Raw genomic sequence first — 71,548 nt, forward strand, 5'->3', positions numbered from 1 at the left:
TTAGTAGAAACAAAAATAAAAATGACCTTAGCATATACTTTTGCTTGGAATTAATTTTTTAAAAACCTAGTAAGGTATAGTTCAGTCCTGAGAGAGTTCCTAGGCCAGGAAGGTGACCTCTGGCTAAGTGCTCTCCATTTTTGCATAGATAGATACATATCTATCCCTGAAGGCCACAGTCGACTAGGCTCAAAGTACAGCACAAACCACCCCTTCCAGAGATCAAGGAGAAAAGATGAAGAAAGTTCAAAGAGAAGCTTCTGTCTGGGTTCTGTAACTGGTTCCTCTTCTTGGGTCGAGCAGCCCCTTACCTGGTCCATCTACATTAGGGCCCAGAATTTCAGGAGCTACCCACTATCTTTATATAGCTACCCACAATCTTTGTTGCCCCATACCGTCAGTTTTTCTGGTGACTTGCAAAAAACCTTGAAAAAGGTAGGTTCCAAAGGCAGAGATGCTTCCAGACTACCTGTTATTAGGTAGTTCATTCTGTGAACACTCAGGGAGACAACAACAGGAATCAGGTCTCGGTGGCAACATTGGCGTTATTTAAACCGCTCAGGTCTCACAGCTCAGTGGCATGACACTAGGGGTACATGGGTGCTTAGCTTCCAACTTCACAGTTCCACCGTCACAGTGAGTGACTCAGTGAGCCTCCGCAGATGCTTGGGCTCCTCTTAGCATGGGGAACTTCTCCACAGCAAGCCTCTGCTCTGTTTATTACCTTTCCCGTGCAGGCCTCCCTACTTCTATGCTATTCTGACCAGGTCGGCTGTTGCCCTCTCACACTCCCTAGGAGAGGCTCTTATTATTGGTTCAGTGAGTGACATTCATTTTAGAACGCTGGGCTTGTACTTCCCTTGTGGTGCAGTGGGTTGAGCACAGCGCTGTGAAGCTGTCCGCAGCCTCTGCAGTGCGGGTTCTATTTCCAGCCAGCCAGGAAGATTCCCACATGGCGTGGCAGACCTCTCCACTCTCGCCCACTGCTCCCCACAGCTATGCTTTTGGTCTGTCTGCCTGTTCTGCTCCCCGCTCTGTCTCTGGTGAATCCTCTCACCCTCCCATGCCTCTGACCTGTACCCCAGTTCTTGTATAAAAATAAATAAATCTTAAAAAAAAATTTAAAAAGAATGCTGGGCTGGTCTCACAGGCCTCTGGGCAGGCCTTGAGCCAGGGGAACCTTTTGGTCACCTCCTGAGAGGAGTTGTGGAAACATCACTCTGTCACATGGAGTAGGCCTGTGAAGTCTAGTATCACCTATGTTGAGAACCCGCTCAGGAATGAAATGGGAGCCCAATACCACATTGCAGAAAACAGCTGTATGCTATTTTTGGTTTCAGGAAGAAATGCTTAGCAATGTTTAAATGAGCCTAATAGAACTCCTGTTGCCTATATCATAAACATGCCTCCCAGTTCAGTTCTCCACAAGTTTCCACTAGAACCAGAATGTCATGAGAGAGAAATGCAATAGAAAAAAAAAATCCAAGCTACTGGTTAAAAATCGCTGTTATGTTTGAAACCAGACCCATACTCAATGGCTATGTTTAGATGCAAAAGTCAGGGGAATAGGAGAAAGAATATCTTCTGGGAGCATTACCCCACTCACATCTAGGTTGTGGTATTTATGTTTATATATAATGGGTTTCTTGCTGCCACTTTTAAATGAACTAATATTTTTAAACGGCTGTTTAATACAAAACAGTGCAACAAATATTGATAAATATAATCCCCATAAAGAAAATCCTCTCCGAGACATGCGCTGCTCATGGATTGGAAGAATTAACATTATCAGAATGGTCATCCTACCAAAAGCAATTTACAGAGTCAATGCTATGCCAATAAAAATTTCAATGACATTCTTCAAAGAAATGATGAAATTCATATGGAGCCACCAAAAACCCAGAATAGCCAAAGCGCTCCTGGAAAAAAAAAAAAAAAGGGAATGGAGGTATCACATGCCCAGACTTTAAACTACACTACAAAGCCATAATAATCAAAACTGCATGGTATTGGAACAATAACAGACACACAGGCCTATGGAACCAAATGGAAAATCCAGAAATAAACCCACAGATTTATGGTCAACTAATCTTTGAAAAAGGAGCAAAGAATATGCAATGGAGCAAAGAAAGTTTGTTCAATAAATGGTGCTGGGAAAAGTGGGTCACTACATGCAAAAGAATGAAGCTTGACTACTACCTCACACCATGCACAAAAACCAACTCAAAATGGATTAAAGAACTAGACATACGACCTGAAACCATAAAATATATAGAAGGAAATTAGGCGAAACACTACATGACATACATCTCAGTAACATCTTTAAAGACACATCACCCAAAGCAGTGATAGTGAAGGCAAAGATAAACAGCTAGGACTACATCAAATTAAAGAGCTTCTGGGGCCTCCCCAGTGGTGCAGCGGGTTGGGCTCCACGCTGTGAAGCTGTCCGCAGCCTCTGCACGTGGGTTCGATTCCCAGCCGTCCAGCGAGAAACCCACATGGCGTGGCAGACCCCTCCTGCCTCGCCTGCTGCTCCCCTCAGCAGTGTCTTTGGTCTGTCTGCCTGTTCTGCTCCCTGCTCTGTCTCTGGTGAATTCTCTCACCCTCCTGCACCTCTGACTGTACCCCAGTTCTTGTATGAATAAATAAAAAATCTTTTAAAAAAATATAGAGAGCTTCTATATAGCAAAAGAGACAGTAACCAAAACAAAGAGACACCCCACTGATTGGGAGAAAATTTTTGCACACAACACTAATGATAAAGGACTAATCACAAAAATCTACAAAGAGCTGAAGAGACTCGACAAAAACAAAGTGAGTAACCCAGTCAAAAAATGGGCAGAAGAGCTAAAAAGAAACTTTTCCAAAGAGGAAATGCAAATGGCCAACAGGCATATGAAAAAATGATCAGCATCACTTATAATCAGGGAAATGCAAATCAAAACTACAATGAGATACCATCTTACTCTAGTGAGAATGGCACATATGAAAAAAACTAGCAACAGCAAATGTTGGCGAGGATGTGAAGAAAAAAGGAACTCTCCTGCACTGCTGGTGGGAGTGCAAACTGGTCCAACCACTATGGAGAGCTGTGTGGAGATTTCTGGACCTACTAAACATAGAGCTTCCATAGGATCCAGCAATTCCACTCCTAGTTATTTACCCAAAGGACACAAAATCATTAATTCAAAAGGGGACCTGCATCCCTATGTTTATAGCAGCACTATTTACAATAGCTAAGCTATGGGAACAACCCAAATGCCCCAAAGTAGATGACTGAATCAAGAAGATGTGGTACATATGCACAATGGACTATTACTCAGCAATCAAAAAAGATAAACTCCTGCAATTTGCAGCAACATGGATGGAGCTGGAAGGGATCATGCTCAGTGAAATAAGCCAGAAAGAAAAAGAAAAATACCGGACGGTCTCACTCATAGCAGGAATTTAGAAAACCTAAATAAAGGACCAGGAAAAAGACTAATTACGATAAAGTATAAAGTAAAAATCAAAATCAACAAGCAACTATAAACCAGAGACACACGGGGGGGGGGGAAGGGTGTACACTGAAATCAAGGGTGGGGTGGGAATTGTATGGGGATGATAACCAAGATGAAAATGTATACATTGTGCAAAAATGAAAAAATATGTAAAAAATATGTAAAATTAAAAAAATTATAAAAAAAGAAAACCCTTTCCGGTCTTCAATCATTTGTAAGTGCAAAAGGGTCCTGAGTGCTATTCTCATTTCCCCACCGTTCGAGCGCATCTCTGCGGAGTTGTGCTGTGGTGTGGACTGCTTTGTCGCCAGCGCCTAGCACAGTGCCTGGCACTCGGTGGGTGCTCAATAAATTTCTGCCCAATTGAAAAAGAGAGACCTGTTCATTTTCAGCAATGGGTGTAATCTGGGGCGGGGGAGGGGGGGTCGGCGTGTACTGCCCATTTGGAGGGAAAGCTGTGTTCTTCTAAAAGAAAGATTTTTTAAAAACGAAGCCATTCCGTGATAAAAGCTGGTGTTAACACGTGCAAGTGTAAGTTTCAGGTTGGGAGCTTGAGCACCTCTGAGTCCCTCAGTACAAGAAGCAGGCCCCGAACTGCGGCCCAGCGTCCCTTTCCCCACAGGCCACCCCCTGCTGGAGAAAGGTACCCGGAGAGCAAGGCGGGGGCTGAGGCCTGGGGAAAAGGGTTGGTCCTTCGACCCGTCCTTCGAGCGTTCGCTCTGTGGCTCATACATGCATCACTCATTCCCGCACTCATGCAGCACGCACTAGGTGCCAGACCCAGTGCTGGGCGCCGCGCCGAAAGCCGGCCGGCGCGAATCGAAGGAAAATCCGAAGGGCACAAGAAAAAGACGCGTTTCCCACGCGAAGGAGGGGCCGGGCGGGGGCGGCGCGTCTCCTCTGCCCGCGGACCCAGGCAGGCGCGCCCGCCCACTCCCAAGATGGCGCCGCCTCGCCGCCCGGCCAGGGGGCCTTCGAGCGGCCTGCGGGGCTAGCCGCGGAGCGCCCGACACCCGCCGGGGCCCAGGCTTCGCGGCGGCCCCGCGCCCCGCTCGAGGCGGAGGGGAGTCGGCGCGTCGTCGCGGCCTGTCCCCCGGCGCCCCGCCCCCGGGCTGTGCGCCGCGGCCCGCGTCGGCCCCGGGTGACGCCATGGTGGGCGTGTCAGCGCGACCCGAGACGTCGCGACGCGCCGACGATGGCGTCCGCCTGAGCGGGCCTAGGTTTTGCAGCACTTCCTTGACGTGGCCGCGGGGGCCGCGGTCGCCTCGGACCCGGTGGGCGGCGGCGGCGGCGGCGGCGCGCGTGCGCTCCCGCCGCGCCCTGGACGCAGCGGCGGCGCCGAGGCCCGGGGACAGGGGACAGCCAGGTGGGCGGCGGCGCGGCCGAGCGGGTGTTGGGCGCGGGGCGGGGGCGGGGGCGGGCGCGAGGCGGACGGGCGGTCCCGGCTTCCCGGGGGCTGCTGGGGCGCCGCGGGGAGGCGGGCCGCAGGGTGGCGGAGCGCGGGCCGAGCGGCCGTCCGGCTCTTCTCTGTGTTCCCCGCTGGCGTCATCTCGGCCTCTCCGCTCGCCTGCACCCTGCTCCTGGCTTAGGTCGCCAACATGAGTGGCCACAACTTGGAAAGGAACGATGAGTTTGATGAGCAGTTGCGATTGCAAGAATTGTACGGAGACCCCAAGGACGGTGACATCCAGAAGGAGCCCGGCGGTGAAAACGATACCTTCGGCCAGCCGCCGGCGGACACCCCCTACGAGTGGGACCTGGACAAGAAGGCTTGGTTCCCCAAGGTAAGAGAGTGGCCTGGGCGCCTATGCGCAGCGGGGCCCGCCTGGCCGGCCTCGAGGGGCGCTCCTGGCCCCTTTTCCTTTTGCGGAGCTCCTGGGTTAGAGACCTCAGGGATAGTGACGTTTCTTTTTGTTGTGTCTGTGGCAGACGTGTAAAGGAACCTGGATCTTCAGAGATGTCTGAAATGCGTTTTATTCTTAAGCCTCTTAAGTGCCTAATTCACTCTGAAGGTCACAGTTGGCTGTTATATTGGTGACTGCTTTTTATGGCAAAGAGGAAAAACACCACAAGCAAATTTAGTAGCTCGTGATCGCAGGTAGCCAACCTCACTGATCCTAGGTACTATGTGAAAAAATGCATCTTCTTGACTCAAGAGAAGGAAAGTAGCCATTTATATATCTTCATGGGTTGAATTTTTGTCCCTTTCGACTCTTTTGCTAAATGTTGCCTCTAGGCCTGTATGTCTGAAACATGTGCCACAGGATATGACCAAAGGTGCAAAGATGACGGATGGTAAAGATCTGTGTATTGGTTAAAGGACTTGGGGATCGTTATGTATTTTGCGTCAGCTTGTAAGTAAAATAGCTGGTGTTAAACTTGGTTGTGTAAACTTTTTGGTAAAAGTTTCATGGGCCTCATAGGGGTGGGAAAAAAAAAAAGAATAACCAATATAAACCACTTTGTTTCCATTGTGTAGTTGACTTGTCATTTTAAAAATATTTATTTCCACTTTTTTTCTTTCCTATTCTGTGTATATTTTCCATTCCTTCCAAATTGTTATGTTTAGTGTTTCCCTTTTGTACAGGTAATGCCAACTAGAGTACAGATGTGGTTTCATCAGACTTCTGAGGATTTTTACAATAGTCAGATAGTGGATTAATTTCTGACTCTCTTTGATGTTATGGAAGCCCATATCTCTTGAAACTTAGAGTTTCAAAAATTCCCCATCTCTACCTATCTCCAACTTTGATTGGCATGAAGATATAACTACATTTCTTTCATTGTGCAATTGTGCCTTTTGTTCCCCTTGAAAGCCATGAGGATTTCTTCTTAATATGTTCTAACACTAAATGACTATGTGATTAAATTAGTGAGTTCAGTATTTAATGTTATAATTGTTAGCCTCATTCTTTATACACCAAATTGGAGTACTATTCTGTGTGTTCTCTGCATGGATATTTAAGTATTTAGTGTGCATAACCTTTTGTGCATCTAGATGGTAAAAAAAAAATGGATTCTGTTGTTAGATTATATTAGTTGACTATTGGCTCATATTCTGTTTCATTGTTATCCAGTACTTCGTTGTTATTTGTGCTTGTAGCCCTAGTCAAAGAGACTGTAGCGAGGTAGTAATTTATAAATGAAACAACTAGAAAGGGTGCCAACATCACTAACAGCCTGAAGGGTCTCTGACCTTTGTATTCATAATCCAAATACCTATGTATTACTTTTTATCATTTTACACATAGTTTCCCATGGCAGGTATTCTTTCATTTACATTGTAATCACATGTGTCATCTACAGAAACATTTCTATGTTGTTTATCTGAATCTGCTGTAGTTTAACACAGTATAAGTTCTTTATGGGGGGGTCATTTTTTAATGACCACATATGTGTGTGCTGAAATTTTTTAGATCACTGAAGATTTCATCGCTACGTATCAGGCCAATTATGGCTTTTCTAGTGATGGTGCATCCAGCTCTACTGCAAGTGTGCAAGATGTGAATGCTAGGACTGTAGAGCAACCTCCACAAAGAAAAACCCCTGAACCCAGTGATCCCAAAAAGAGGGGAGAAAAGAGAAAGACTGAGTCAGGCAAGTGGATCTAACCAGCAAAACATGAACATAAAAATTAAAGTGTGTGTGTACGTACAGTCCCCCTTTGGAGGCTTATAATAGCTTTGAGGGAATTGTAAAATGAGGGCTTTTTTATTTGGGTTAGTATGTTGTTTCTTGCACTAAGTTTTGCCCATTGCTGGGCTGTTTCAATTCGGTGCCTCAGTTTCCCCCTTTGCAAAATAGAACTATTAATAAGGAGTTTTCTAAAGTTCTGTTTATACCTTTTGGGCCAGATTTGCTTTGGCTTGGCCATGTTTGACACAGTAGATTGGAGTCAGAAGCAACTTATGGCAGAGTCCAAAGTCAGTGCAGGATGAATTTTTTAAGGTAGCATCAGAATCATAAAGAACCATGGTAAATTAGCCATCTTTTTTTCAGACAGAGCTCTGAAACTAGTTATCAAAAGATCCAAATATTTTAAAAACTGGACAGTGATTTGAGTTAGCTTGTCTCGTTTCTAAGGGTGAGAGAAAACTTCTGGAAGTTTTGAGAAACTGCCACATTAAGATTTCATAATATAACTCTTCTTGCTTGTGCTTTATTGATTGATTTAATTTGTTTTGACTTGTAGGATGGTTTCATGTTGAAGAAGACAGAAATACGAATGTATATGTGTCTGGTATGTATATTTTTAAAAACAAATTTGGAGTCCATGGGAATAAGTTTCATGTCAGAGAATGCACAGATTCAAGCTTCCTTCTTATATAAAAAATCCCCACTTCCCCCCCCCCCAATAAAACAAATTTGGAGTAGAAAATACTCGGTTAGAGAAATTTTTTACAAAGTGGATTTTAGTTTTCAATGTCTCTAAAGTCTTTATCGTTGTGTCATTTTTTTTTTTGCTTAGCTCTTTACATACATAAAGAATGTTATTACAAAATGAAGAGGAATTTAGTATGTGAAATTTTGCATGCCATTCTTTTTGTGTGCTTTAGATAACTTACAGAACTTTTCCCTTTCAGATTCAGTAACACAAATCTTAAGCAAGCATATTTTAATATATAATCTCTTTGTTATAGAATATCTATGTCAATTTTTCCCCCTAATATTACAGGTTTGCCTCCAGACATCACAGTGGATGAATTTATACAGCTCATGTCCAAGTTTGGCATCATTATGAGAGATCCTCAAACAGAAGAATTTAAGGTCAAGCTTTACAAAGATAATCAAGGAAATCTTAAAGGCGATGGGCTATGCTGTTATTTGAAGGTTAGTTACATGATCAGATAATTTGCTCAGATCTCCATTTTTAACCCAGGAACCAGAACTGTAATTTTGTATAGGTGAAAATCAAAACCAAGAACTATTCAGAACAGTGTATGAAGAGAACAGAAATTTCAGTTTGTGCCTTTGTTTTTCACACAGATAAGGCATTTGATGATCTTTGTATGAAAAAAATATGTTGTCAAGTCAAACTTCTTGTGTATTAAAAGGATTCTTCCTGCAAAGACCTCTAGGAATTTTCACATATAATCAACTCAGAATCAATTCAGGTTTTAAAAATTCCCAAAGAAAAGAAGCCAATAACATTTCATTTGCCCATTGAAGTGAATTAAACTATGGTTCAGCAAACTCCAGCCTGCTACCTGTCTTTGCAAATAAAGTTTTATTGGAACACAACCACACTGGTTGATTTACACATTTATCTAATGACTGCTTTCAAATTTCAGCATCAGGGTTGCATGGTTGCAGCACAGACCGTGTGGCCCACAAAGCTTTAATATATTTAGTAACTAGTAGTTTACAAAAGAAGTTTTCTGACTCCTGAATTAGACCATAAAGGAAATGATGGCTTATGCCCACCATTCTGAAATAGTTTTGTTTTTTTTTAAAGATTTATTTATTTATTTATACAAGCACTGGGTATAGTCAGAAGCACAGGAAGATGAAAGAATTCACCAGAGCCAGAGCAGGGAGCAGAACAGGCAGATGGACGGATGAGGGGAGCAGCGGGTGGCAGGAGAAGTCTGCGCGCCATGTGGGACCCTCACCCGGTGGCCAGGGATTGAACCGGCGCTGCAGAGGCTGCGGGCAGCTTCGCAACCCAGCGCTCAACTGCTGTGCCACCGGCGAGGCCCTCTGAAATAGTTTTTGAATGGAAGAAAAGAAAATGGTAGTAACAAATTTGCAAAACTCTCTGTGATACTAGAAGTTGACGCAGGGAGAGCACAGTGTGAAAGTCGCCATCATTTCTGGAACAGCTATCACCTTAGGAGCTTGTGTTTCACATTATCGCAGGGTACAAAAGAAATGGGCCTGATGGTGACATAGACATTTGTCATAGGAGCTGAAGATGGCTGCAAAGTAAAATCAAAGTGATACAACAGTATAAACACCAGGCGTATGTTGTGAGTCTCCAGCATTCTAATGGGACTGGAAGGGGGTGGCATTAAACTCACAGCTTTTTGGGAGATGGGCTTTGGACCTGGTTCTTGAATATGATGGGGATGATGGGACATGAGGATGACCATTGTAGGAAAGGAGTTATGTAATTTTTACGGGGAAGGAATTTTTGGAATTTTACAAGTGCTTCAAAGATTATTAAAAGTCTAGGAACAGATTCCTAAGGGGTTTGATTGGATTTTAATTTTTTTTTAAGAAAAAGTGGTTTGGGAAAACTATATGTACAATTTATGGTCCACATTGGCAAACCAGTCACTTGAGTTCCAGAAGAATATAGTTAATTGCTCCAGGATCTGTGTTTGTTTGTAGCTGAGTTGAATTGTCCTTCTCTGATCTCAGCTTCTCATGTCTTCAACTTTGTGTAAGGCTGACAGCTACTCTCTTTCTATAGGCCCCAGAATCCACAAATGTCTTTCATATACAGGCCATTGGATAATCATCTTTTACTTCTCAGTCTATTACAGACCTACATTTCAGTTGGTGAACAAAAATGTTAAAGGCTGACTATACTATTCCCAGGTTCCTTTAGTCCTCTAATCTTTTGAGTGTTAGAAGAATTTTAAAACTTGGAATGCACCATAGAACTCATGCAAGTCCTTTTGCCTCATTCTGCAAATGAGAAAATGACAGTCCACGAGGCAATACTGCTTTTCCAGTAATGAGTGTTCATTGAGCATCTATCATCTGCCAATCACTGAGAACCTTTATATACAGTATTTCACTTAATTTTGTCAAGAGCCCACCAATGAAGGCATTACTATTCCCTTTTACAGGTGAGGAAATTGAGGCTCGGGGAGCTTAAATAACTTGCCCAAGTTCACATAGCTAGTTGGGGACATCTATGTCTTCAGGACAGGTTTTGTGATACACATTCTAGAGTTCTTTATCTCAAAATAGGTAGTTATCAAGTCTTAATTGCAGGTATAGTCATTATTCATCTGAAACAACTGAAGTTTTATTTTACTGTGTAATTTGCTGGCTATTCCTTGTTTTACCTTTATAAAGAGGGAATCTGTGGACCTCGCATTGAAACTCTTGGATGAAGATGAAATTAGAGGCTACAAATTACATGTCGAGGTTGCAAAGTTTCAACTGAAGGGGGAATATGACGCCTCAAAGAAGAAGAAGAAGTGCAAAGACTACAAGAAGAAATTGTCTCTGCAGCAAAAGTTTGTGGTTTTTTTTTTCCTTTTTAAAAGAGCCACCTAATTTTGTTCCATTGAGTATGCCTACAAATTATTTTTAAAGAATTTCATTCGATCATCAGGAACCTTTTGTACATACGTTGGGATGATTTGACAGTGGTGATTTTCATTTTCTGGGATGTTTATTTAATGGGGTTCAAATAAGGTAAAAGAGCCATCTCTTCAGAAAAATGTTGAACACCAGATTAAATAAGATAGATCAGGCTAGTGTACCAAAGTTCATTTTTGATGTGGATTGAACCTCAGCTACATCTGGGACTTGAATTCTTGTGTACAAGTTTGTTAGTAGAAATTAGATATGATAGGTTTATCATATTTGCTGTATATGATGTCATCAGGTTTACATTTGGTTAGTATACTTTTTGAAATATACTAGTTTTAAGAAATGTAGTAAGTGCTTTTTGTTATTGTTGGAGTGAATTCTAACGGCACCTCTAACACTATGCATAAGCCAATGAGCGAATGACCTAACAGCAGGTAGTTGTAACTCAACAGCTTTTACAGGAATAGGTGACATAGATACCTACATATTGTACAAGTAACAGTAAAATTTAAGATTGTAACAGTGAACAGTTTCACATGTTTCAATGCAGTTTGTTCTTTATAAAGTACCTAAAAACCAATATATAGCTTGAATAGTTTTTAGTCCTTAAGGTACAAGTACTAACTAAGCAGCAATTTCCAGGACTCTCACTGGAATATTTGTAATCAAGCAGCAGTTCTGGAAAAAAAATTCTGGGAATTTCAGATACTGCATCCTTCTCTTATCTGCCCATTATTTTTATTTCGGAAAGTTCTCTGAATGGAACAGTGACTAATACACATTGTTTTGGAATCAAATATCATAATTGAATTCTCAATAAAGGATTATATTCATTTTCCCCCTCTCTCCAACAAGTAGGAAATGAAATTCACAATTTCTTTTTTTTGTTGTTGCTTTAGGCAGTTGGATTGGAGACCTGAGAAAAAAGCCGGACCATCTCGAATGCGCCATGAGCGAGTTGTCATCATCAAAAATATGTTTCATCCTATGGATTTTGAGGTAGGAGGAAGTTATTGATAGAAACAGTGACATGCTTGCCTTAAAGAGAGCCCAGGGTCTCCCTGGTGGTGCAGGGGTTAAAGTCTCAATGCTAATGGCGTTACTCATGGAAGAACAGCTCTTTATTCTCTGTTGTATTAATGAAAGTTAATGATAACAAGTAACACACATGAAAGAAAGTGTGGAAAATTCCAGATTTACAAATGATCTTGTTGCAACCCAACCCACTCTTGTGTATTTGAACAGTCAGCTGGCAATACTTAGCCCCCTTAGAGGGGCCCCTGAATGGTCTGTTGAGCACCATCCTGGCCAAGAGTGAAGTGTAGGGTTTACCAGGCACCTGTGGGCTCTGTGCATCATTTGCAGTCATCGGGAAGCTATGTGGTCTATTTATAATGTTGTTTGATGTCTCTTTGGACTAGAATCCTGAAGAATCTTGAAATCTAACAGCTGCTTTAGACTTGCAGTGATAATATACTATGTTAAAATAACTCACACGTACACATGCACACTAGTTGCTTTTAGAAAAGCTGTTCTTGCCAGGAGGGGCTTTGACAGGAATGTGTAGCTGGGTCTGCTAGGTACAACTCTGAAAAACTGATCACGTTTTTGCCTCCTTATAAACGGTTGTTTTTTGTTTTTTGGGTTTTTTTTGTTTTTTTTTTTTGGTTAGGTAACCTATTGATTTCTGTGACTTGAGGTCACTGATTCATACATTCCGTACTCCTAATGCTTGAAATTTAATTCAGACTATGAATCCTCTACAAGTAGAAGTCATTGTGTACTGACATCTGCTTTTGTTTCTGCCTCCTGTCTTGCCTGTTGAGACACCTAATTTGAGTCTAGCTGTCAACCTGGAGAGACTTATTTTTTCCTGACTTAACAAATATTCTTTCCTTCAAAAAGCCAACAAGGCCTCTACCTTGTTCACTGTTAGCATTCCCAGTATTTGGATTGTGACTGGCACACAGTAGGCCCTCAGTATGTATCTATTAATAGGCCCTTAGCATTTTTTTTTTTTAAAGATTTATTTATTTATTTATTTATGCAAGCACTGGGTACAGTCAGAAGCGCGGGAGGGTGAGAGAATTCACCAGAGCCAGAGCGGGGGGCAGAACAGGCAGAAGGACCGAAGTACACTGCTGAGGGGAGCAGCGGGCGGCAGGAGAGGTCTGCGCGCCATGCGGGACCCTCCTCCAGTGGCCAGGGAGCAGCCGGGGATCGAACCAGCGCTGCAGAGGCTGCGGGCAGCTTCGCAACCCAGCGCTCAACCGCTGCGCCACCGGGGAGGCCCTGGCCCTTAGCATTTGTATGAAGAAAAGGTGAGAAAAAGATGGAATGAATCCCCTGTTACTCATTCACCCAGTGGATAAAATATTTTCTTTTTGGCATCTTTGCAGATGAGGTTTTCTTTTCAGATGCTCTGCCATGATACCTGGAGGTTTTGATGTAGAAATAAAGAAGATGATTCTTCCTTCCAGGGTAGAATTATGCTTAAATTTAAGATGTGTTAAATAATTTGAAAGACTTTTGTGTTTTTAATAAAATTCTGCTTTCCCTTGGCAAATAATAGAAGTGTCAGAATTAGTTTATCAAGCTCTGAAAAAAAATTTGTTGGCTGTTCACTATGTGTAAAAGACTGCCTTGTGCTGAGGTGTTCAGAACTCAGTAAAACAGTCTGTCTCCAGAAAGCACAGTGATGGTAGCTGATCATGCACATCCCTCCGCCTCCAAAAGCCCAGGTGTGACTTCACCGAATTACTGTTATGCTCCATTCCCCATTTCTCTCAGGTCTGATCATTTTTTGTGAAACAAATTGGTATCTTCTCCCAAATTAGACAGCAGCAGAAATACAGGGTCCTGCTGGCAATAGTTTTAGAAGTCTCAGATTTGTAGAACTTTTATATTTTTGAGTTTAAATTGCATTTCTTTAGGGCCTCCCTGGTGGCGCAGCGGTTGAGCGCTGGGTTGCGAAGTTGTCCACAGCCTCTGCAGCGCCGGTTCAATCCCCGGCTGCTCCCCGGCCACCAGAGGAGGGTCCCACATGGCGCGCAGACCTCTCCTGCCGCCCGCTGCTCCCCTCAGCAGTGTACTTCAGTCCTTCTGCCTGCTCTGCTTCCTGCTCTGGCTCTGGTGAATTCTCTCACCCTCCCGTGCTTCTGACTGTACCTAGTGCTTGTATAAATAAATAAATAAATAAATCTTTTTTTAAAAAAAAATTGCATTTCTTTAGCTATCAGTTTAATTCTCACAGGGAGTCTTAAATCCTTTTGTTATTGGCGGGGAGAGTTGCTTGAACTCAAGGCCACTAGCAGTAGCTGTGCTTGAGTGTTCTTAAATAGACTTGTAGTTGCAAGAAAACAGTAGCTGAAAATGTATTTCATTATATGCTAAATAATACTCCTTATTTGTGTGATTCCGTTCAATGTGGTAAGAGATGAGAAGAACATGAATCTGTGTATGGGAGGTTTACCTTGTGAGTTAAAACAGACTCTTGGAAGCACGAGAAATGATCTTAGAACAGTTACTCAACCAAAGGGATTTGTTTCTCCATTACAACATTTCTGTAAATAGGCATCTATGCAAAACACAAAGCAAAGGGTTCTCGTGGCTATTGTGACACCCATGCAGAATGAGGAATTAGCAATCTCTGACTTTGGATATCCATGGCACTTCTGCCTTTCCAATGGCCGTTATTTGGGATTTCTATTCCCACTTCCCTTTGTTCTCCTTTGCCACTGCACACCCTATTGCTGCCTACCTAACTCGTCCATTTCCTTCCTCTTCAAGCGGGAAGCCCTGTAGTAGCAACAGTCATGGTGATCTGACTTCATTTGATTTTGATTTTTCTTAAATTTTGTAGACTGCAGACAAACCTTTTGTTATTTGTTGGTTTGTCAAAGCTAGAAAATTGATTCTCAGGATTTGTACCCAAAAAAGGGAGGCAAACCTGTTTCAACCATGTGCCTTTTTGCAGGATGATCCATTGGTGCTGAATGAGATCAGAGAAGACCTTCGAGTAGAGTGTGCAAAGTTTGGACAAATTAGGAAGCTCCTTCTCTTTGATGTAAGTTCATGGCTGGGACAAATGATTCCTAAAGCAATGAGACTTCTGGTTTAATAAGTTATTACCAAATGTCAGTATGCCCTCCAATTTCAAATGAATGCTTTATGTAGCTGGTCTGCTATCTGGTGGTAGTCATCCCTTAGCAGTAATTCCATGGACCTGGATTATAAGTCAAGACTCTCCTAGACTTTGTATATGTGATTAATTCTCTTCATCATCAATTAGGCATAGCTGTTCAAGTGTAAAAAAAAAGTACAAGAAAAATGGATGAAACCTTATGGTTCACTATTGTCCACATTTTCCCTTTGTGAATTATTCTCTTCTGGATTTGGAGAACAATCAGAAGAGTATCCTCCTGTATGTTCCCCTTCTCACTTTTTTTTTTAACTTCTAAAATGGACACAAATAACTAAAGGCACCATTTATTGAGTGGCTGCTACAAGCTACTTGACAGGTGCTCTCATTTGATCTTCACAGCCCTTTGAGGTAGGTAAGTGCTATTATACCCATTTTGCAGATGAGAAAGCTGAAACTAGAGGTTGGATGCCTGGCCCAAGGTCACTGAACTGGTAAATGGCAGAGCCAGGATTTAATTACAGGGCTATTTGATTTCAGCCTCCTTACTTTTAGCAAGTCTACTTTCTTGCCTTTCATTAGACAGTGTTGTCAGCGGAAGCATTTCCAAGGGCATCGTGTTTGGTTCTTGCTAAACAAGATTCAGCTAAAGAAGCAGCTACAGAAGAAAAGACTTTATACAGAAAATCTTGATGTATAGAACATTTATTGCTTAGCTACTTTGTTAAGCGTGTATGTTTTTTTAAAATCTTGATTTCCTTTCTCCCTCCCTACTTCCTTGATTCCCTCCCTCCATTCCTTACCCTTTCTCTTCCCGCCCCCCCTCTTTATTTTCTTGTGTTTATAGAGACACCCAGATGGAGTGGCCTCTGTGTCCTTTAGGGATCCAGAGGAAGCTGATTATTGCATTCAAACCCTTGATGGAAGGTGGTTTGGTGGCCGTCAAATCACAGCAGAAGCTTGGGATGGGACTACAGATTATCAGGTAAATGCTGTCACTGTCAAGAGCACATAAATTGTTTCATCACAAACAACTACTAATCTTGCAGTCCTTCAGTTAAGTTTTGGGTTCTGTTTAATGTTTAATGTAATAATACTTCTTTTAAATAATACTTTGCACTCATGGGCCTCCCCTGGTGGCGCAGGTGGTTGAGCGTAGCGCTGTGAAGCTGTCCACAGCCTCTGCAGCACCGGTTCGATCCCGGCCAGCCGCTGAGGGTCCCACATGGCGCGGCAGACCTCTCCTGTCTCATCCACTGCTCCCCTCAGCAGTGTATTTCATCAGTCTGCCTGTTCTGTTCTCTGCTCTGTCTCTGGTGAATCCTCTCACCCTCCTGTGCATCCTGTCTGTACCCTGGTTCTTGTATAAATAAATGAATAAATCTTTAAAAAATAATACTTTGCACTTAGAAGGTAGAGAAAAATATTTCAGTCTTCAATTTGTAAGTCTGCGATTTTGCGGATTGCTGAGAACAGTAATAAGAACTCATTAAACCAAAATACTGCTATTCCTTTCTGCGTTACAAAGTGCAGCCAGAGCTGAAATACCAACTTTTTTTTGGAGATTTATTTATTTGTACAAGAACTAGGGTACAGGTCAGAGGTGCGGGGAGGGGGGGTTGAGAGGATTCACCAGAGAGAGTGGGGAGCAGAACAGGCAAATCTACTGAAACACACTGCTGAGGGGAGCAGCAGGCGAGGCAGGAGAGGTCTGCTGTGCCATGTGGGTTGCTCCCTGGTTGGGGATCGAACTTGTGCTGCAGTGGGTGGTGATAGCTTGACAGTGCTGTTTTTAACCCCTGCACCACCAGGGAGGCCCCCAACTTTTTTTTTTTTTAAAGAGTTATTTATACAAGAACCAGGGTACAGGCCAGATGTGCAGGAGGGTGAGAAGATTCACCAGAGACAGAGTGGGGAACAGAGCAGGTGGACTGATGAAATACACTGCTAAGGGGAGCAGCGGGTGAGACAGGAGAGGTCTGCTGTGCTGTGTGGGTTTCTCCCTGGCCGGCTGAGGTTGAACCCACACTGCAGAGGCTACGGACAACTTCACAGTGCGGTGCTCAACCACCTGCACCACGAGGGAGGCCCCTGAACCAACTTTTTAATTCATGAGACATTTCTGTAGTTCTCTGGTGTTTAGCATTAATTGAAGTGATCTCGTTTACAGTTTAACCCTAGTAAATCAAAATGTAAAGTTGAAAACTGAAGCTAGGGAATTGCTTTGATACCTAAGAAGACATGCCTTATGAAATCAGAGTACTTTTGTTGATATTAGAAATACTCAGGGCCTCCCTGGTGGCGCAAGGGGTTAAGCGCCACACTATGAAGAAATCGCAGCCTCTGTGGCACGAGTTCAATCCCTGGCCAGCCAGGGAGCAACCCACATGGCGCAGCAGACCTCTCCTTTCATGCCCGCTGCTCCCCTCAGCCATGTACTTCAGTCAATCTGCCTGTTCTGTTCCCCACTCTGTCTCGGGTGAATCCTCTCACCCCCGCATCTCTGGCCTGTACCCCAGCTCTTGTATGCATAAATAAATAAAATGAAAAAAGAAAGAAATACTCAGACATTGTTACTATTTTTCGTCTCAAACTGATTTTAATGACAGTTTATACTTATGCACAGGTGGAAGAGACCACAAGAGAAAGGGAGGAAAGGCTGAGAGGATGGGAGGCTTTCCTCAATGCTCCTGAAGCCAACAGAGGCCTTCAGCGTTCAAATTCTGTCTGTGCTTCAGAAAGGGCAGGACCTTCCAGAGTGAGGCATTTTTCCGAGCACCCTAGCACATCTAAAGCAAATGCTGAAGAAGCCACAAGTAACATGGCATTTGAAGAACCTATAGAGGAAAAGAAATTTGAAAAAGCAGAAGAAGATGGAGGAGAATTTGAAGAAGATGCAACTGGAAAAAATCCTAAAGAAGATGGCCCTGAAAAGGTGGCTGAAGAAAGCCGCCCCCCAAAAAAATTTGAAGAAAGCTGCCTCCAGAATCAGACTGAGGCTGGCTGCCTTAAAAGAAAGCATAACGAAGACTGCCCTGAAAGGGAATCTGGAGAAAGCAGTGTGGGGAAGGAGCTTAAAGAGGGCAATCCTAAAAAGGAAGCTAAGGAGAATGGCCCTGAAAAAGAATCAGGAAAGAAAAGAGTCAAGAATGATTATGAGGAGAATGGCATTGAAAAGGGGTCTGACGAAGATAGCCTTGACAAGGAGGGGAATGAGGGCAGCCCCTCAAAGGAGTCTGAAGAAGATGCCTCAGAAGGAGAATCTGAAGACTGCTCTGAAAAGCATTTTGAAGGTGGCTCTGAGAAAGAATTTGAAGAGAATGGTCTCAGAAAAGATTTTGATGAAGATGATGCTGACAAGGAGTTTAATGAAAACATTCTCGAGAAAGAGCTCGAAGAAAATGACTCTGCAAGATCAGAATTTGATGACGACAGCTCTGAAAACGTGTTAGATGAAGAAGGCTCTGAGAGAGACTTTGACCAAGAGTCAGATGAAAAGGAAGAAGAGGAGGATGCGTATGAGAAAGTATTCGATGATGAATCTGATGAAAAAGACGGCGAAGAAGATACAGATGAAAAGGAGGAAGATGCAGACGAAAAGCTGTTCGAAGAGTCAGATGAAAAGGAGGATGAAGACGTAGCTGTAAAGGAAGATGAAGACGTCAATGACAAGTTGTACACATTCGAAGATGACGATTCCAGTGAGAAGCTGTTTGGCGACTCTGATGAGAGGGGGAGTGTGGGTGGTGTGGGGGATCCTAAGGAAGATGGCCCTCTGTCCACAGGCAGCAGCTTTGTCCTCAGTAGTGATGATGACGACGATGATGACGACGACATTTAATCCCTTCAGCGTGCTTTTTAGGGAGAAGAGTCCTCCATCTACATCTTGCCTGTTTGCCAGGGTAATTGCCAGTAGTGTCACATGAACATGTGCATAGGGGTAGGATGCCATCAGATTAATGTATTGATGTTTTCATTATTACTGTACTTAATGATTTTAAATACATGTTAAGTGGCTGTTCGGTTAAAACTTCATAGTTACAGTGCAAGTAAACTGGAAACATGTCCTTTGTCGGATTTGTTAAATGCATGCAGAATAATATTTTTTAAAAGTATTCTGATTGAAGTTTGTGATATTCAGAAATAAAATTAAGTTGTTAATATGGAGAAACTGAAAAATTGGACTTGAGTTAAATTGCATTTTAAATTGCCGCTATTGCTTTATTCATACTAAAATCTGGTTTTTCTAAGGACTAGAAACATCCCATAGGAGACTCCTTGCTTCTAGCTTATGTTACCTCTCATGTCCTCATTTCCCTGCTGTAAACCAGGTGTTACTAACCTTGTAAAGTAAATAACACTTTGGAGTTTTTCCTTCGCCAGTCTTTGCAAGTTGCTTTTGTTTTCTGCCCTCTTTCTATGAACATTGACTCTCGGATGTGCAAAAGTGAACTTCCTGCATATATGAAGGAGGACGTTAGAATTGAATCATGTATTGTTTGGGCCCTTTTACAAGTTGATTAAAGTTAAGGGACCTGTCCCCAGAAAACTGTATGCACACACTACACAACTTTTGGTATACAGTTTGGGGAGGGCCTTGGAGCGCCTGGAACTTAAGAACTGCTTTTGTCATGCATACTTCAGTTTTCTGTTCTTGTTCTAGAATCAAGGCACCTAGAACTGTGCTAAGTTGTGTAGTCCCAGTGCAATTCGGGTCTTTCTTGTTTATGCTTTCCAAATTCAGTGTTGATGAATTGACTTCTGATGTAGAATTAAGAAGTTATTCTCATAAATTAGAAGTATTATAAAATAAACTGCAATGATGCTTTTTCATGATACCAGCTGTAAGTGTAATCTTTGCCCTCTCTCAGACAGGAAAGATTTCTCATACCTCAAGCCAGATTTCTGCGGATTCTCTAGTTGATGTCTGGGATTTCTTAAAATCATCAGAATTTCCACCAGGGATCCACCAATAAAAGGAGGTGAAGAAAGTTAAGTACAGAAAAATTGCAAACCAAAATAGTGTTTTCTTTGCAGATAAACTAGGGGCGTTTAAACGCTAAATGTGTTGGAAAATTGGTTTTCTAAACAAAAAACGCATTATCTCCCATACACAGTGGTTGGGACACATGATCACAGTGTAAATTAGCTCTAGAACTGTTAGATGGACGCTGTTTTCATTCTAAATTAATTTGGTTGATAGCAAATACTCACCTCTTTTTATATACACACCCTGGAGACGAAAGTCACAAACAGCTGTAAAATAGTAAATAATTTATGAGGTGACACAGAAATAGAGTCATGAATCGCGCACAACACAGTAACCTGTTTACTAAGGAATCGGGTTTCACTGGTCCTCAAAATGGAATTAACTGTGAGTCAACAATACATAATGTTATCAAAGGAGAAACATGGGGGTGAATTTTAAGCACATAATGTTCAACAATTACCTGATAATTTCTAAAGTTAGTGCTTCATAAGACTATATAGTTTTACAAAAATATAAAATAATGTATTCAATCCTGAGTCCATGGAGCAGAAGTGGCCTTGGGATGCCTTTAAGTGGCTTGAATGCCCTAGTCTGAGTCCACAAACTTGAAACTTCACATTAGAAATTAAAGATATTACTGGTCTTCTGCATGATTTCACTCATGCAGTGACTAGAAATAGAATATAAATGGGAAATCAGACAAAATTGAACCCTAGAAATACAACTAGAATTGAGGCTACCAGAGTGGGAGTTGGAGTGGGAGGCTCGAAGAACTGTGGTGGAACTGGGTGCCTTGCTGGTGGGTGAGGTACAACATCTAAACAGGTGTGGACCTATACCCTTAATTCATACGCAGTGTTGCAAACCAAAGTTACAATAAAATGTATTTTAAAAAATACTCCTGGCCTTGGCAATATTTAATGAAATATTTGAAATCATTACTTCTTTCTATAAAGAACAAAACCCCAAAGACCTGACAGGGCAAAAGTGAAGTAATTTGTTCCAGGATCTGTTTTTCTTCCCAAATAAATGACACTGGACTCTGTTAAGCCCCAAGTTGCCAAATCTAATCCATTTGGAAGCCACCACATTTTCCTTTTTAGAATGGAATCTCTTTTTCTGATCTAAGTTAGTGATTATGAGGCTTGGAGGAAAAGTAGAAGTTAGCTAATTTTCTGAATACACCTTTCTCAAATAATATGAAATTTTTTTAAAAAAAAGATTTATTTATTTATACAAGCACTGGATACAGTCAGAAGCGTGGGAGGGTGAGAGGATTCACCAGAGCCAGAGCGGGGAACAGCACAGGCAGACTGACGAAATACACTGCTGAGGGGAGCAGCGGGCACGTCAGGAGAGGTCTGTCACACCATGTGGGACCCTCGCTGGTGGCTGGGGATTGAACCGGCGCTGCAGAGGCTGCAGGCAGCTTTGCAGCCCAGGGCTCAACCACTGCGCCACCAGGGGAGGCCCTGAGTCATTTTTTAAAAGTAAATATTTCAGTGCAGTGCTGAGAAGTGCTCTTAATTGGTTTGAACAAAGCCATGGCTTGGAGGATAGTAGAAGGGTTATAAATTTGCCCTTTGTGAATATTTGTCAATATTCTTCTTTTTTAAAAAGATTTATTTGTGCATTTAAGAGGTGGGGTGTAGGTCAGAGGTGTGGGGATTGGGGTGTTGAGAGGATTCACCAGAGACAGGAACAGAACAGGCAGGTCTAATGAAATACACTGCTGAGGGGAGCAGCGGGCTGCACCATGTGGTTAGCTCCCTGGCTGGGGATCGAACTTGTGCTGTAGTGGCTGCTGATAGCTTCATAGTGCTGAGACTTAACCCTTTGCACCACCAGGGAGGCCCTCAATATTCTTTTTTAAGAGAATTTTTTATTGGGGTGACATTGTTTTATTGGGGTGACACATGCTTCAGGGGTGCAGGGGAGAAATCTTAACCAGCACATCTTGATGGTAGAATACCATGGCAAAGCAATCCCTTTTAATATAATTTGTTGTTTTAATATAACATTAATCTTTTTTTAATTAAAGATTTATTTATTTATACAAGCACTGGGTACAGTCAGAAGCGGGGGAGGGTGAGAGAATTCACCAGAGCCAGAGCAGGGAACAGAACAGGTGGAAGGACCGAGGTGCACTGCTGAGGGGAGCAGCGGGCGGCAGGAGAGGTCTGCGCGCCATGTGGGACCCTCGCCCAGCAGCCGGGGATCAAACCGGCGCTGCAGAGGCTGCGGGCAGCTTCGCAACCCAGCGCTCAACCACTGCGCCACCGGGGAGGCCCATAACATTAATCTTTTTTTTTTTTGTTAAAGATTGATTGATTGATTGATTGACTGATTGATTTATACATACAAGCACTGGTTACAGTCAGAAGCGTGGGAGGGTGAGAGAATTCACGAGAGCCAAAGCAGGGAGCAGAGCAGGCAGAAGGACCGAAGCACACTGCTGAGGGGAGCAGTGGGCGGCAGGAGAGGTCTGCGCACCATGTGGGGCCCTCCTCTGGTGGCCGGGGAGCAGCCGGGGATCGAACCAGCACTGCAGAGGCTGTGGGCAGCTTCGCAACCCAGTGCTCTACCGCTGCGCCACCGGGGAAGCCCCAATATTAATCTTTTTAAAAAGGTATTTTGGAGTCATTTCTTATATTTATTCTCTGCACATTAAGCAAAATTTTGAGATAGTATCACATGCAACGCCGTCGATATGAGAACCACTTTTGTTGGTTTTTTTTTTTATGTATATACCAAAGTTAAACATTTTTAAACAGAAGAAATTGAAGTTTTTTTTTAATTTTTTCAATGCACTATTTTTTAATATTTTATTTTATATATTTTTACCATCATTTTTCATTTTTGTACAATGTATGCATTTCCATCTTGGTTATAGTCCCCATACAATTCCCACCACCTTTATTTTGATTCTACTCCCTTCTCCACCGCCCCCTCAGTGTGTCTCTGGTTTATAGTTGCTTGTTGATTTTGATTTTTACTTTATTGTAATTAGTCTTTTTCCTGGTCCCTTATTTAGGTTTTCTAAATTCCTGCTATGAGTGAGGCCATCTGGTATTTTTCTTTTTCTTTCTGGTTTGTTTCGCTGAGCATGATCCCTTCCAGCTCCATCCATGTTGCTGCAAATTGCATGAGTAATAATCCATTGTGTATATATATGCCAGATCTTCTTGATCCAGTCATCTATTTTGGGGCATTTGGGTTGTTCCCATATCTTAGCTATTGTAAATAGTGCTGCTATAAAATAGGGGTGCAGGTGCCCTTTTGAATTAATGTTTCTATGTCCTTTGGGTAAATACCTAGGAGTGGAATTGCAGGATCTTATAGAAGCTCCATCTTTAGCAGGTTGAGGAATCTCCACACAGCTCTCCATAGTGGTTGGACCAGTTTGCACTCCCACCAGCAGTGCAGGAGAGTTCCTTTTTCTCCACATCCTCGCCAACATTTGTTGTTGCTAGTTTTTTTCATATGTGCCATTCTCACTGGTGTAAGTAAGATGGTATCTCATTGTAGTTTTGATTTGCTTTTCCCTGATTACAAGTGATGCTGAACATTTTTTCATAAGCCTGTTGGCCATTTGCATTTCCTCTTTAGAGATGTTCCTTTTTATTTTTTTTTTATAGAGGCATGTTTTATTTATTTATTTGTTTGTTTGTTTGTTTTTGTTTATACATGCACTGGGTACAGTCAGAAGCGCGGGAGGGTGAGAGACTTCACCAGAGCCAGAGTGGAGATCAGAGCAGGCAGAAAGACCGAAGCACACTGCTGAGGGGAGCAGCGGGCGGCAGGAGAGGTCTGCGTGCCATGTGGGACCCTCCTCCAGCGGCCGGGGAGCAGCCGGGGATCGAACTGGCGCCATGGAGGCCGCGGGCAGCTTCGCAACCCAGTGTTCAACCGCTGCGCCACCGGGGAGGCCCTGGAGATGTTCCTTTTTAACTCTTCTGCCCATTTTTTGACTGGGTTATTCACTTTGTTTTTGTTGAGTCTCTTCAGCTCTTTGTAGATTTTTGTGATCAGTCCTTTATCATTAGTGTTGTGTGCAAAAATTTTCTCCCAATCAGTGGGGTGTCTCTTTGTTTTGGTTACTGTCTCTTTTGCTGTACAGAAGCTCTTTAATTTGATGTGCCCCCCGCTGTTTATCTTTGCCTTCACTATCACTGCTTTGGGTGATGTGTGTTTAAAGACGTTACTGAGGTGTATGTCATGTAGTGTTTTGCCTAATTTCCTTCTATGTATTTCATGGTTTCAGGTCTTATTTCTAGTTATTTAATCCATTTTGAGTTGGTTTTTGTGCATGGTGTGAGGTAGTAGTCAAGCTTCATTCTTTTGCATGTAGCGACCCACTTTTCCCAGCACCATTTATTGAACAAACTTTCTTTGCTCCATTGCATATTCTTTGCTCCTTTGTCAAAGATTAGTTGACTATAAATCTGTGGGTTTATTTCTGGATTTTCTATTTGGTTCCATAGGCCCTTGTGTCTGTTCTTGGTCCAATACCATGCAGTTTTGATTATTATGGCTTTGTAGTATAGTTTGAAGTCTGGGAGTGTGATGCCTCCATTCCCTTCTTTTTTTTTTCAGGAGAGCTTTGGCTTTTCTGGGGTTTTGGTGGCTCCATATGAATTTCATCAATATTTGTTTTATTTCTTTGAAGAATGTCATTGAAATTTTTATTGGCATAGCATTGACTCTGTAAATTGCTTTTGGTAGGATGGCCATTTTGATAATGTTAACTCTTCCAATCCATGAGCAGGGGATGTCTTTCCATTTCCTCGTGTCTTCTATTTCTTTTAACAGTGTTTTATAGTTTTCTTCGTATAGGTATAGGTCCTTTACCTCTTTTGTTAGGTTTATTCACAAGTATTTGATTTTTTTTGTTTCAATAATAAAAGGGATGGTTTTCTTGATTTCTTCTTCAGATTTATTGTTTGTGTATAGGAAGGCTACTGATTTTTGTGTGTTGATTTTGTATCCTGCTACTTTACTAAACTGATTGATTAGTTTGATTAGGGTTTTTTGTGGTTTTTGGGGTTCTCTATGTATATTATCTTATCATCTGCAAATAGTGATAGTTTTACTTCTTCCTTCCCTATTTGGATTCCTTGTATGTCTTTCTCTTGTCTTATTGCTCTGGCTAGGACTTCCAGTATAATATTGAAAAGCAGTGGTGAGAGTGGACATCCTTGTCTTGTTCCAGATCTTAACGGAAATGCTTTCAACTTTTCACCATTGAGAATGATAATGGCTACGGGCTTGTCATATATGGACTTTGTGTTGTTGAGGTATGTTCCTTGTATCCCTAGAATTTCAAGGGCCTTTATCATAAATGAGTGTTGTACTTTGTCAAAAGCTTTCTCAGCATCTATTGATATTATCATAGGTTTTTATATTTCTTTTTGTTAATGTGTTGGATTACATGGATTGTTTCACATGTTGAACCAGCCTTGTGTTCCTGGAATAAATCTTACTTGGTCGTGGTGAATTATCTTATGGATACATTGTTGGATTCTGTTAGCTAAAATTTTATTGAGGATTTTTGCATCAGTGTTCATTAGAGAGATTGGCCTGTAGTTTTCTTTTTTTGTGTTGCCCTTGGGGAACCACTTTTGGCCATGGAATCCAGGTATGCCATAGCAGTCCTTCAGGCAGACCTGCTTGTCAGGGGCCTCAACTAGTCAATAGTCATAGTTTGTTTTTCCTTACTGAGTCTCACCTACAAAGTGTGTGCCTTTTTTTTCAGTCACTTCATCTAAAATCAGTTTACTCAATCAAAAAAGATAAACTCATGCAATTTGGAGCAACATGGATGGAGCTGGAAGGGATCCTGTTTAGTGAAATAAGCCAGAAAGAAAAAAAAATACCAGATGGTCTCACTCATAACAGGAATTTAGAAAACCTAAATAAGGGACCAGGAAAAAGACTAATTATAATAAAGTAAAAATCAAAGTCAACAAGCAACTATAAACCAGAGGGGGGAGGGAGTAAGATCAAAACAAAATAAAATCAGTTTACTCAAATGAAGTTTGCCTCTTCTACACCTGATCCACATGGCTGACTTTATAACTGTTTAAGAGAGTGACCTAATGTAAGAAAGAAATGTTAAAACTGTTCCTTTCTAAAGTAAAATATCAAGGTTGCAAATAGCCTAAATTCCTCACTTATCACGGCTCCTTGAGAAAATACTTCATGGTTTGAAATTTACTTTTCAGTATTCAGAGTCTTGCAGATTCGTTTTACTTTTCATTTAGAACCAAGAGGTTGGAGAAAAGGCTTATAGTTCATTTATGTATTTACCAATATTTCAGTTACAAACTTTTATCCTTGAGTATACCTACAGGTACAGGCTTGCCAAACTCAGAACTTTTTATGTCTGAGTCCCGCGCAGTTGAGTTTGCATTAAATCTCTCAGAAGTACTAGACTCTTGATTCACACTATGGACTGGGCATTGTAGGTCTAAGGGTACAAGAACAAAGAAGGGAGAATTGGGGAGAGAGTGACAATACGTGCATACAAATATTTTTTAAGTATAGTTCTAATTTTTTTTGAAGTACCGTTGACAGAGTAGACTAAAGTAGACTAAATGGCCGGGGCATCGTATATGTTAAAAAATAAATTCAGGGCCTCCCCGGTGGCGCAGCGGGTGAGCGCTGGGTTGCGAAGCTGCCCGTGGACTCTGCAGCGCCGGTTCGATCCCCGGCCACCAGAGGAGGGTCCCACATGGCGCGCAGACCTCTCCTGCCGCCCGCTGCTCCCCTCAGCAGTGTACTTCGGTCCTTCTGCCTGCTCTGCTCCCCGCTCTGGCTCTGGTGAATTCTCTCACCCTCCCGCACTTCTGACTGTACCCAGTGCATGTATAAACAAAACAAACAAACAAACAAATAAATAAATAAATAAAACATGCCTCTATTAAAAAAAAAAAAAACTTAAAAAATAAATAAATAAATAAATTCAGGTGACAGATGCTGAGAACAAATCGTCAGGGGAAAACAGTAGAGACAATTCAGGGGTGGGACAGAAAATCCTTCAGGATGGCAAGGAGGGAAGGCTGTTGAGGGGTTGACATTTGAGTACCAGAATAAGAGAACAGGCCAGGTGAAGATCTGGAGGAAATTGGCTCCAGGGAGAGAATGGCAAGTGTGAAAACCGAGCTTGGTGTCTCCAGCCCAGAGGCCGGTGTGGCTGGAGTGGAGTAAGCGATGGGGAGTGTGGTTGGAGATGAGGTCATGGGGGCCAGAGCCGGTAGGAGGGGCCTTGTGAGCTTTGGAAAGGATGGTTTATTCAGACAGGTAACAGGAAGCCACTGGAGGGCTGATCTTTAAATCGTGTGATGTGATCTGATTTATGTATTAAAAGGGCCTTTTTAACTGTTGTGTGGAGGACAAGGTAGAAAAGAGTGGAAAGATGGTTTCAGTAGGCCAAGCAAGTAAAGATGTTGGTTTGGACTGGGGCGGTAGCTGTGGGCAGGGCATGAACACACATTGGGTGCTTTGGGGCATGTTTTGGAGGTTGGTGCAACGTGGGAGATGAGCATGTAAAGAAGTTCGGATTTTTTTTTTTTTTTAAATAGAGGCATGTTTTTATTTATTTATTTTATTTGTTTGTTTGTTTTGTTTATACATGCACTGGGTACAGTCAGAAGCACGGGAGGGTGAGAGAATTCACCAGAGCCAGAGCGGGAAGCAGAGCAGGCAGAAGGACCAAAGTACACTGCTGAGGGGAGCAGCGGGCGGCAGGAGAGGTCTGCGCGCCATGTGGGACCCTCCTCTGGTGGCCGGGGAGCAGCCGGGGATCGAACCGGCGCTGCAGAGGCCGCGGGCAGCTTCGCAACCCAGCACTCAACCGCTGCGCCACCAGGGAGGCCCCAAGAAGTTCGGATTTTATAAGATTTACAGGTGTTGCTATTACAGTGCTGCCTCTGAAAAACTTCATATTCTACAAAAGTATGGGTTAAACATAGTAGGACTTACATAAAATGTATGGTTAGGACAAACCACTCAAAACCGTGATGTTTGCATTGAGAACAGCAACAATGACACGCTGTCAGCAAGAGCTACAGGTCTGATGGCATCTGTGCCAATGTCCCAGCCACTTATCCCCCGCAGCCTTGTATCTGGTCTCAGCTGCTCATGAGTCCTGGAGAGCACTCCCTTCTAATATGACCATTTTAATCCAAATTTCATTCTACTTTGTTATTTTTTCATAGGTAAAATGGCTGACACAGTCGGTGTTTAATGAATGGCACTTTTTAAATTAAACCACATATTGCTGATTATATTTCCTGCATTGTTACATAATTTCCTGCATTTATATGCCTTTTTTAAAAAATTTTAAGTTCATTCACTTAATGTTCCCCTTTTTTTCTATCAGAATTTTAAAAATCATCCAGGACAGGGGCCTCCCTCGTGGCGCAAGGGGTTAAGCACAGCGCTGTGAAGCTATCCGTAGCCTCTGCAGTATGAGTTCCATCACCCGGTGGATCAGGGAACTACCCACATGGCACAGCAGACCTCTCCTGCCTCGCCCGCTGCGTGCCTCACCAGCGTATTTGGGTCAGTCTGCCTGTTCTGTTCCCCACTCTGTCTCTGGTGAATCCTCTCACCCTCTGTACCTCTAAACTGTACCCCAGCTCTTGTATGCATAAATAAATAGATCTTTAAAAAAAATCTTCCAGGACATAGGCTTTGTTCTTCAAAGATTTATTTTATTTATTTATGCATACAAGAACTGGGGTACAGACCAGAGGTGCAGGGGTTGACAGGATTCACCAAAGACAGAGTGGGGAGCAAAACAAGCAAATTGACTGAAATACCCTGCTGAGGGGAGCAGTGAGCTAGACAGGAGAGGTCTGCTGCACTGCATGGGTCTGTTCCCTGGCGGGGGATCCAACTTAATGCCTTTGTGGCTGGTGATAGCTTGATAGTCCTAAGACTTTAACCCCTGGGCCACTAGGGAGGCCCCTAGTTTTGTTTTTAAAGTAAACCAAGGCCAACAGGGTTGTCATTCTCTGGAGGTTTGCACAGATAAATATTCATGTTGAAATCTCACAGTTAAGTTGTAGTTATCTTGTTATAAATCACAAATTTGTTGGTGTTAAATGCAAGTTTATTTTTATTTATTGTATTTTATTGAGGTAACATTGGTTTATAACATTATGTAAGTTTCAGTGGACAACATCTTAAGTCAACATCTTTATACACTACTGGGTGCTCACCCTGAAAGTCTAGTTCCCATCTGTCACCATAAAATTGAACCCCTTCATCAACCACATCACCCCCATCTCTTATTTTCAGTGAAATAAGTCAGGTGGAGAAAAGCAAACACCAGGTGATTTCACTCATATGTGGAATATCTTTTTAAAAACACAAGTGTGCATATTTATTTTAAAATATCGTTTAGTATTTCTTTAAGGCAAATTTCATAAAGTAGATTTGCTGCATCATAAATCATGTAGGTCTTAAATTTTGTTTGATTCTGCCCGAATTGCCCTCCAAAAATGTCGACCTCACAATACCACCCACAATGAAGTACATGAAAATGTTGTTTTCTCAGAGTTCAGTTAATACTAAATGTTACTGATCTTGGAAATTTTTGCCAATCTGATAGCTGAAAATGGTATCTCATTGTAACTTGTTTTTCCCTAATTACTAGTGAAGTATTGGTTCAAATGTGTGTTGACTCTTTGCATAACTTCCTCTAGGATTTGTTTGTTCAAACCCTTTGTCAAGTTTTCTATTGACTAGTTTGCTTTTCTTAATGGTCTGTTGTTGTTCTTCTAATATTAGAGATAGTAACAGTTTGTTGCAGCTACTACAAGAAGTTTCTCTCCTGCCCTTTCTCTTGTAACTTTGTGTTGGTTTTAGGAGCACAGAAGTTTTCTGTGTGTCAATTGGGAAATCTTTCTCATGACTTCTGAGCTTTGTGTATGCCTAGAAAGACCTCCCCACTTCAGTATTTTACGTACTGTAATATATTCCCCTTACATACAGTCCTTTATATTCTTTTCATGGTTTAATAGTTTAATGTTTATATCTTTAAAGAAGGCTGATATTGGGCCTCCCTGGTGGCACAAGGGGTTAAGCACCGCACTATGAGGCAGTTCACAGCCTCTGCAGCGCCAGTTAGAGATTGCGGCCCCTGGCCGGCCAGGGGGCAACCCACATGACGCAGCAGACCTCTCCTGTCTGGCTGCTGCTCCCCTCAGCAGTGTATTTCAGTCAGTCTGCCTATTATGTTCCCCACTCTGTCTCTGGTGAATCCTCTCACCCCCGGCACCTCTGGCCAACTCTTGTGTGCATAAATAAATAAATCTCTTTTTTTTTAAAAAAAAAAAAAAAGAAGGCTGATACTGACTTTTGCATAAGACTTGAGCAACCAAGTAGGGGAATGGGGGTAAATAAAAGCTCAATTTTAGACATATTAAACTTGAGATAATTAGAAGAGAGGACTGGGCTGGAGATGTAAATTTGAGGCATAGGTACATAGAAGGTGTTTAAATCTCTGGGGCTTGGGGTCCTCAAAGGAGACATTAGAGAATTAGGGGAGAGAGGCCAGAACCAATCAAGCCCCGGAACACTCCAACATGTCCAGGTTGAGCAAAGGAGCTTGGTAAGAAAGAGTCAGTGAAATCAGAACAAAGCAGAAGAAAGAGGTGCCGGGGAAGCCCAGAGGAGAATGTTGGAGGAATACAAGGCTGTGGTCAAGCTCCCTAAATGCACCAAGAGGTTGAGGAAGACAAAGACAGAGAGATGATACTTGATGTAGTGACTTTGAGGTGATTGTGACCTTGACGAGAGCAGATACATGGCAGAGGGGAAAATGGAAGCCCCTGGCATGCTTAGGAGTGAAAGGAAAGATGAGACATCGAGATAGTTACGCACCATGGAAACCCAATCCAGAAGCATTGCTGAGAAAGGGAAGGAATAGGAAGGGAAGTGGGCAGGTGCTTAGGAATGGCAGCCAGTAGAGATGGCGAAATACAAGCAGGAGAGAAAAGAATGATGGAAGTTTAACTTAGGTCTCTAACTCATTTCATTTCCAAGTGAACACGCAATTGTCACAATCCCACAATCCCATTTGCACTTTAGAGTCTGTTCCGCGGCTCTTCCATGACTTGGGTTTCCAAAGGGAGACACCTTCAAGTCATGTTCAGTGCTGTTTACCTGTTTTGTTTCAACAATGAAGTTTTCAATTTGTAAGGACTCTGATTCCAAGTGCTGCTTTTTCATAGCACACTCATTTTTCTATGGCTGCAATATTCTCTTGGACAGCTGTCAAGATACCAATTAGAATTAAAAGAATATTCTCCACATTAGCTTTTTCCTCAGAAGTCGGTTGTTTTGCTCGTTCATCTTACTTTTTCTTTATTATACTGTGTTGGTTTTTCTTAAATGTCTGGTGGTGGATCATTCATACAAAGGACTAGATTGCTAACTTTTGGTATCTGCTTTGGGGTGAAGGTTACTAGTCACCTGACAGGCTTTCTCTCTGAGTGAATGGTTGGGGTGTGCTAACACCAAGATTCTCATCGATGGAGTGTGCATAGGGAGCAGGCTTCAGCCTGAGTAACTGGTAGTTCAGAGGTGGAGAGAGCGTCTCACTGGGCGTACAGCGAGTTAGAGGATGGCTCTCCTGTGCCAAGATCCCTTTTGTCTCCCTGTCCTTATTGTGGCCCCTAAATTCCCTGAGCGCTCTCCATTTCTCTGGCCAACCACGAAGAAGTCCATGCTGGGCTCCCTCTCTGCACACAAGAAGTGCCTCAGGCAAATCTTCACTAACTCCTGCTTCCCGCCCCATAACTCCACTTCTAGCCCAGAGTTCTCAGCTTTTTCTGGAGATCAATTGGGAAGCTTCACAGTCATGTCTCCAACCTCTTTCTCCTATTCTCACGTTGCAGGGTGTGTGGTCCACATTGTGATTTCCAGGAATTTCTTATTGGTTTCTGAAAGGTCATAGAACAGTAGTTGGACATGCAGGCTCTAGAGTCAGACTGCCCTGCTTGGACAGGCTACTTACCCTTTCTGTGGCTCTGTTTATTCATTTAAAGAATTGGACAATTGTAGTATCTGCCTTGTAGAATTATGTAAGTGGTTTAATTATGTAAGTGGTTTAATACATGTGAATCGTTTCATAGCAATAGCTGGCCCATTGAAAGCACTGAATAATTATTGGCCATTATATTACTTTGTTCTGCTGGGGATGCTTTTTTTTTTTTTGCTTCCTAGCACTGCTCTGAATTTTTTTGCCTCCCTATCTTTATATTCCTTCTGGCTTTTTAGTGGGATTGTGGACTCAAGATGATTGCCTACATCGGCCTACTCCAGTACCTTGAATAGCATAGCTCTAAGAAAGCTAAGTGATCACCTAACAGAAAGCTCTCCGTTTCAAAAAGGGGGAAGAGGGCCTCCCGGGTGGCGCAGCAGTTGAGCACTGGGTTTCGAAGCCGACTGCAGCCTCTGCAGCGCCGGTTCAAACCCCAGCTGCTCCCCGGCCACCGGAGGAGGGTCCCACATGGTGCGCAGACCTCTCCTGCCACCCGCTGCTCCCCTCAGCAGTGTACTTTGGTCCTTCTACCTGCTCTGCTCCCCGCTCTGGCTCTGGTGAATTCTCTCACCCTCCCGCGCTTCTGACTGTACCCAGTGCTTGTATAAATAAATAAATAAATAAATAAATAAATAAATAAATAAATAAATAAATTCTCTCACCCTCCCGTGCTTCTGACTGTACCCAGTGCTTGTATAAATAAACAAACAAACAAACAAACAAACAAACAAATAAATCTTTAAAAAAAAAAAAGGGGGAAGAAATGAGAAATAACTTCCCCAAATTGAGAATCTATGTAGAGGCAGATCCTATACAAGAGTCAAGATATCTTGTTTCCTGGTCCAATTCCCTTACCACTAAGAAGTAAGGAAATCAATATGTACCACAGGCACCAAGTTATCAGTGGCACCTCTGAGCCTGCCCGCCCCATGCCCTTCCCTCTTCTGAGAAAACACTCCCTCCTCCCAAAGTCAGGCCTTCCACTTGGACTTTTATCCCGTTCTTTCTCTCTGATTTCTCCAGAATTTTATATTAGCAATAACATCTTCTTTTCATAATATATTCCATGTTGTGCTCTTAGCTGGACCCTTTTCATTGGTCTTGAATCACATAGAGAGTTCCTTCAACCCCTCCTGCTTGCAAACACAGATTCTGTTGTCTTCCATTCTCTTTGACCCCCAGACTCCTAGTAAATACTGTTTCGAGGTCAGTACTTCTCCCCATTCTGTTTCAATCGGCCTCTGGCTGCATAGCTCCAGCAACCATCTCTCACTCCGGGAGGGGGCTTGCTTTGATCTCCAGGCTACCGAATCCAATAGAAATCTTTGGGCATCAGATTATTCCACTTCTCAGCAGCATCTGACCCAGATGGTCAGTTCCCTCATCTTCAAACATGTTCTTCTTTGGGCTTTAGGGTATGAATAAAAAAAAAAAAAGATTATTGAGGTGACATTGGTTTTTAAGTTTCAGGTGTGCGGTATTGTATTTCAACATCTTTATGTGCCCCATCTTGATCTCCAGCAAAAGGCTAAGTTTTCATCCACCGCCATACACTTGATCCCCTTTAGCTCTTCTGCCATTTTATCCAACCCGCTGGTAATCCCGGTTCTGTTCTCACAATCTTAAAACTTTGTTTTTGTTTTGTTTCTCTTCCTTCCCTGTTTTATCCAACCCCCTCGCTCATTCCTTCTCGGAAAGCTTGCAGGCTTATCCCTGGTGGATGTTGTGCTTACACATAGTTCTTTAAGTCTCGCTCCCTGCTCTCCGGGGGTGAGTTAGGGTCCAAGGTCTCATTAGCCAGCTCCCTACTAGCGGTCTTCAGGTTCGCATCTCCAGCTCACACTGCCCCCTACTGGTATTGCCATCTTGTTTTAGACGCTTCCAAGACTCCTCCAAATCTACATGCCCAAGGGAGGGTGGGGCAGGGAACCTCCCCCTTTCCTGGGGACCACCCTGTTACACTCAGACAGAAATCTTTATTTTCTCTCCAGAGAAGACAGTCATGCCGTGTTCCAGCAACCCCTGAACCAGGGAATCCTCCCCAGCACGCCGCCTTCCCCTTAGCTCAGCAGTACTGAATCTTCTATTTCCTAAAAATGTTATAGAGCAACCCCGATATTAAACGGGTTCCTGGCTGTGGGTCCTCACCCGCGCGCTTTAAAGGGACTTATGAATACTCTACTACAGACACACACAAAAGGGTTAATGAATTCCTCCACTTCTCTCTACCGCCGCCTCCCTCCCCTGCCCCTGTGGCAGCTGCCATCACCTCTCCCCTAGACGTGGACGACCCTCCAGCTGCTCTGTTCACGCCCACTTACTCCCGCCATCCCCGCTCGGTACTGCAGCCTCCGATGTTTTCAAAACACACACCTGATGATGTCACTTCCCTCCCCCACCTCTTCGCACACTCAACACAAATCTCCATAAAACCCTTAATCGCTTCTTACTATTCTTAAGATAAAGGCAACATTCCTCAACGGGCCTGCAAAACCGCTGCTTAGTCTGATCCCCGCTGAGCTTTTCAGGGGCTCCAGCTCCCACCCACTGTCTCCATGACAAATGCGCTGCTTCCTCCCTTCCTGTCACTCATATTTGCCGCGTCCTTCCCACCACAGGTCTTTTGCACAGCCAGGCTGCCTTGGCCCTTCTTTGCTTGGTTAACTCCTTCCTGGCCTTTCAGGTCGCGCACTCGTTCCACAGGGCAGGCAATCCGGCCCCCCCCCCCGACCCCCCCATTCGCCCGGCCTCCCCCTCGCAGCAGCCCCGCGCCAGCTGTGGGTGGATTACCGTCGCAGCTGCGTGTTTACTTGAATATTTGCATCAGCTCTGTCTCCCTGCTGCTCCTTCATTCATTCAGCACATGAATGAGCCCTTCTTAAGTAGCATTGTCTAGAGGGGTGACAAACTGTAAACAAATAAATATGCAAAGCGACCTCAAGAGGTGACAAATGCCCGAAAGAAAGATGCAGTGGGGTGATGGGAGAGGCATGGGAGTTCGAGAAGGCTGTGCAGGGTTTTGTACGGAGCTTGGGACACAGGCATCCAGAGAACAGGGAAGGGGGAGAGGGGAGGCTAGAGGAGGCTTCGCTAGGTCAAGGGCCAGCCAGGAAATGTGGAGGGGAGAGCAGGAGAGAATGGAGTGGAGCGAAGGGGAGAGAGATGGGAGAGCTAGACAGTGAGGTGAGGGCCTGGGTTCGTGTAGGGCCTGGTGGCTCTGAGACAGATGTCAAGGAACCCCTTAGAAGCCTTACGATGAGGGAGGGGACTCTATGTATGTTGTGCAGCGATCGCCGCGGCTGGCTTGGGGTGAATGCGCTAGAAGGGGGCACGGCCCGGAAGCTAAGTCCAGGGTCCTGGGAGAGATGGTAGGGCCGGGACTAGGGGCTGGGGCGATGGTGGGCAGCGGCCTTGGGCTGCGTTCTGAAGGCCGTGCTCTCAGGATGGCTCGCCTGGTTCCTCCAGAGCCTCGGGTGGGTTCCTTCTCGCTTAGAGAAAACCTCCGAAGCCACGGATGGCCCGTGAGGCCCTAGGGGAGCTGCCCCCTCTCTGTCTCCCGTCACTCCCTCCTCTCAAGCGAGGCCTGTGTCCTGGAAGCTGTGACCGTGCCAAGCAGGTTCCCACCGTCTGCTCTACACGTGCCCTCAGCACGAAGCAGGCGTCCGCACGCTTTCCCCCCACAGGCTGCCTTATCAGCAGGTCCTTTCTCAGCATCTCAATCCTAGCATCGCGCCCTGCGAGCCCCGCCTCCTCTCCCCTGCTTAATTTCTCCTTCCACTGCTGAGGACAGCACACCTGTCACATGCGTGTGCGTGCACACACATGGACATACCTGCGTGTGCTTATTCCATGGAGGCGGAGGGTGGTTCACTGCAGACCACAACTCCCAGGGGGGTGTCGGGCACATAGCCTGACTGTGGCTGTTGCGTTGAGAGCGAGAACAGCCGCGATGTCCCTGGGCTGGGGGGGCTGGGTGACGGGACCGCGGACTCGGGCAATATGGGAGATTTTTCAAAGTGAGCATTGCTACCCCCTGATCCAAGTCCCCAGCTGGAGTCCCTGTTCTGCAGCTTCACGCAGCCCCGTAACCTGGGAGCGCACCAAAGCCTGAGCCGTGTTCAGATCCTCAGTGTCCGGGCACCCTTCTCTGCCCACGGGGGCGGGAGGAAGGCCTGAGGAGCCCAGCAGCCGCTCAGTTCCTGGGACTGAGAGGAACATCGTTTTGATCCAAGTCCCATAACTGATGTTTCAGACGTTATTGACTTGGTGTGGTTTCCGGGCAAACAATTGGTCTCCTACGTTAAGAGACAATATTGCTAAGTGCTTTTTTTTTCCAATGCAAAAAGAAAGAAATAAAAAAAGAGCTACCCATTTTCCTCATTCCTGCAGGTGCCCAACCCGATTGACTAGTCGGAGTGCATTTTCTACATTCTTAATAGATAGCTAGCAGGAAATGCCTTGTATAGCCCGGCTACAGGGGCAGAAAATAGCAAGGGAGGGTCCAAACTCTCGGTCCCTGCTTCCGTCAGCACAGAGTGGCTCAAAAGTGGACAGCACCTGCACCTGCGGCCATGAAAACGCACACTTCCCAGCCATAGAATCTTGCTCCGCCTCGGCTGATGGTCACCAGTTAAGGTAGGAGAAGCTGGGGGCCTTTGGAGGGAAGAGGGCTGGAAATTCAAGTGGGAAGAAGTCGGGGTAGGTGTCACGTGAGATGTCACCTGGTCCCTTTGGGGCTTCCTTCCAGTGGAGCATGGTGACGGCTGCTCTGACCTCCCACCCCTTCCCCAGGTGCTGGATGTCATTTGCTGGTCAGTGTGTTCACGCAGGCAGACTGGCAGAGCTCAGGACAAACTGCTGGCGTTGGGTGCCACACGCAGAGACCCACGCGGAACATGGGGCAACATCTCCAGTCTGCTTGGAGCACTTGGGGCCTCTCGATCTTGTATGTTGGGGAGCTTGCAGGCAACGTGTCCTCCGCTGGTTATGCTCTTTTGACTGTTCGGCTGGAAGGCTTGGCCTTCGGGTTTGTCTGCAGGAGTCTTTCACTATAAGCTTGGCACTGATACAAAAGTGCCTTCTCCAAGAAAGTGCCACCCTTTCTGCAGCCTCCCTGATGCCCCCAGTGCTAGCCTTATGGCATCCTCTTCGAGGCAGACCCACCCCACCAATTCACTTATGAATAAAAGGACCCACCCTCACAGAGGACTCATTTGAGGATGCAACTGCTCCCATCGCTCCAGAGGTGCAAGGAGAGGCAGTTCTGCAAAGGATTCAGCCAAGTGACAGTTCTTGGAATTTGAACATCCCTCGTCACCGGGCCTGAGGGCAGCATAGAGAGCTGCCTGTGAGCTGGCTCCAGAGAAGTAAGCCATGGCTTTGTTTTGGCTTGGGTGGCCATGTGTTTGGGGAGGAAAAAGAGGGCCAGAGATAGCATTTGGGGTTGGTACAGGATCCCCAGTTGCCCAAGCTCCGAGCTCTCTAAAGGGGGTGGGCCTGGGGCCTTGCCTCTGACTTGCTATCGTCAGTCTTTCCTGCCTGCGGCCAGCTGGCCTGTGGTCTCTGCCCAAGGAGACCGGGAGCGAGCTTCTGAGCCCTGAGGTCCCAAGGGCCTGGTCAGCTGGGTCCCTTTTGGCTTCGGGGAGGCCTGGCAAAGATAAATTGCAAGTCGGGTCAAGCCTGAGCCTGGAGCCGTGACCACTGGCCATCCTGAGAGTAAGGGGGCGAGTCCTGCCAAGGCATTCAGTGGCTTTAGAGGGTTGTGGCTTCCAGGGGAGGCCAGAAGAGAGCGCCCCGGGTGCTGCCTGCATTCCCAGAAGGAAATCAGAGAGCTTCTTTAGATTCCTTGCTCGAGGTCTCCTAGAAGTTAGAGATCAAGTCTTCACTTTGACAGAAGGGGAGACCGAGGCTTAGGCCTGTAGAGGGGAAGGGGCTAGGGAAAAGGACAGAGTGGAGCCAAAGACACCTGGTTCAAATACCAGCGCTGCCACTCCCTAGCTGTGTAGGCTGAGCAGTTTATTGGGGTGCCCCAATTTTCTTATCTAGAAAATGGGGATCGTAGCACCTACTTTGAGGAGTTGCAAAGTTTGGGGAAGTATCCGGGTAGTTTCTGGCACAAAGGCGTAAACAGAGGTGTACACTGAAGCTTCGGAGGAAGTGCTGCCCCCATTTGTGATAACTTTATAGTGTACCACACCTCGGCTTTATTTCTATGCCTCTGAGTCTCTGAATACACTGAGAGATAATTTGCTGGGGTGAAATGCACAATCTTAAGAGTACAACCTGATGAGTTTTGACAAATGTGTCCATCCTTGTATCCTCATTCATCCTCATCAATATGTGGGACATGCTAACCTGCTTGAGAGTTCCCAGAGGCCCTTGCGCGGGCAGATCTCTGCTTCACACCCACCTGCTCTGACCTCCATCACTGGCGATGACTCCTGTCTGTGCCACAGAAGGAGAATCACCCAATACCTGGTCTTTTGTGTCTGGCTTCTTTCACTCAACATAATGCTTTGGCGCTTCGTCCACGCTGTGTGTTGGGAGTTTGCTCCTTTATATTCCATCGCATGCAAATGACCATGCCAGCTGCTTGGTTCTCCTGGCGATGGGCATTTGGGTCGTTTCTACAATTTCATGAGTATAAATAAAGCTGCTTTGAACACTCAGGTATGAGTGATACTTTGGGCATAGCTTTTTTTTTTTTTTCCTTGACAAACTGCCCCTAGAGTTGGGATGACAGGGACATAATGTGAGCATGTGTTTATAAGAAATTGAAAACAGTTTTTCAAAGTGGCTGGGTTTTTTTTTTTTTTTTTTTTTTGAAATGAGGGAATGATGCATTTCATTTTTCAGGTAGTCATGCTTTGCGTCATGAGCGACCCGGGGGAAATAGATTGATGAGCTCAACCAAAGGCTTTTGCAGACTTTATCCAGTTATGAGTGGGGCGAGAATGGTTCTGAAAGAGGAACTTTTTAGTAAAGGGTCCCTGGCTCACCGCCAGATTCTTTCCTATTGTCCCCATCTTAATCTGTTGACACTTCTAGCAGAACCACAGAATAGGCTGCAGAATTCATAGACTCCAACCTCTTCATTCTACCCGGAGAGGCTGTGAGTGTCCCCCCTCCCCAGTTACCCAAGCTCGGCAAACCCCAGGTACAGTTTCCAACCTCTTCATTCTACCCGGAGAGGCTGTGAGTGTCCCCCCTCCCCAGTTACCCAAGCTCGGCAAACCCCAGGTACGGTTTCCTCTCATTGTGCTTTCTCCGCAGGAAGCAGCATTCAGTCATTCAGCCATTGTTTACTGGACTCCCCACCTTGTGCTAGGTGCTAGGGATAAAGAAATGAATAAGAAATAGCTCCCCTCCTCAAGGATCTCATCGATTAGAGAGGGAAAGCGGCTATTAAACTCTAGTCATTTTCATGATAATCACAAGAATGAATAGATTAAAGGTGTCTTAAGACAGAGCACAAGGCTAATGAGAGAGGGAAGTCAGAGGTAGCGAATCCTCCCCCCAGCTCCTTCTCTGGGAAGGTCACTGCGAGTCTGGAGTCAGGTTCTGGCCTGGGTGCAAAGAGACAGACTCTGCTTTCCTGTTGCTCACAGGTAGGATGCAATGATGCCATAGACAAAGGCCAAGTTCAAGGCAACGACTCGATGCCTGTTCTAGGTGTGGTGGGTACGGTGGGCGACAGAGCTGACAATCTGATCATCTCGTAGGAGATGATCTTTTTTTTTAAAAAAAGATTTATTTATTTATGCATACAAGAGCTGGGGTACAGGCCAGAGGCATGGGGGGTGAGAGGATTCAACAGAGACAGAGTGGGGAACAGAACAGGCAGGTTGACCAAAAGTACACTGCTGAGGGGGGCAGCGGGCAATTCAGGAGAGGTCTGCTGCGCCATGTGGGTAGTAGCTCCCTGGCCAGGGATCGAACTCATGCTGCAGTAGCTGCAGATAGCTTCATAGGTTGCGTCTTAACACTTGCACCACCAGGGAAGCCCCGTGTAGGAGGTTTTCACCTCAGTTGCCACGGTGTGTTAGAGTCAACTTTTTTTGATGTTCCGCATTTGGTCGGAATATGTCAGGAAACCTTACGGACTAGTGGTGTTTGTGTCAGTAGATTCTGATGGGTGGGGAGGTGCAGGACCTTATCACTCACTCATGGGTGAAGGCATGGGGGTTGCAGGGAGAATTTGCTGGTTTATTCTCTTGCCTGGCAGCGGTCAAGATGGAAGCAATGTTTCTCAGGAAAAGGGAAATGGTCAAGAACCCACAGGTCGCTTAGTCAAGGTCTCCGGGGAGCACATAACTTTGCCCAGAGGGATGTGTCTGTAGTTCTGGGTGGATCTAGGCTCTGGCCTCTGGAGCGGGAAGGCATTTCCCCAGAAGGCAAGCAACTCTGCTATTTGCCCTGAAGGTCTTTTCCCCCCATCTCCGGAGGCTCTCCCCATTCTGTTGCCAGGTAATTCTCATCTGCAGGCGAGGGCCCCTTGTGTGCTTCCTACAGGTCGGTCTGTTCCCTGAACGCGGGTCACACAAGAGTCTCAGCTGGTTCTCAGACCAGCACAGCATTGTTGTTGAGCTGGCCACGAACTGCTCCGGAGCTTGGTGGCTCCCTGGAGCCCTCGTGAGAGCCTGTGCCCGGCGGGGGCGAACCGCCTGCCCCCCCCCCCATGCCGCTCCTCTCCAAGCCACCTGGGAACCGAGCAGCACCCGTAAATCATACATTTGCTCCGCAGCTCTCACCTGTGCCCCCCACCATGGAAGAAATGAGGAACGCTGCCCTCCAGACACAGAAGCCCATAAAGACTGAGTGGAATTCCCGGTGCGTCATTTTCACCTATTTCCAAGGGGACATCAGCAGCGTAGTGGATGAACACTTCTCCAGAGCTCTGGGCAATGTCAAGAGCCCCCAGGGAGCGAGCCCCTTGAGTCCGAGTGAAGATGTGATCCTGAAAAATGGTGAGCGTGCCGGGAGGGAGGAGGCTGGGGTTCCCTTCTGGCTGTGACTACAAGACCAGGGCTCCGATGCCCTCAGATGGGTGCATTTGCTGAAGGCAAGTCACACTGTCTGGTGGGAAGCCATGCCCCCTTCTAAGAAGTTTAAAGTGGAAATGGACATGGTTTCATCAAGTTGGTTTACCTACTTCATTAAGTCCTCGATTGTATTAAACGCTGGGTTCAAGGGTTAGTACACAACAGAGCTCCCAAACTCTTTGCTGTTATCATGGTTATTGTGATTAGAATTCCCAAGATGTTCGCTATTATCAGCGTTATTATGATTATAATTCCCAAACTGTTAGCTATTATCACTGTGACTATTACTGTGGCTGCAGCTGGGCGCCACTCCCCATTGGCCTGCCCGGGCTGCGGCACAAAGGATTCCTCAACTGAAAAGCCCTTCCCTGATGGGACTTCCTAGGGGACGAGCTGGTGGGTGAGGGCGGGGCTGGAGGGACAGGAGAAATCTCATCACTCCCCACCCTTAGCACTAGCTGCAGGGTCTGTTCCATGCACTGTTGGGTCATTTTTCTTTCCTTTTTTTTTTTTTAAGATTTTATTTATTTATAAAAGAACTGGGGTACAGGCCAGACATGCGGGAGGATGAGAGGATTCACCAGAGACAGAGCAGGGAACAGAACAGACAGACTGACGAAATACACTGCTGAGGAGAGCAGCGGGTGAGACAGGAGAGGTCTGCCTCGCCATGTGGGTTGCTCCGCGACCGGCGGGCATTGAACTGGCACTGCAGAGGCTGTGGACAGCTTCACAGCGCTGCGCTCAACTGCCTGCGCCACCAGGGAGGCCTGTTGGTCATTTGTCTTAAAATAAGCATTCTTAGATCTCCAAAACGGTTGCTTCCAGAGAGCGCTGTCAGAATACATTCATTGAAATGTCTAGGTTTGGAGAAAGCCATCACAATTAAACTCCTGGGGTGTAGTCTGCCCCCCAAGCATTGGCCTACACAGGTCCTGCCTTCACTACAAATATGTAAATGGCCAATTTGTGAGTGAATGAAACTAATCCAGGCTGGATTCATTTTTATATATTCTTTAGCATGATCAATATTCTTTCCCCCACCCTGATTTCCAAAGATAATAAAAGATTTTCGTGGGTTCCTAAAAGTGTCCAAGGACCCCATGCCGTAGGCCTGCAGGGCCTCAGAAAGTCACTCTGGCAGCTTATGTGCAGGTAGACCAAGGCTTGACTGGAGCTTTGTGCTGTGGCTGAGCCCTGTTGAGTGCTTCGCTCCCCTGCTAGGAGGAGGTAAGGGCCTCCTGGTGGGGTCCTCACTCTCAGGCAAGAACTCCCCTGTTTTCTGCCACCACCTCTCTGGCTTTACTCTTGAGGTCTGGAGTTTGTGTGTGAGTTTGTGTGTGACTGCTGTACTCACCTTTGCAGGATTTACTTCTCTCCTAGAAATTATTTTTCCAGTCAAGTGATTTTCTGAGAGTCTTGTGAGTTAAGTAAACCTGTGGAAGAGGGTGTGGTACCCGCAGATCAGAAAGAAAGGATGTGGAGCTGACTGTTAAAATGGGCGCCAGGGGTGGAGGGGAGCAGGAGGCCATATCTAAGAACACGCTGGGTGCTTCAGAGCAGGGAGACTGATCTGGAGTCATCTGGGGCACCGACCTGTGTTAAGAGCCTGTAAATGTGGCAAGTGGGATTCTGAGACTCTGAACTTGCTCTCTTTGAGGGTCAAAAACTCCAGGTTCTTCTGCATAAAGTGTACCCACATCAGCGCTTGGTTTCATTGATTTAGTTGTAAATACACTGGCAGGGATTCAACAATCCCCTTGTGAGGACCTTCAATCCAGTCCCCATTTTATGCCTTCCTACTTCACATTAAAGAGAACTCTCCCACAAAGCAAGTTCTAAGCTCAGATCTTTTTTTTTAAGTATTTATATATATTTTACATCATTTTTTTTTTAAAAGATTTATTTATTTATTTGTACAAGCACTGGGTACACTCAGAGGCGGGAGGGTGAGGCTCACCAGAGCCAGAGGGGAGAGCAGAGCAGGAGAGGTCTGCGCGCCATGTGGGACCCTCCCCGGGCGGCCAGGGATCGAACCAGTGCTGCAGAGGCTGCGGGCAGCTTCACAGCCCAGCGCTCAACCGCTGCGCCACCGGGGAGGCCCATCACTGTTCATTTTTGTACAATATTCGCTTGTTGCCATAGTCCCTTGTGCTCTTCCCTCTCCTTAAACCCAACTCTTAAGTCTTCCCTCTGTCTGCTGTCTGTCCATCTCAAAAACTCGCAGCTGCTTTCTTGCAATTGCTAGGACTCAGGTTTAACTCCTTTATCTCCTACCCCACAGCCAACCCCTGGAAAAAGTCTGTAAATTCTGCCTTCCAAATAGCTCCACTTCTCCCCACCTCCACAGCTATCACCTTGTCCCTGCAGCCACCCTCTCCCCCCACCTCCTGCATTTTTACAGTAGCCCCTAATCTTCCTCCCTGCTTCTGCCCTGGCTCCCCCTCAGTCTCTTTACCAGAGAGCTGTCACAATGATGTGGCTGAAATGCAAGGCGAAGCCTATCACTCTTCTGTTCCAAACCCTCCAAGAGCTTCCCATCTCACTTGGAGTGGAATCCAAAGTCCTTCTTGGAAACCCGCCTATCTTGGGCCCTGTTATCTTCCTGATCTCAGCGTCCCACAGCTTGCCACCTCAGTCCACCCGGTCTCACCTCCAGCTATTTGTGCAACAGGCCAAGTACAGTCCTGCCTCAGGCCCTTTGCACCTCCTCTGCCCTCTCCCTGAAAGGCTCCTTGCCAGATAACTGCATGATTTCCCCTTTCTTCATTCCAGTCTCCATCGGAATGTCACCTCTGCAGACAGGCCTCCTCTGAGCCTACTGAAGCAACAGTAGCCTGCCCTGTCTATCTTCTTACTCTGTTTTGTTTATCTTCTTAGCGTTTGTCACTGTGTGATATATTTACACTTGTCCTGTTGGCTCCTCCCACCACCCCAGCCTCTGAATTCTAGGGCAGCAAGAATGTGCTCTGTTTTATGCTGCTTTCCAGGCACCTGGAAGGCACTTAGGGAATAGAGCCTAAAGGAGTGAAATGTGGTTGGGATCACAGGGTGTTTTCTGCCACAGGCGGAGTCACTGTGGAGAGGGAGTTTCATGTGCTTATGACTGTTGAACCAGGTAGCCAGTGGTCAGGCCAACTCCACCATTTATTAGCAGTGAAATCTCTGGGCATGTCACTTCACCTCTTTTTTCGTCACTTTCCTCATCTCTGAAAGTGAGTATTTCACTGTAGGAGTCCTTGAGGGAACACATCAAGTGGCACATAGGAAGTGCGTGCTATGTGGGCCTAGTCATTTGTGAGGCAGTGGTACTGGGCTTGACAGGCGTTTTACAATGAGTAGAGTGGATATGAGTGAGGAGGGCCCAGATTCAAAACAGAATCATAGAGCAGCTGGCCTTGTTATCCAGGGACTTGTGCTGTCAGCGGTACCATTTCCTAAGCCATCTGACTTCCCTCTGTATCCTGTGGCTTCCCTGCCCACTAAGGAAACTTGGACATGGCTCTGTTTCTGGCCCAAGCCAGCCCTCCCAGGCCAGGGAGGCAGCTTTCTTCTTCACCTACCTTCCTGGCTGTTGCATTTTCCCTGTGAGGATCACACAGATCCTTTGGCTGTGAAGACACTGTCTCTCTCACAGAATATGAGGCAAATATTTGTATGGCTGACTGAGCAGATGGAGGCCTGTCCACAAGGTCATCACAGTTATGAGGGAGCGTCTCACAAGCTCTGCTGCCTTAGGGGAGGGCCCCATGAAAGAAAACTTGTCCCTAGCAGTTCTCACCGGCGGTGTTATGTGAGGTACATTGCAGCTTGGAAAATGGCGGGATGTCCATAAAGTGGCCTTTCATTACTGACCGTTAGTGTCCTCTCACCCCTGCAGTCCAGGCTGCCTGGCCCCAGTGAAGCCAGGCTGAAAACAAGCTCTCATTCATGGGTTCCCACAGCCGAATCTCGAATATTCTAAGAGCACTTTGTCAAGTCAATATGCAAAGTCCAAAAGCAGAGGCCCCGTTGACTAGGAAATGCCATCCAATTTCCTGGCTGCTTTGCCCTAATCAAAGTTATGTTTTTATTTACTTAGGTCTAATTTATACTGGCTGTACTTCAGAAAAGAAAACACAGGGTGAAGATTTCTTTGAATTATCTATCTCCCTTTTATTTATTTTCTTTCTTTTTTTTTTTTTTTTTGGTGGGACCCTCGCCGGCGGCCCGGGAACGAACCGGTGCTGCAGAGGCTGCGGGCAGCCTTGCAGCCCAGCCCTTTTAAAAGGTCACTGGGGATTTTTAGAGGATGGAACTTGAGAAGCTTCGGGTGTTACCATTTTGGGGGGAGACACAGCCCTCGGGCACATCTCACCCCAGATTCTTCCTTTCCCAACCTTGAGCCTGATCCCTGAGCCCAGACCCAGGCCTGCTGAGAGAAAGTGACACCTCAGCATTTCCTCTCCCCGACTCCCGCATAATCCAGTGTGTGTGTGTGTCTGTGTTGTCTGTGGTTCCTTTTTAGTGTGAATATCGATATGATGTAGCCACACCAGTCACTTATGGTCCTGTGACTACCAACAACTTCACAGCTTTCCTTCCAGTAAGGGGGAAGCAGAATCTGCACCCACGTATATTGAGACTCCCTCTCCCCCAGACACTACCACTATTTCTGCATTTGCTCTAGTCCTCAAAATCCACTGTGATCTACAAAGGTCAAAGACACACACACTGAATCAATGGTGTTAGGAGACAGGAGAGAGGTGACCTTTGGGGGGAGGGGTAGTGACTGGAAAGGGACAGGAGGGGCTGCCAGGGAGGCTATGATGTTCTAGTCCTTGATCTCAGTCCTTGCCACCCAGTTTGCAAATTCTTCGCTGCCACTTCAGCTGTGTGTTTCCTGTATGTGTATTTTACCTCATGAAGTACACCTTCCAATGAGTATCTATAGTCTTGCTTTTACAGAGTAGAACATGCAGCCCAGAGAGGCTAAGTGAGAAAAGATGGGTCACACAGCCAGTGAGTGATAGAGATGGCTACCCAGAGCAGTCACATGTCAGAGCCAGTCTCTAGTCTGTTCCACTGTCCCCTGCCTTTGAGGAGCCCATTGCAGACCCTGTCACCATGATGACGAGAGGGTTAATGCGCACAGGATAATTACTAGTGACATTGTAATGCTAGGGGCGGTCTGACCGATTACTTCATTGAACCTCATACTGACAGAAAGGTTAAATCTCACCTATTTTTCTGGAAACTGAGGCTCAGGCATCCCAGTGACTTGCCCAAGATCCCACATCTAGTAAGGGGCTGCCAGCATGTTCTCAGCTGGATTGATTTGGTTCCAGATCCTGAGCTCTTACTTATCCAACTTTTAAAATGCTGGCACATGTTCTGTATTTCATCTCCACTTCCAGTTGGGAAAACGAACCTGCAGAGACGAGGGACCCTGGGAAGGTGACAGTGAAAGAGAGAGGGGACCTGAGCGGGCCCCCGGGTGCCCAAGACCAAGATGGTCCCCTGTGAGCCATTGTTCTGTCTCTGGTGTTACTGCAACCTTAGCTAATACAAAGGCTGTCCTCTTTGTTCCTGGGCTGAATGAGTGCGGGGCTAGTGCCACCTGCCAAGGAGGCAGAGAGGGGTGAGCCAATGTCGGTGGCCTGGGCTGCTGCAGGCTGGACCTTCCTGTTGCTGGATGCGGGCATGTGTTCGCATGTTCTGGGCATTCTGGGTGTCCACTTCATCGGCAAGCAGGCTTTGCATGACAGGCGAGAATGGGGGGCGGGCAGGAGAAGGAAGGACGGAAGGACATCCTGCAATTAGGGCTCCATCTTTCACAGCTCCGACTTGGAGTCACTGATCCAGTTTTTACTTCAAAAACGTTAATTTTTGAAAATTTAGAAAATACTGATAAGCACCCAGGACCCGAAGCCACATGTGCATTTCTACAGACATGAGTTTTACAACGTGATATTTTTGTATGTCATGGGTTGTGACTCTTTTTTCCAGTCGACATTAAGCCAGTCGGCATTAAGCTGTATTGATCTGTTCATGCCATTAAGTCATTTTAATGACACGAGTATCCTTTTAACTAGGCTTTTGGAAAGGGTCCTGGGGGTGGAGGCAGCCTTCAGTGCTTGGAGATGCATTCAGGAGGTTTCAGAGGCCCTCAGAAGGGCAGGTGTGGACTGTCGCTGGCTTGGCTTAGGAGACTGGGCTGGGGGATGGCCTGGCACTTTCTCCCTGAAGGGGCAGAGTTGGAAATGGGGACTAGCACTTTCTGAACAGGACCTAGAGCACCAGCCTCCTCGGGTATTCCAGAGTCGCGGCTGGGACTAAGCGGCGGCCACTGTGTCCAGGGTGGGAGTGTGTGGGAGAGACACTTTCGTGTTCCTGCTCAACCTAAAACCCAGCCTGCCCTGCGTGTCCAGAAGCAGAGCTTTCCTCACCTGCTCTCCATTTGTTCATGTAGTTGGGGGTTTGGAAGAGCAGCAGTCTTCCCTGGGGCTCCCCCTCAGACCCAGAGGTAACTAAAAGGAGAAACTTGAGTCAGAAAGTGTTATCTGGGTCCCTTCTGGCAGCAGCTGCTGAAACCTTGAACCTTGAGGCTGTGGCTTAGGGTCCTTCATCAGGTCACAGTTTCCATGGGCCTGACTGCTGGAGCAGGCGGCCCACGAAGCCTGAGAGAGTGATCCACCAACAGGTGTCCACTCCCCGGGAAACTGACACAAGCCTGGACTGGAAAGGTCAATTCCCAGACTGCCGTCCCCTTAGGGTGCTGTGAATTCGGGTTTGGGATACTCAGTGCCTCCCCACGTGCTCCCATCCATAGTGAGTTACAATGTCACTCCTTCAGGCTGTATTTCCTAAGTGTTCCACTTGTCAAGCATGGGCTCCAGGTGCTTGGAAAGCAGCAATAAACAGAGCACATCCCCGCTGCCCTGGAATTCAGAGGCTGGGGCGGCGGGGGTGGGGAGATAAGCAGGACACATGTAACTGTGTCACATGCCCAGTGGTGACAAATGCTGAGAAGATAAACAAAACAGAGTAAGAAGATAGACAGGGCAGGCTACTATTGCTTCAGTAGGCTCAGAGGAGGCCTGTCTGCAGAGGTGACATTCCGATGGAGACTGGAATGAAGAAAGGGGAAGTCATGCAGTTATCTGGCAAGGAGCCTTTCAGGGAGAGGGCAGAGGAGGTGCAAAGGGCCTGAGGCAGGACTGTACTTGGCCTGTTGCACAAATAGCTGGAGGTGAGACCGGGTGGACTGAGGTGGCAAGCTGTGGGACGCTGAGATCAGGAAGATAACAGGGCCCAAGATAGGCGGGTTTCCAAGAAGGACTTTGGATTCCACTCCAAGTGAGATGGGAAGCTCTTGGAGGGTTTGGAACAGAAGAGTGATAGGCTTCGCCTTGCATTTCAGCCACATCATTGTGACAGCTCTCTGGTAAAGAGACTGAGGGGGAGCCAGGGCAGAAGCAGGGAGGCAGATTAGGGGCTACTGTAAAAATGCAGGAGGTGGGGGGAGAGGGTGGCTGCAGGGACAAGGTGATAGCTGTGGAGGTGGGGAGAAGTGGAGCTATTTGGAAGGCAGAATTTACAGACTTTGTCTAAGGGTTGGATGTGGCACACCACCCGCTCCCCTTCACATTTTAGAGAATTCTGGAAGGGAAGCACTTAAAGGAAATATTACAAGCATGCTGGGACCCTGCCTTCCACATTTCAAGCATTCAGTGCCCAGGTCGTAGGGATGAGATCCGAAAGGCCAGTGCAGATAGGAACTGCCCAGCTGTCAGAGGCTACACATTGCTTCCAATTTGTGCTTAGGACGTGCAGTACCCTCATTCAATAGGAAACTCGGCAGCAATTTTACTAAGTCAGCTTAATCGCTCTGTTTGTGCACAGTGACCCTGAATGGCGACTGGTCTGCAGATACCCGTTTTTAAAAGCAGCTTTCATCCTTAGGAACAAATCTCAATATATGTTCCCTTGTTCTGGTTTTCATTAAAAGAAGACAATCATTGCCCATCACTCATTGTGAACAATATGAAATGTTGGGCTGAAGGTCTTTGCCTTGCGGGACTGGACTTATTTTGCTGTTATCATCTATATTGCAGATGGTGGTGGGCGGGGGCCTCCCAGTGTCACTCCGCAGGCCGCTCAGATGTTTTTCTCCTGCTGGCAATCGAGTCCAACAGAACATTCAGGAGAGCTGGGAGAGTCACGAGTGGAGGGTAAGGGAACCCGTGCACGGGATCGTCCCCATCGCCCCCATCGCCCTGTCTCCATGCCTACACCCCCTCCATTCGTTTGGATCAATGAGAGGCTGCAGATGCTGAGCACCGTCTGCCGGTGCTCTCTCCCTCCTCTCTGGCCTGAGTGCTTGTAGAGAATGGGGAAAGCATCCAGCCATGTCTGGAACTATCCGAGACTTTTTGAGAACCCAGATTTAACCTCAATAATAGGCACAAGTAGGTTAGTGTCTGTGAGACCCAAGAAGTCGCCACCCCATCGGCCAGTCCACAAGAACTTTGCCAGAAGAGACGGAGCCATCCCTTGCTTTGAGCAGTCACTGCTTCAGCTCGCATCCCTGCTTGGTTAATGTGCTCTGGCTACCGTGGTCCAGTTTCTTTTTCTTTTTTTTTTTTTTTTAAGATTTATTTATATATTTATTTATTTATCCAAGCACTGGGTACAGTCAGAAGCGCGGGAGGGTGAGAGAATTCACCAGAGCCAGAGCGGGGAGCAGAGCAGGCAGAAGGACCGAAGCACACTACTGAGGGGAGCAGTGGGCGGCAGGAGAGGTCTGCGCGCCATGTGGGACTCTCGCCCGGAGGCCGGGGATCGAACTGGCGCTGCAGAGGCTGCGGGCAGCCTCGCAGCCCAGTGCTCAACTGCTGCGCCACCAGGGGAGGCCGGGTCCAGTTTCTTAATGTTCTCATGTCCAGATCCTTCTTGAAAATGGGTTTTCAATCCCTAGACTTGCGTGAGTGGCTGATATAGGCAAGCGTGAAACCCTTCAGAAAGTTCTTCCTAGGCGCCCTCCTCTTAAGTGTATTGAAAACACCAGCTGTAAAGTGAAATGACAGCAATGACCCAACACAAATTACGTTTAATCAAGCAATCCTATTTCTAGCCGTTTCCTTGAAGAACCCGTTGGACAGGGATGCAAAGATGTACATACAAAGATGCTCGGAACAGTGTTGTTCCTATAAGTACAGAAATGACAGTAACCACCAGGCCACGTCGCTGCCCTTCTGCGGGAATACTCTGTAGTCACAGTGCTGCTGCCGCTCCTCTTCACCGCTAGGGGAGAACAGTCTCAATATCTTAACCATGTGGAAGCAGCCTTAAAAACAGTACATGGGGCCTCCCCGGTGGTGCAGCGGTTGAGCGCTGGGTTGCGAAGCTGCCCGCAGCCTCTGCAGCGCCGGTTCGATCCCCGGCTGCTCCCCGGCCACCGGAGGAGGGTCCCACATGGCGCGCAGACCTCTCCTGCCGCCCGCTGCTCCCCTCAGCAGTGTGCTTCGGTCCTTCTGCCTGCTCTGCTCCCCGCTCTGGCTCTGGTGAATTCTCTCACCCTCCCGGCTTCTGACTGCACCCAGTGCTTGTATAAACAAAAAAAAAAAAAAAAAAAAAAAAAACAGTACATGATGTGACAACAACACATACACAAGAAGAAGCAAATTCTAGAAAGGAGCCGACCTACTGGTCCACAGGGGCGGTCTCTAGATAGATGCGCAGAATGCTTTGTCCTTTAACCTTTTCTGTGTTTTCTCCACACTACAAAAATAGCATGTGTTAACCAGAAAAACAAGCTACCTCTAGTTTGAAAGCAACACACACCTCACGTGTCTTCTAAATCTTCTCTTCCCAGATAGTGACATGCCTCCCAATCAATGGCGTTTCTCTTCTCAGTGGACGAAGCCACAGCCAGAAGTATCTTTTGAAAATGGTGCCGCCAACTGCAGCTTGGAAGGGTTTGGTTCCGCTGCCACGGAGCCGTTCCTGATGCCCCTGACCGAGAGCCCTTCCAACCAGCATGAGGAGCTGTGGTCGTTCTCCGCAGCCAGCCCTGGCTCCCCAGAGCCTGGCTACCCTCCGGCCTTTTCTGAGGGGCACCTGCTTCCAGATCCTCAGCAGGACGAGAACTATGAGCCCTTCCTAAGTCTCCTCCAGCAAGACCGATGCCTAGCCCTTCCTCAGGAACCCACCTCCTGGGAGGATTACAACTCGGCCCAGATTGCCGGAAGCGCGGGGGTGCTCTTCAATCTGCCTCACAGCTTCGCTCACTGTAAGGAAGGGCCTCCAGGTGCTTGGAGGACTGCCTCTGATTGGTTGTGGTTGAGTGTGCGTTGGTGTGCGGTGGGGTGCCGAGGCCATTGCTGCCACTCCAGATATGGGGCTCCGCGGGACAGAATGTTGTGCTTGTATATGCCAAGCTCTTCTGTAGGCTGCGTCATGGGCATTCCCAGTTCAAGGACCAAAGGGGGGGCCACGTGGACTTGGCCCAGAACCTTCACCCCAGTCTGTTTGTTTATTTGGACGTAACCCTAGAAAACCATGGGCTGCTACCTGTAAGACAGAACTCTGAGACACACTGTAGGCTCAAATTCTAGCCTCCAAACAGGCTGACTACTTGCACATCTAGTGGATGCCAGGCTCCTGGGCACAAGCAAGGACAGACTATAACAACCACCCGCTCCATACAGTAACATTCAGAGGCATTTCAGTGCCAGCCCCATTGCTGCCTGGAGCCTCTCAAGGTGCCTGCGGGCTGGTGCCTGCACACTGGGCTACTCCTGCCCTCTGCCCTCCATCCTTCCCTGAAAGAAAATTCCCTGAGGCTCATTCACTTCTTCCCTCATGCCCTCCCTCAGCCAACAAATGTTTCATCGGTGTCTGCTACATGTAAAATACCCATCAAAACCACAAGACTCCCTTCCTTGTAAAAGGGTGGGGCAAAATTGGCCTGAAGTATACTTCCCCCAAAACTTACTCTGCTACAAGGTTTGTCTTCCTATGAGAGAATGGTCATAGCATTCATGTTTTATGGGTTCTGGGGCCAAGTCTGCATTCTCTGGCATTCAGTGCCTCTGGGTGAATTTGCTTTACAGTTCCCTAGGCCATACACAGCTGTGGTTCTAGCACTCGGGGCCTGAAAGAAATTACTGGAAGTTGCCTTTACTCTGCACTAAGTATAGAGTCCACAAAGGGCCTGTTCAGCATAGCCTGCTTAAGGCAGGCACTGTGCTCCATCCAAATATCAGAACCAAATTGCCCATTAAAATACCACTCTGTCATTTCCAAACTTTGACTGGGAATGTAGCTTTAAAAGAGTAAATCATAAAAATATGCTTGGGCAACCTATGAAAATTCCCACCTTGTGTTTTTTTAAAGAAAATCTGTTCCTATTGCATTCAGAGGGAAAATTCAGCCAACTGTGTTTGTGTCTGCGCCTGTGCATACACATTGCAGGCCCCTGTTTCAACAGTTGCTTAGAACACAGATGGTTCAAGTCATCGCCTCCCAAACATGACAACTCTGTACAGTTCAAATCCAATTCAGCGAAGATGCAGTGAGCATCTATGACACGCCAGGCACCTCACGGCACAGCTCCAATGTAGCCATCATCCTGTTCTCAAAATCTGTAAACACAGCCTAAGACAAATGTGCATCCGTGAAGTCTCTATGGTTGCAAGTTCAAACTCCTCCTAGCATTGCCATTAGTCATATTAGTTGGTGACTGACAGTCCAGAGTCTGTTGGAGGTTGGCGGCCCTTCCTCCGAAATACTGCCTGTGAGGCGGGAACAAGGCTCAATGGGCCTTAAAAGCTTTTGGTTTTTGTAGCATCTGATGAGAAAATATGCTAGATGTCCAAGACCGAGGGGCAGGTGATCTAGGGCCCTTTGGGGGTTACGTGGCATTTTCTTCTAAGCTAGTTTCAGAGATTTCATTTCCAATCATGTTTTCTTCTATTTTTCTAGATAAGAAAGTATATTCCTCCCCAGATCGCGGACCTGCCAGTACCAGCCTTGCAAGTGAAAGTAAGTATCTGTATTCTGACAATAAACTGAAGGAGAAGCTGGTGGCATAGTAACCAGGGTCTCCAGCAGCTGAAAGGACCCTCATTTCTATTCAGTATTTGTATGGTTAGAATTTGTTTTATTTTAGTCTTAAAGACCCCCAGGCACTTGGTATCTTGTAAGTGTTCTTTCCTCTTGTTTCGTTATAGAAGCAACTCTATTTATTTATTTATTTTAAAAGATGTATTTATTTATGCATACAAGTGCTGGGGTACAGGCCAGAGGTGTGAGGGGTGAGAGGATTCACCAGAGACAGAGTGGGGAACAGAACATGCAGATTGACCGAAGTACACTCCTGAGGAGAGCTGCCGGCGAGAAGCAACTCTATTTAGAGTCCTGTTACCTGAGCTGGACTGAACTGAGATAACTGAAAAAATGAACTAATTCATGAGGATTAGTTTGTTCTGTCCCAGATGTTGTTTTCACTGTGGAACACGGGAGCCACCGAGGACGCTGCAGGTGGGGAAAATGCCAACTCAGGCCAAAGGTCAGGGCTCTAGGCTCCACACTCAATTTGAAGGTGGTGTCAGGGTGAACTTCTAGGGGGGCGTGATCTGGGTGGGGTGACATGAACATCTTCATGGCCTGGGTTCAAATGAACCCCAACTTTCTTCCCCATCTCGCCTCAGGGACTAAAGTCACATTCCCCAACCTCCATATCGCAGCTGCCCCATTTTGTAAATGATGCACTAAAATACTGCCCGCCCCAGAGGGTTTCTGCGGGGAAAAGATGAAATAGAAATGATTTTTCAAAAAAGATTTATTTTCATTTGGCCCCAGAGCCAGCTTCCTCCTCATCATGCTTATTCTGTCTTTCAGAAACCCAGCGTCCAGAGTCAAGTAAAGATCTGTTCTTTTATTGAATTTCGGTTTGAAGAAGAGAATTCCTTTTCCCGAAGGAATGATTTTCTACTGTGAGTCCAGAGAGCCGAGAGATGTCACCATCCTTTTCTGTTTCTGCCACTAAAAAGCATTGAGCCAGGAGCAAATTTCTGTTTTCCTGAAAAAAAAAAAAAAAAAAAAAGTTTACTTCTCTTCCCTGGCACCTAAGTCCCGTGACAGAAGTTTTCAAATTTGTTAAGTGAATCCCCAGCCTAGGAAATGATGACAAGAGCTGTTCAGGGAGGAGGACCATTAAGGCCCGCCTTCTCGCTCTTCACCACCCCCACCGCCCCCTTAGAAATCACAGCCTCTCACCCTCCATTGGCAGGTCTTTCATGCCAAGACCAACCACGTGGTCTCATGGGGTTGCTCCACTTTTCCAAACACATAGAGAGATACCAGCCTGACGCTTTCTAACCTTGCCTAGACTGTGGGGAGCATCACTCCTGCCTCTGCCCAAAGCAAAATGAAAAGATGTGGGCAAGACCCATTAAGAACGGGTTGAGGCTGGGTGTTGCTGCATCCTCCAAGTCATGGAGGAAGCTGAACAAATTTAAGGCTGGTCCTGAGGAATGAAGTCTTTTCACTTGGAAAATTTGATCCCTCAATGCTAAAAAGGTGATTCCAAGTGGAAGTGCTGAGAAATCTAGGAACTCACTTATTGGAAGTCAGTCTTGTTAGTTCTCTTAGCCAAGCCAAGATAGCCAGGCTGGACCCGGAGACAGTTCTGTAGTCAGAATGTCTTAGGTGCGGTTGTGAGTTCCTGTCTGTCCTCACTCTGTGGATGAAGGCTGGCCTCTGGCACCCCACAGTGTTCATCTGGACCTTGGCGGCTCCTTGCAGCCTTCCACCAGGGCCCACCTGGCTTCCACAAAGAACCTTAAGTTCTCCTTAGCTCTTGCATTGCTTGTGACATCTGGGAAACATTAACTTTATTTTCAGCACAGAACCACTGGGACCACCCATGTGGATACCACAGCATCTCAGATGAGTGGGAGGTGAAAAGCAAGCCTTGCACCCCCTACAGATTGTTCTAGATTCAATGACAAATTCCTCTAACCTTATTCATCTCCAGTCTGGTTGACAACCCTGTGTTGAGTGTGAGCTTAGTACTGGCCCTATGGTGACCCCAGAAGTCCCTGCTGTCAGTGTACCCCATCCTTATCTTGTTTGCTTCTGTGTAAATTCAGAGGGTGAATAATAATAAAATTTCACATTTTTGGATTCTGTTCTTAGTTCTTTCACATTCATGTTCTCATTGAGACTTCCCAGAACCCTGCAATTAGCATTTGCTTCATGTTATAATACATGAGGCTTAGAGGTGAGAGATGACCTGCCTTTGGTCACTGCCAGCAGCAGGGCCTGTGCTGAAGTTCGGGTTTCTGACCTGAATTCCTCTCCCCCGTAAGCTTACCAGGGCTCAGCATCAGGGTGGGCGGTAGGTGTTTCCCCTGCCATCTGCTTTGTAAATAAAGACCTCAGCTCTTGCAGCAGTGAATTGGTGACCTTAATTGTAACACAGTAATTCTCCTGCCTCAAGAAAGAACACTTTCCTGTGTGTTACATGTTTCCTAAATTTAGTAAAAAAAAAAAAAGGTAACTTATCTAGTACATTTTGTCTGTTATTTGCCTTCCAAAGTGTGTTCTGTCTCAGGTGATGGTTGAGGAAGTTCAGGGTGGACACTGGTCCTAACATCTGTGATGCATAATTGTGCAAGTGTGTTTATCTTGGCTGGCTCTAGAAAGACTCATCTGTGTTAGAAGATGACATACACCATCAGAACTGAGCTCTTTACATGCTATTTGGGGAAAAATAATTCCAAGAAGGCTGGCATCTGATGAAGACTGGGCTATCTGATAGCCTTTCCTGGCAAACCTCCCAGCCTGGAAGCTCTCTCTCTTGAAGAAAGCTGAAAGCAGTAACCAATTTTCCCATGATAATAAGGAGGGAAGAAAAGGTCCCCGCCTCTGGGAGACCACTCACACACCCGTCACACACACAGATAAATCCCTGCAACCCTTGCCCAGGTTAACTGTTAATTAACCACACACCAATATATTTTTTAAAAGATTTATTTATGCATACAAGAAATTGGTGTAGGGCCTCCCCTGGTGGTGCAGGCGGCTGAGCGCCGCGCTGTGAAGCTGTCTGTAGCCTCTGCAGTGCCAGTTCAATCCCAGCCGGCTGGCGAGGGTCCCACGTGGTGCAGCAGACCTCTCCTGTCGTGCCTGCTGCTCCCCTCAGCAGTGTGTTTGGTCAGTCTGCCTGTTCTGTTCCCCGCTCTGTCTCTGGTGAATCCTCTCACCCTCCTGCGCATCTGGCCTGTGCCCGGGTTCTTGTATAAATAAAAAAATAAAAAGAAATTGGTGTATAGGCCAGAGATGAGGGGGTGAGAGGACTTACCGGAGACAGAGTGGGGAGCAGAACAGGCATATTGACCGTAGTACACTGCTGAGGGGAGCAGTGGGCGAGTCAGGAGAGGTCTGCTGCGCCATGTGGGTTGCTCCCTAGCTGGCAGGGGATTGAACTTGTGCTGCAGAGACCTTGGATAGCTTCACAGTGCTGTGCTTAACACCTTGTGCCACCAGGGAGGCCCTATTTTTGGTTTTCTATAGCCATCCTTTTTTGGGGTTCCCATCTCACTTCCAAAAAACCAAGTTGAAAAGCTTTTGACTCACTGACATTTTACTCACCTAATGAAACACACACGATGTCTGCCATCCCTCTCTCACACAAAGGTGGGCTTGGAATTAGCAGATCCAATCAAGGTTTGAAGCTGGAAGGGTGGGGCCCAATAGGTCTAGCACCCACACATCTTTACTTCTTCCTCTACAGTATCGAGAAATTGGTAAGTGACCTGACTCTGACTCACCAGCTAACATCCCTCTCCGAAACTCATCCAGTCCTTTCTTTCACCACCTGAATGAATTGGAATTTCTTCAAATGGGCTGCAAATTCTCACCTACTCGAATGATGCCTGTCTTGGAAAGGCAAAATGGAAAAAAGTGACAGTTCTCTTGTAATAGCAAAGACTATCTTTTAGGAATTCCAAACAAAAATGGTGTTTGTAGATCCAACTCAGTCTTGTGTTTTATTTATTTATTATTTTAAAAAGATTTATTTATTTATTTATACAAGATTGATTGATTGATTGATTGATTGATTTATACAAGCACTGGGTACAGTCAGAAGCACGGGAGGGTGAGAGAATTCACCAGAGCCAGAGCGGAGAGCAGAGCAGGCAGAGGGACCGAAGTACACTGCTGAGGGGAGCAGCGGGCGGCAGGAGAGGTCTGCGCGCCATGTGGGACCCTCCTCCGGTGGCCGGGGAGCAGCCGGGGATCGAACCGGTGCCGCAGAGGCTGTGGGCAGCTTCCGCAACCCAGCGCTGAACCGGTATGCCACCAGGGAGGCCCTATTCAGGGTTTTTAGAAGTCAAAGTTCTTAGAAGTTGCTTTCATGAGAAAATAATTTTACTGTATCTTATGGAGAACATTTTTAGAAAAAATGAGCAATGGTTATGTGTGAATGGTGTCATTCTGAAGCAGTGAAAAGGGACCTTGACACTCCATGCCCCTTCTTCCCTTCGACTCTTGTTCTTTTGTTATATTTTTTGTGTGTTAACATTATTCATTAGTGAGGTAACATTGGTTTACAACTCTCTATCTGTTCTAGGAGTTCAAGTTCATATTTCTTCAAATGTCAGACTGGAAAGAATCATACATTCAGGGAGGCAGACAAAGCCTCAATAGCTACCTAGGCCAGGTCCCCGCTTTCAGACAGATAAACTATTTAAATGAGCCAGAACAAATAGTGCTTCTCAGGAAAATGTTAAGGACCTTCTTTGGGAAATGCTAATTACCTGGATTCAGTAATTTTTTCCTCGATGACGTATAACCTCTGTAGAAATAAAATAAAACAAATTTTCAAAAACATTTCTTGAGTGTCTGTGAGGAAGTTACTTTCATATGAATTATCACATTTTGAACCTCACGGTGACCCGGTCCAATGGGCAGATAAGGAAACGGAGGCTCGGGGAGAGGTGGACATACTGCCAAAATGGGGAAACAGGGGAGGAACGCTGGCGGAGCACCCACTGTGTGCTCGGTACAGTGTAGGGCTTCATTTTATCCTCACAACATATGGGCGTTTAGTCCCGTCTTACAGTTGGGGAAACTGAGGCCGTGAGAAGTTCAATAATTCTCCCCAGGGCCATTGTCTTAGTCCATTCAGCTGTCATAACAAAGTTCCAGAAACTGGAGGGCAGAAATAATAGAAACTGTGAAATTGCTCACAGTTCTGGAGTTTGGAAATCCAAGATCAAGGCACCAGCAGATCCAGCGTCTGACAATGTCCTTCTGAGTCCCCGGATACCTGTCTTCTCAGTGCGTCCTCGCAAGGTGGAAAGAAGGGGTGAAGGTGAAGGAGCTCCGTGGGGCCTCTTATAAAGGCACTTATTCCACTCATGAGCACCCCATCTTTACAAAATAATCTTCTATTAGGGCTCCGCTCTGATATGCAACCACCTCTGAAAGGCCCCTAGTCCTTATACCTTCCCATGGGGGGTGAAGTCAGAATATATCAACGGAGAGATCAGGGATGAAGATGTTCCATCTCTAGCAGGCACACTGCTCTGACACTTCGCCCAGCCGGCATTCCAAACCCACTCTCCCCTCTCCAAGGGAAGTGCTCTCTTCACTAGCCCACTGGTATCTCTCTGGTGAAGCTTGCATTTCCTCCATATAGTCCTGCAATTAAAAACAATGTAACTTTGTTTTTTTTTTTTTTTAAGATTTATTAATTTGTTTATACAAGCACTGGGTACAGTGAGAAGTGCGGGAGGGTGAGAGAATTCACCAGAGCCAGAAGGGAGAGCAGAGCAGGCAGAAGGACCGAAGCACACTGCTGAGGGGAGCAGCGGGCGGCAGGAGAGGTCTGCGCGCCATGTGGGACCCTCCTCTGGTGGCCGGGGAGCAGGCGGGGATCGAACCGGCGCTGCAGAGGCTGTGGGCAGCTTCGCAACCCAGCGCTCAACCGCTGCGCCACCGGGGAGGCCCAAAAACAATTTAACTTTGACTTATTATTTTTATAGAATCCAGAATTCTGCATTTAAGGGTCTCAAAAGTTCTGCTCCTAGTCCTTGTGGGAAGGGATGGTGGCAAACATGAACTCAGTTCTGAGATTTGGTTAGCCAAAGATAAAAGTATCACTACTTCAGAATTATTCTTTTGTTGGGGAGGGGGAGGTGAGAGCAGTTTATTTCATGAAAATTACTACTTTGGGTACAAGCACTGGCTACTAGAGGGGCAGAGCGGATGGAGAAGGGTTTAACTGGAACAGAGTTTTACTTTTTTGCAAGATAAAAAGTTCTAGAAATCTGTTACACAACAATGTGACTTAAAGGAACCCTAAGAAATGGTTAAGATGGTTAATGTTGGGTTAACAAGATTTTACCAAGCATTTAAAAGTTTAAAAAAATCTCCTTAGAGAGTTCTGGAGATTTTTAACAATGTGCAAGAAAGAAAACCATACGAGAAGGAGGCGAGGAACATCTTCTGTTCTTTGGCTCTGACAGTGTTAGACAGTGTTGGAGTGTTGCCGTTTACTCTTGCAGTCAATGCAGATCTAGAATCTTCCAAACTGAACTGATCAGACTTATAACAAGGTGCGGAATCAAGGCCCAGAGCTTATAACAATAGCAAAGGGAGGGGGCTGACCATTTCCTAGCACATATAGCCTACCTATGAGACACTTCCCCGTGACTGGAGTCCTCAACTATTCTCCAACAGAACCTAAAAAAATATGAAGATGTCAGCTATATTTGTACACACCACTAGATGGTACAAAAACCCAGTTTCTGGTAATGATTTGCTCCTGTTGTGAAGGCAATGGCAGAGTCGTTGGAAATATTCTGAATATGTTCTTGGCGCAGCTGGAAAGTAAAATACGTTGAAACAACATCTGGATAAAATAGCATGACATCTTCATTTTCTGCTTTTCTGTTTCTTATTTGCTAATGACCAAGAAAGGCACTTTGGGAAGGACAATCGGGTCAGGGCACATTTTCAATCTTTCCCAACTCTTTGGCTGGGATTTTGTGTCCCAAAACTTAACTGCAGAGGAGCTGTGTCCACTCTAACTGGCTTAACCTCAGCCACTTCTAGAATGATGGAAATTATGGTAAAAACTTCCAATTCTCGGTCAGAAGAGTCTGCCTTTTTTTTTTTTTTTTTTTTTGACTGAACAGAGAAACGCTTTGGAGTTCCGAAAGAGGAAGTAGCAGGATTAAAAAAGAAAAAAAAAAAGGCAGTATAAATCTATGGTGTGAAATGCCAAGAGTCTAAAGGGAATAAAAGTAGAATGTAAAAATGAAACCTAAAAACAAGAGGACTCTTCATCTGGAAATTTAAAAAAAATCCTATTTAACAACTTGGATGAAAGGGGAAAAATTAGAAATGACACATTTTTCTGGGCCTCCCCTAGTAGCGCAGTGGTTGAGCGCTGGGCTGCAAAGCTGCCTGCAGCCTCTGCAGCGCCGGTTCAATCCCCGGCCACCAGCGAGGGTCCCACATGGCGCGCAGACCTCTCCTGCAGCCCGCTGCTCCCCTCAGCAGTGTATTTCGTCGGTCTGCTTGTTCTGTTCCCCGCTCTTGCTCTGGTGAATTCTCTCACCCTCCTGTGCTTCTGACTGTACCCAGTGCTTGTATAAATAAATAAATAAATCTTTAAAAAAAAAAAGAAATGACACATTTTTCTGAAAAATAATGTTCCTTAAAATTCTATTAGAATCTATGAGGTACATTTAAATCAGTGGCCAGAGGAAATTTCATACTCCTAAACACCTACTTTAGTAAAAATTAAAGACTAAAAATAAATGAATTAAATTCTCAACTCACGAGTAGGAAAAGAACATGATAAGCAAAAAAAAAAAAAAAAAGCACATACAGGAAGACCATCATTATGATGAAAACAAGAGTGGAAGTTTCCCTTGGAGAGAATGGGTAGTGGCTTCAAATGGGGCCAGAGGAAGAGGTGCTTGGGGGTACTGGTAATGTTCTAGAATTTGATCTGATTACTCATGTGTTTTCACTTTCTGACAGTTCATTGAACTGGTCACTTAAGATTTGTGTCCTTTCCTATTTGTGTGTTGAAACGCCATTTAAAGATTTATTTATTTATGTGTACAAGAGCTCGGGTACAGGCCAGAGGTGGGGAGCGGGGGAGAAGATTCACCAGAGACAGAGCGGGGAACAGAGAGGTAGATTGACTGAAATACACTGCTGAGGGGAGCAGTGGGTGAGTCAGGAGAGGTCTGCTGCACCATGTGGGTTACCTCCCTGGCCGGGGATCGAACTCGTGATGCAGTGGCTGTGGACAACTCCATAGGTTGCTTCTTAACCCCTTGCGCAACCAGGGAGACCCTGAAAAGCCATTTAAAAACTTATCAGAAAATATAGGAAAAAAGCCCTTTAACTTTGATCTTGGCAATGTTTTTTTTTAATATTTATTTATTTATCTATCTATCTATGTATTTATTTATTTATTTGTTTATTTATTTATTTATCCATCCATAAAAGCACTGGGTACAGTCAGAAGTGCGGGAGGGTGAGAGAATTCACCAGAGCCAGAGCGGGGAGCAGAGCAGGCAGAGGGACCGAAGTACACTGCTGAGGGGAGCAGCGGGCGGCAGGGGAGGTCTGCGCACCATGTGGGACCCTCCTCTGGTGGCAGTGGCAGGGGAGCAGCCGAGGAGCAGCCGGGGAGTGAACCGCGCTGCAGAGGCAGCGGGCAGCTTCGCAACCCAGCGCTCAACCGCTGCACCACCGGGGAGGCCCCTTGGCAATGGTTTTTTGGATATGACACTGAAAGCAAACAAAAGCAAAAATCAACAAGTGGGACTATATCCAACTTAAACTTCTGCACAGCAAAGGAAACAACAAAATGAAAAGGCAACCTCTGGAATGGGAGGAAATATTTGCAAACCACATGTCTGGTAAGGGGTTAATATCCAAAATAGGTAAAGATCTGATACATCTCAATAGCAAACCAACTAACCAATAATTAGATTTAAAAATGGGCAAAGGACCTGAATAGACACCTCTCCTTAGAAGATAAACAAAGGGACAAGATACTCAGCATCACGAATCATCAGGGAAATGCAACCCAAACCACAATGAGACATCACCCCACACCTGTTAGTATGGCCATTATCAAAAAGACAAGAGAGAGCAAGTGCGAGCTGTGGAGGGAAGGGAACACTCGTGCACTGTAGTGGGGATGCAAAATGGCACAGACACTATGGAAGACAGTATGGACGTTTCTCAAAAAATGAAGCATAGAGCTACCATGTCATCCACCAACCCCACTTCTGGGTATATTGTTCCCCTCCCCCCAATGAAATCAGTGTCTCAAAGAGATACATGCACTCCCATGTTCATTGCAGCATTGTTCACAATAGCCAAGATGGAGACAACCTTAGGGCCCATGAACACTGAATGGGTAGAGACAATATGGTAAACGTACACACCATGGAATAGTATCCAGCCATGAAAAGAAGGAAATTCTGCCATTTGTGATGACATGGATGAACCTGGAGGACTTGCTCAGTGCAATAAGCCAGACACAGACAGACGAATACTAGCGATACATGCTCTCACTTCTAAGTGGAATTCAAAACCACAGAGTACAATGGCGCTTGCCCAGGGGACATGGGAGCAGCTGGTCAATTATAAGATGAATAAGTTCTGGGCTCTAATACATAACATGGCGACTATAGTTAATAACACTGTATTGTCTCCTTGAAATTTGCTGAGTAGATCCTAAGTGTTCTCAGCACACACCCAAAAGAAACAGGCAACTATGTGAAGTGATGGCCGTGTTAGCTAACTTGATGGTGGTCACTTCACAGTGTATACATATATTGAATCACCACATTGGACACCTTATATATAATGTCAATTTTTTTAAATTGAGCTCATTCAAAAAGTGTATAAAAATGTTAGTTTTTTATTGTATTGTTTTCCTGGTTCATTGTTCTTCCCCTGGTGCTTAGCCTGCTCGCCTTTACAGAGAAGGCACTCAATAAATGTTGAATCACCTCACTCATGTTCACTGGGTTTACCTGCGACTTCCTGCCCTGGGTTTAGCACTGAAAGCCCAGTATCCCAAGAAACCCCTCATTTCCAGGTAAACCAGGGCAGTTAGGTACCTGATACCACTGTCCATGCACGACCCTATCAGAGAGGGTAAGTCACTGGCCTCAGATCACACAGCCAGAAAGTAGTGGAGTCTGGACTCTAGCCCCGGTTGGACTGACTCCAAGTCAACATTCTTGCCACTTCACTGCAGCTATAGGGAGCAGAGACATGTGGCCCTGCTCAGCAGGAACTGAATTACCGAGGTCTTCTGTTGGAAAGATACTTTTCAGGGCCTCCCCGGTAGCGCAAGGGGTTAAGCGTCAGCACTATGAAGCTATCAGCAGCCACTGCGGCACTAGCTTGATCCCCGGCCAGGGAGCTACCCACATGGCACAGCAGACCTCTCCTGGCTCGCGCACTGCTCCCTTCAGCAGTGTATTTCAGTAGATCTGCCTGTTCTGTTCCCCACTCTGTCTCTGGTGAATCCTCTCACCACCCGCCACACATTTGGCCTGTACCCTGGTTCTTGTATGCATAAATAAATGAGTCTTTTTTTTTTAAATTTTTTAAAGATTTATTTTATTTATTTATACAAGCACTGGGTACAGTCAGAAGCGCGGGAGGGTGAGAGAATTCACCAGAGCCAGAGTGGGGAGCAGAGCAGGCAGAAGGACCAAAGTACACTGCTGAGGGGATCAGCGGGTGGCAGGAGAGGTCTGTGCGCCATGCGGGACCCTCCTCCGGTGGCCGGGGCGCAGCCGGGGATTGAACCGGCGCTGCAGAGGCTGCGGGTAGCTTCGCAACTCAGCGCTCAACCGCTGCGCCACCGGGGAGGCCCTAAATGAGTCTTTTTTTTTTTTTTTTAAAAAAAGAAAAGATACTTTTCAACTTGTCCAGAAAATATCAGAATTCAAGATAAGCAGGAGAAGTACAAATTGAGGTAGCTCTCTTGCACAGAGCTGTAAGCTTGGTTTGGTGCAGAGTTCTCCCAAGGCAGAGGACCTAATTCCTTTCCTAGGCCCTATTAAGTTCATTAGCCAAGGTTCCATTCCCAGAGGGCTTGGGACATTTCCTCTGACAACAGGTTCTAGAAAACCTACCAAGAGGAATGGCCAAACTCCACCTAGAGTGGACATTTAGAATCACAGTCATAGTTGGAGCTGATTGTTGTTGTTTTTTTCCAAATGACCCACAAAAACCTAGCAGGGAGCACTGTTGAATTTCATTAGAAAATGAGAATCGTGACCTTTGTTTGATCTTTAATGCTCATGAGGCCAGTTTCCTATTAGAGACTCCATCTCAGGAGGCAAGGCAGTGCTGGAAGCACCGGCATGGAACTCACAGGAGGCATCTGGGCAGAAATAGCAAAGGATAAACATGAGAACAAGTAACCAGAGGACATACCAGAAAGAAGCAGCAGGCCTTTCAAAGCACTGGAAGAGTATAGGAAACTGCATATTTAAGAGGTACCATGTTGGAACATTCTAGAATGAATAACAAGCACACTGAACATTTCCCTGTTATTTTCCCAGAAGTCCAGCTAGAAATGTTTCAACTCAGTGGATTCAGGGATGAACCTTCAAGGGGGCACAGGGCATTCATTTGAACCAGGCCTCTGAGAGATCTAAGTCTAGAGGGAAGATGAAATCGCCCCTCCAAAGCAAAGTTGACAAAGAGAGGAGGTGGTCAGATTTCTAACATTAGAAGTAGGACCTTTAGCTTCAGACAAACAGGGCTTAAGGTTCACCCCCAGTACTTTTGGGCCAAATTAGGGCAATGACCTCATCCCGCTGAGCCTCATTTCTTTATCAGGGTTTGTTTGGGGCACAAAATTATTATTAATTTGGGCACTGATTATTGCCATTGCCTATCCTCATGGTGAATTCATAATTGCGGGTGTGTTCAGAATTCTTACAATGTTTGAGTAATAAGGGCTACAATTTACAAGCTTTCGTGCCATGGCAGGCTCTGGGCTAAGTGCTTTCGATGCATCATCTCAATGAATCTTCACAATAACCCTTCCAGACAAGAATTAGGGGTGCCATTTCGCAGAAAAGGAAATGGAAGCTTCGTGAGAGAAGGAGGCGCTGCAGCCTATTCAGGTGGTAAGTAGTACAGTCAGGATTCAAGCCTGGTTTTATCTGACTCCCAAACCCCTCTCTTACTCCTCACACTAGACTGTTTTAATCAGGAGGTATTAAGATGGAACCTGTAAAAGCCGGAGGATAAAGTAAATAACTAGAAAGCTTTTGCGTTCTCTTGAAAGACCATTAGTTCCAGCGATCTTTTGGTGTCAAATGGAACAAACAAGGTTGGCCATCAGCTTGTGGCCAGTATGCTGGGAGCTCCTTCCCATTGGGAGCTAGTGTAATTACCATCCAGTCAGCCACTTTGATGACTCTTGGGGTTCTCTACAAAACTGTAGAACATCAAAATAATACATAGATCACCAGCTCTCTCTAGGGAAACTTTGAAAGTACTACTTTTAAAAAAGCTGAAGTCTCGGGCCTCCCCGGTGGCGCAGCGGTTGAGCTCTGGGTTGTGAAGCTGCCCGCAGCCTCTGCAGCGCCGGTTCGATCCCCGGCTGCTCCCCAGCCACCGGAGGAGGGTCCCACATGGCGCGCAGACCTCTCCTGCCGCCCGCTGCTCCCCTCAGCAGTGTCCTTCGGTCCTTCTGCCTGCTCTGCTCCCCGCCCTGGCTCTGGTGAATTCTCTCACCCTCCCGCGCTTCTGACTGTACCCAGTGTTTGTATAAACAAATAAATAAATAAATCTTTAAAAAAAAAAAAAGCTGAAGTCTCTAGTTCTCAATCTCCGTTTTTAAAGGTAAATTTGTATTGAGATAACATTGCTTTATAACATTATGTGAAGTTCAGGTATACAGCGTTGTAATCCCAAATCTCTAACCACTACATCATGAATTCTCAATTTTCTTTTTTTAAAATAAAAGATTTATTTATCCATGCATACAAGAACAGGGATACAGGCCAGAGGTGGGGGGGGGTGAGAGGATTCACCAGAGACAGAGTGGGGACCAAACAGAACAGGCAGACTGACTGAAATACACTGCTGAGGGGAGCAGCGGGTGAGACAGGAGAGGTCTGCTGCGCCATGTGGGTTGCTCCCTGGCCAGCTGGGGATCAAACTCATGCTGCAGCGGCTGCGGATATCTTCATAGTGCTGATGCTTAACCCCTCGCGCCACCAGGGAGGCCCCCATTCTCAATCTTCTAAAGCTGGGAACTCTTTGCAAATTCCCTGAGAACTTCGGTCAAAGGCATCAAGCTCATTGTGGCTGAAGTGGTAAGCGCTGCCTTGTACCACCCGTCCCTGGAGAGGGTCAGGTCTCAGTGATGCTGCGGCGACCTTCACACTGGGAATGGCCTTGGTGACTAAAACTGTTCCTGTTGCCCTACTTTCGGGCTGAAATTTGCAAACTGCTTAGGTTTGGGGAAACATTTTAGTCAAACCGAGCGTGATTTCCACCCCTTTGGAGAGAAGCCAGACGCTGCTCAAGGTTAGCGGTGACAGGAGAGCGCCGGATACAACGTCCTGTGAGCTGACAGCTCTGTGCTTGGGGGCCTCTGCTGCTCTCTGCTGGCCACAGGCTGTTGCTGTGCCGCTGAGTGAGCAAGGGCTGGCTGGGGCTTCCCCTGCTCTTGCCACTACCGCTGCAGCTTCTGCCAACTAGGACCAGGCACCCTAAGTGCACTCGCTTCCAGACACTGGGCTAGCAGGTGCTGCAGAGCCAGAGAAGACAAGCTTTGGTCCTGTCCTTGGTCAACTCAGTTTAGTGGGCTAGACAGATCCCCAAAGGGAGAATGATAACACGCGCAGGAAGTGTCCTTGAGAGCAGGAATGTCTGCATTTGCCCAACTGCAAGTACTGAGCTCCTAGCCTGGGTCAACTGCCAAGTGAGGTTGTGGGGCAACCAGAATGCCACCTGTTTCCATTTGCAGAGCTGCGTGACTAAGTGCACACCTCACTCGATGACCACAACCTGTGAGATTGCAGAGCAAATGTTAATATCCCCATCGCACAGATTAGGACACAGGCTCAGACCGATTCTCTGAGTTGTCAAACGTAACACAAGTAGCTGTTAGGACCTGGCTGTCTGACTGAATCCATTCCCTTTACTGCTGTACTACCCAGCTTTGCACTGTTTACTGTGAGGTCGGTAGAGGTCAAGGCCAAGTGCTTCTAGAATCCTCCCACACTCCCACTTTTCTTTTCCATGCTTTTCCCCACCATCTTTGGAACGGGAGGAATAAGCACTTACCTTACAAGGTTATTTTGAGGCTTAAATGAGGAAACGATTCTGCCAGTCCTGTGGCAAAGAATCCGCAAAGATGGCTGTGAACACACGAGGCAGAAACTGGGCAATATGGAGAGTCCATGCTGAGAGCTCATTTTTCAGTCTTCCAGGGGCAACGTCTGTGCCTCTTGTCTCCAAGGATACCTGCGGGCTTGATGGGCTGACAGAGGGTGGAGGGACTAATTCTACTCAGGGCGGGGGGGGGGGGCTCTGTCTTTCCTGGGACGGGCGGACAGAAAACAGAGGGGCCAGGACCTGTAAAACAGCCTGATACTGAGGATTTATCAGGAACAAAATTCATTTTTCTCCCTGTCTACAGAACAGGGGCAGTATGGGCAGTCCTGGGGACGCGGGCAAAGGCTCCATGATAACAGTATTGGATTTGGAGCTTCTCTCTCAGTGCCCTGGGATCTCCTGCCAATCCCTCCTCCCCCTTCGCTGCTTCTCCTCAAGTCTCTCTGAGGCTCCTCTTCTGGCTCCATCACAAGGTCTTCTTTCTCTGCCTTGGGCTAAATGTGACTGCTCCCCAGGGATCGTTCCTGCAGCCCCCACCATACCCTCTTCCTAAGTGACTGCGTCCTTCGCAGTAACGTCAAGGACCGCTGATGACCAAGTTGATTATTCTAAAACCTCCATCTCCAGCCATGTCCTCTGCCAGGAGCTCTCGCTTCATCATCCACCCGTTTGGAGGACACTGGTATCCGGAGGTCCCACAGGCACCAGTCCCCTCCCAAATGTGTTCTTCCACCTGTTTACCCCACACTGTTTCATGGCACCAGCCAGCCAAAGTGAGAATGTGAAAGTCCATTTTTTAATTGGGATATAATTAAAAAATTCATGCCTTTAAACTGTGCAATAGAGCACTTTTTAGCAAATTCAGAAAGTTGGACAACTAACCAGCTCCCCAACCTAGTTTTAGAACAATTCATCATCCCCCCAAAGATGCCTCTTATTTATTAGTACTTGCTCCCCATTCCCTGCTCCTCCCAGCTCCTGGAAACAACTAATCTAATTTGTGTGTCTATGGGTTTTGCTTATTCTGAATATTTCATATAATGGGGTCATGCGATGTGAGGTCTTTTGTCACTGATGGCTTTCACTTAGCACAATGTTTGCTGGGTGTGCCAGGGCATCGTTCTGTTTTATGGCTGGACACTCTTCCTTTGTATAGCTCCACTACATTTTATTTATCTATTCATCAGTTAATGGACAATTGGATTGTTTTCAAGTTTTGGCTATTATAAATAATACTGCTATGAGCATCCACAGTTCTCTTGGGTAAACCTACAAATAAGATTTCTGGGTTGTAGGATAATCTTTGTTTAAGATTAAGGTGCTGCTGAACTACTTCCCAAACTGAACAGGCCATTTTGCAATCTTACGAGCAATGTTAGCGGTCAAATTACTTTGGGAGTCAATTTTGATTCCTCCCGCTCCCATAGTTTACACCGCCAATCCATCACCTAATTTAATACCCTAAACATCTCTCAAAACTGTCCTTTGCTCTCGAATACTACTGCAATGACGCCTGTCAATCCTGTATCATGTCTTACATGGATTATGGCAAAAGCCTCCAAACTGGTTCTTGCCTCTGACTCTTGCTCCACCTGCTGTTGGAATGAATTTTCTGGAACACGCATCTGACAATGTCATTATTCTGCTGGCGACCCTTTCATGCAGTAGCTCTCAACCCTGGCTGGACAGCAGAATTACCTGGACAGATTTCAAATTTTGTATGCCAGGTTGACTTCCAGGCCAATTAAATCTGAATTTCTGTGGGTGGGATTCAGGCATCAAGAATATAAAAAGTCCCCAGGTGTTTCCAATATGTAGTTAAATCAGAGAAACCCTGCATTAGTTGCTCACAGGAGAAAGTTTGACCTTCTTAACATGGTCACATGTCCTTCACCGTCTGACCCTTGCCTACCTCTTCATCTGCATCTCTTAGCCCTCCCTGCCTTACACTTAATGCCCCAGCTACACCGATCTGCTATCCACATGGGTCTCTAACAGAAACACGTTTTTCTTTCCCTGTCTTCTTTGTCTGGAATACTCTGATTCCTTAATGAGTAGGGAGCTCCTGCTCGTTCTTTAGGCTTCAGCACCTCTAGGAATTCTTAGATCTTGTCCCTCTTGTCCTGTGCGCTCCTATTGGAATTGTCTTTCCCAGATGACTGATTTACCCCCAAGCCTTGCTTAGCTGACTCGTTCCTCTCTTGCTAGCATTTATTATGCTCCATGAAGACGTGCTGGGGGAATGAATGAATGAATGTCTTGAAGCGAGTTGTGGTATGACATCGTGTGCCATCTTAATCAAACCCTGGAGGCAACTGGGCCAGAGTAGAAAAGGTCTTCAACCATGGAGAAATGGTGTACTCCACCCAGAGGAAACTTAGGCACCCCAGAAGCTTGTCAAAAACCACATAGGTGGCTCTCGACTAGAACAAACTGAACGTGAAACAAACTAGGACTAGTGGTATGAAGCAGAGGCCTTAGTAGATCCTTTACCCTAAACCTTAAATCCCTGCCATAGAATGGGGGGAGCACTGACTGCACCTAAATAAAGGGGTCCAGTGTGGGCCCGACAGAGGTGCCCTCCTATCTAAGTCTGTTTCAGTGCTCCAGCCCATCTCTGGGGCTTCCATGTTTTACGCTTCTCCATCCTGCCTCAACTTTGATTTCCAGACACACCCTGCTGCTCTGACCAGCCCCTACCTGCCACCTGGCTCTGCACCTTAGCTCTGCTGATACCTGGAAGCAACTGATGGGCCAAGCACACCAAGTACCAAGCCCCCAAGCTCTCAGGAGCACATCTCTCTCTCTCTGAGGAGGCATCGATCTTGCCAGCCTGCAGTCTGCTCAATGTCAGTCTGCAGTCTGCTCAAGGCACCAGAATGGGCCCTAGATTAGGTGCTCACTTTTTTTTTTTTTTAAAAAGATTTATTTATTTATTTATTTTATACAAGAACCAGGGTACAGGCCAGATGTGCAGGAGGGTGAGAGGATTCACCTGAGACAGAGTGGGGAGCAGAACAGGCAGACTGACAAAATAAACTGCTGAGGGGAGCAGCGGGCATGACAGGAGAGGTCTGCTGCGCCATGTGGGACCCTCACCGGTTGGCTGGGATTGAACCGGTGCTGCAGAGGCAGCAGACTGTTTCAAAGCGCAGTGCTCAACCGCCTGCACCACCAGGGGAGGCCCTAGATTAGGTGCTCACTTTATGTTTATTTCAATACTAAAATGAGATAGCGACACTAGCACTAATTGTCCATCTTGCCATTTGAAAAAAAAATAATAATTTTAGAGATTTAATTGACTTCATTTTAGTGATTCATGAATTGGGCAGCTGCCCACTTATTTTATAGGTACTGCAAGGGCTCAAATAAAATGGAGGGTAATTATAGAGAGAAAAGGGATGCAACAAGGTTTTTAGCAGAAGAAAAGACTATTTTATGTACAGCCACCTTTTCTCAGGGGAAGTCATGGGGGTTTTATCCTGTAGGTGACTTCATGGTGCTGATTAAGAAACTCCAAATCGATTGGTTTAGGATGACACTTTGGGGAGAGGTTGAAACTGCAAAATGTAGTAAGTCTGGCTGGGGGCTCGGCATTAAAGGGCTTTATTTGGGGCCCATTTCTTAATACATTTTACAGAAGTATCACAAGACTGTACATGTTAGAATCCTTTATTATTTTAGCTTTGCCTTATTACTGTTTAATTCTTGTTTCTCAGTCTTGGCTGCATGTTGAAATCACCTAGGGAATTTTAAAAATAACACTGATGCCCATAAGTAACTAAATGAATCAATCAACTGACAGTCACATACATTTGGAAAGCAGCCCGGACACTGAGAGTTTTTAAAGCTTTCCAGGTGATTCTGACATGTAAGCAACACGGAGAATACTCACCATGGGTCTACTTTGTGGGCCCAAACACACTTCCTCTGTCTTGCTTCTGGCCAGTCCACACTGGCAGTATTAGGACTTGCTCTTAGAATGGCTTTGGCCCCTCCCACCCGGCACCTCCTTTTTTTAAAAAAAAGATTTATTTATTCATGCATACAAGAGCTGGGGTGCAGGCCAGAGACGTGGGGGGTGAGAGGATTCACTAGAGACAGAGTGGTGAGCAGAACAGGCGGATCTAC

The 71,548-nt window shown here is 45.9% G+C and overlaps 2 protein-coding genes across 2 annotated transcripts; both read left to right on the forward strand.

Moving 5' to 3' along the window:
• Positions 1-5,101: 5,101 nt before the first annotated feature.
• Positions 5,102-18,757, forward strand: HTATSF1 (HIV-1 Tat specific factor 1; the record flags this gene model as incomplete). The annotated part of the gene is made up of 9 exons (XM_084258503.1): positions 5,102-5,287; positions 6,920-7,100; positions 7,696-7,743; positions 8,179-8,333; positions 10,533-10,700; positions 11,679-11,774; positions 14,752-14,841; positions 15,764-15,901; positions 17,543-18,757. The coding sequence occupies 9 exons, from the start codon at positions 5,102-5,104 to the stop codon at positions 18,755-18,757; spliced, it is 2,277 nt and encodes a 758-aa protein (XP_084114629.1).
• Positions 18,758-40,725: 21,968 nt separating this feature from the next.
• VGLL1 (vestigial like family member 1) lies at positions 40,726-54,233 on the forward strand (the record flags this gene model as incomplete). The annotated part of the gene is made up of 4 exons (XM_084259029.1): positions 40,726-40,927; positions 50,859-51,275; positions 52,970-53,029; positions 53,888-54,233. The coding sequence occupies 4 exons, from the start codon at positions 40,726-40,728 to the stop codon at positions 53,929-53,931; spliced, it is 723 nt and encodes a 240-aa protein (XP_084115155.1). The 3' UTR covers positions 53,932-54,233.
• Between the last annotated feature and the right edge of the window lie 17,315 nt (positions 54,234-71,548).

The sequence above is a fragment of the Talpa europaea genome (assembly GCF_964194135.1).
Source record: "Talpa europaea genome assembly, chromosome: X".
NCBI lineage: Eukaryota > Metazoa > Chordata > Mammalia > Eulipotyphla > Talpidae > Talpa > Talpa europaea.